The sequence below is a fragment of the Trifolium pratense genome, linkage group LG4 (genome assembly GCF_020283565.1).
Source record: "Trifolium pratense cultivar HEN17-A07 linkage group LG4, ARS_RC_1.1, whole genome shotgun sequence".
In the NCBI taxonomy this organism is placed as follows: domain Eukaryota; kingdom Viridiplantae; phylum Streptophyta; class Magnoliopsida; order Fabales; family Fabaceae; genus Trifolium; species Trifolium pratense.
Window position 1 is genome coordinate 7,456,631 of NC_060062.1, and position 60,904 is coordinate 7,517,534.

The following is a 60,904-nucleotide window of genomic DNA, read 5'->3' on the forward strand; positions in this document are numbered from 1 at the left end:
TTTCTAACGTACTCCCTACATTTCCTACTATAAGTGAAAATTCACTTTTAGAATAATCGATGTGTTGATCTATAATATAGACCATATACATTAATGGTTATTCATTGAACCTAATAAGAAAAAAACGGATGAAGTATACTATTATAAAAAGTAAGTGTCAAAAATTTTTACTCCTCTAATTATTAATTACATGTAATCGTCGACAGTATTGTCGGAGGAGATACGGTGGAAAATTCTGTGGAGAAAGTTAGGGGCAGATGAGTTAAAGGAGTTTTCCACAGAAGAAGACATCGGCTGCAGATATGCCAGAGCAGCTTGTTTAACAAGACGATTACGGATTGAGATCACAAAGCCAGAATTGTTGGCGTCGGAGGCAGTTGGAGAGTTGATGTCGGCCTTGGGAGAAAGCATGTCTCTGAGAGATGTGTATGAAGTGAGTGGCCGAGATTTGAGTAAAAGAAGTACCAAATCTAAGCTTGAAGAGCGTATTGGTGCTTTTGTTGATGATGGATGAAGTTTGTTAGATGTTATAGCCGATATGGAGTTGTGGCGGCGTAGGTTGATGTTGCGGCTGAAGCCGCCGTGGAGTTACGCATGGTTGGAGAAAATCGCGGTATGGAAGTAACAGAATGAAATGGAACAAAAATTAAGAAAAAAGATGCGGTTCTAAATGTGGGACTGGAAATATTAATAAGTTGTCTCTATCATTGTTTTGAATTATTATTGGTTATTTATGTTTTATTTTTGTCTTTATCTTTTTCCATAATAATTCAGATTCTCGCCTCAACTCTCTCTAACTTGAACCAATCAACCTAAAATAAGGAGTATTAATTTAATTCAGATTCTCAATCACGTGTTTGGTGAATTGGATATTTTTGTCATTCACAGATTTTTTTTTCCCTTATTTCTATTTCTATTAATAGTCTATTTCCATTAAATTATTTCTATTGCAAATTGCCTTGACGCCGCTTTTGTGTTGTTAGTTTTGGATTTGTTTGTCCGCTTTTGTGATTTTAAGGGTTTTTTAGGGCTTACCATTGGTGTTGTTGAAATTCTTCCTTTGTTAAGAGAGAGTTTTTGTATGAGGTGATTTTACGAACTGTGCTCGTCTTGCACTCAGTTACATTATGAGTAAACTGTCAAATATCTCCCTGAAATTTTAAAATTCGTCAAATACCCCCTGAAATTTTAAAATAGGTAAATACCCCCCCTGAAATTTTAAAAAGTCAATCAAATTGCCCCCTGACATGAACTCTGACTGGTAGTTCGAGTGGGCAATTTGATTGGCTTTTTAAAATTTCAGGGGTATTGCCTATTTCTAAATTTCATGGGGTATTTGATGAATTTTAAAAATTTCAGGGGGTATTTAACAGTTTACTCGTTACGTTATTAATAAAATTTAGCCGTTTAAAAAACAAAAAAAAAAAACTTCACAAAAAATAATCTGAAAAAATAGAAAAAATAAACACCTGCAATTATACCAACAATAATAGTAATAATAATGAATTAATTGAATTCTATACACAAACAATCAAATAATCGGTAAATGTCATTTTATTGCCGATAAATAATGTGCTTTCTTTGTTTTAGTTAGATTAGGTACAAGTGAATTTAGTTCAGTTGGTAGGAACATCATACTATATGTACAAGAGCTTGGGTTCAAATCCCAGACATTCCACTTATTCACATTTAAGGTGGATGTTCTAACCACTAAATTACTTGACAAAAAAAAATTAGATTAGTATAGATTTGTTTTTTTCTTTTCTATTTCTTATTGTAGGTACCATTTGACCCTAGTTCTTACAATTTAAAAGTTATTTTAAAATAAAGTTAAAATTAAGTACTTTATGAATAAAGTTAAGTTATTTGATGATTTTCTTTTTAAAAATCAGCTCTAATTTAAAATTTGTTTGATAAAATATTTTATAAAAGTCATGATAATATTAAAAATCATTATAAATAAATAAAATAATTTAAAAATATAATAAACAAATATTAATATTTTGTGTGCAGAATATTATTTTAATCTTGTGTGTCTATATATAACATTTTAAGTTTTTAACTAATACTAGAATTTTGTAAAATCTTCCGCTTGTTTAGAAGTATATACTATTATTTATCCTTTCATGACGCAAGAAGAGTTTCCGCTTGTTGTCACTACAACGACTCTAGATTGAGTTTTATTAAGCTTGAACTTATTATTCTAATTAATGACTTATCATATTTAAATAAAACAACATATAATAAACTGAAATGCTTCATTACAAATCAAACCAAGACACAAAAGTAAGTCCAGAAGAAATACATTAGTCTCTAGGAGACTAACTAAAAACATTGAGAATTAATATAACACACTGATCAATTCATTCAAGCAATAGCTTCATCCTTTGGCTTCTTTAGGAGGTGAAACAAGCCTTCTGTCAAAGCCTCTTTAGATGAAGTCAAAGAAGCTCCCAACAAGTTCAGTGCCTGCTCAAATATAGAGATCATAGTATTATTTTGTTTTGTTCTAAAATACTCCCTCCGTCCCAAAATATAAACAAAAGTGGATTATTTGGTCTAAATTTTTAACCAAATACATCAAGTTTCTTTGACTCGCTTTTGCTTATATTTTAGAACGGATGGAGTATGTCATTTTAACGAATCTCATGCAAGTTAGAAATATAGTTTATTTTATACGAGAAAAAGAAATTATGACATACTTTACAAAATTACACCTAATAGTACGTATCATGGAAAAAAATTAGAAGAATTTTAAAAAACACGAGAGTAATAAATAATAAATGGTATAACAGAAAAAATAATATTAATTAGGGGTGTACGTGGGCCGGATTGGGTTGGGTTTGGCCAAAACCAAAACCCAAACCACATATGGTACTCCGGGTTGGGTTTAGTAAAATAACCACCCGTTATAACATTGGGCCGGGTTGGGAAAATCCACTAATTTTCGGGTTGGATTGGGTTGGGTTGTGGGTTACCCAAATTATTTTATTATTTTTTTTATTAAATATCTAAATATTGAATCATCATATTTTCTCATAAAAAATAACTCAATCAATATATCTTCTTGAAAAATAGGGTAACTTTTTTTCACTATAAAAAATAATCACCCATTTTTTTGTGTAAATCTACTAATTTACGGGTTGGATAGCGTGTTATCCAAATGATTTTTTTGTTTTTTTTAATATCAAATGACTAAACCATGAATCACTATATTTGTTTATGAAAATTATTCAATTTTTTAAAATTTTAAAAAAATAATGTGAAAAGTTATCATATTTGTTTATAAAAATTATTCAATCTTTTTTATTTTCGTAAAAAATAGTATAACTCATTTTCAATATAAAAATATTTAATAATCAAATCAAAAAATCTTTAGTATTTTCATAAAAAAATTTCAAGAAACATAGCACGGTTAGTGGGTTTTTTGGGTTGGGTCCGGTTTTACCCGAAACCTGATTTTTTTAATGGATTTTTCATTTTTAAAATCCATATCCACCCACTTGCCCGACCCAACCCACACTTTTGGGTTGGATTGGGTGGGTTTGACCGGATCGACCGGATTTGCCCAACCCATATACACCCCTAATATTAATACTTCATTGATATCTTAAAATGACATAAAAAATGGGGGAGGACAAATGATTTGTTTTTGGATATATTGCATAACCGAGGGAATATAATATATTAATGGTTATTTATTTTAAAGTCGATCAAATAGACTAAATTTTATTTCTTGGTTAATTCATTAATCTAATAATTATATTTCCAAGTAACAAGATTTACATAACAATAAAATTAATTAATAATGATTATTACCTCTATTTCTCCAATGCTCACTACATGCTCTTCCAAATCATCCAATGGTACATTCATCTTATGCAAAAATGAAATGCTAGAAGTATTAACCAATGGTGTCACTTGTAAATCATCCCACACAATAAATAATGAAGGCCTCTTAACAAAACCCAAAGCAGATTCAATAGTGCCATAAGATGATCTTGGATCAAAAAGTTTCATGGCTTCTGGATTTTTAATAACACTTTTATTCTTTGAAATCACTCCATTCACATTAGAATAGCATATATAATTTTTAACCACACCTTTACCATACCAATAAATAGGTACTTTTTCTTCACAAATATTTATTAGTGGTTGCTTCATAAAACCAAATTGAGAAGCTACTTTTGGATTTGGTAAAGGATTGCCTAAAGGTCTTATGAACCATGAAGGATTAAATTCTTTCACACTTTGGTGCAAATTTTCCATGCATCCAAGAGAAAAATTTCCATTTAATTGTTCTAGAATTGATCCAATAGGTGTTGTGAGGAAACTTAATAGAAAATCAACAAAATCTCCCTCAGCTTCAGCATATAGTATCTTTTTCTTTGATTTTCTCACCATTACTTTAAGTTTTATGTTGGTCCATTTTTCTACTTTTGGTCCTTGTTTTGGTGTGAATGTGTACATCCTTATAAATTCTTCATTTGCCAAAAATATGTCAGTGAGAGGAGTCTTGGAGATTAATGATTGCTTTAATATGTCCAAAATCTGAAATGTTAAAATAGGCATAAGCATAAGATTAAACTAGTTCACAAAAAAACACGGCTTTAATGCAGTTTTGATCACTCTATTTTGAAAATTTTAAACTTTTGATTCCCCTATTTTAAAATTGAGCAGTTTTGATCCCCCTATTTTAGTTTTTTTGGAGTTTTAGTCCCCCAATACATTTTGATCAAATTTTTGATGACATGTCAAGTTCATTAATGACATGGCAGTCTCCATAGTTGACAAACATATTCCACATCATTAATTTTTTTCCTTTAATTCAAACATTATATTTTAAAAATATTAAAACCATTAAATAATTAAATAAATAATTAACAATAATAATTATTAAACAGTAAACTGAAGCTAAGAAGAAAAAAACGCAGAAGTAAGAAATCAGAAACTCATCCCCCAAATCGATAAATAGATATATAGATAAATCACTAAACATATCACAAGAGTATCTACGTAATTATTTTTCTTAATTTTGTTGTGCAATAAAACATGTTACTATTACTAAACGATAGAAGACCACCGCATTCAATTTTAAGCTCTTTATCGTCGAAGAAGATCTCTTCGTTAGAGTTCCATGATTTGGGGGATGAGTTTCTGATTTCTTCTGCGTTTTTTTTTTCTTCTTAGCTTCAGTTTACTATTTAATAATTATTATTGTTAATTATTTATTTAATTATTTAATGGTTTTAATATTTTTAAAATATAATGTTTGAATTAAAGAAAAAAAATTAATGACGTGGAATATGTTTGTCAAATATAGAGACCGTCACATCATTAATGAATTTGACACGTCATCAAAAAATTTATCAAAATGTATTGGGGGACTAAAACTCCACAAAAACCAAAATAGGGGATCAAAACTGCTCACTTTTAAAATAGGGGATCAAAAATTCAAATTTTTTAAAATAGGGGGACCAAAACTGTATTAAAGCCAAAAAACACATATTATTAAACTAGGAAATTTTAATATCTCCCATACACAAGTTTACAAAAATTAACAAAAAAATGCAAGTCCTAAAAAAAAAATCATTTGAAAACTTACTTTTTGCTCCTAATTAATTCATTTTAAAGTGTAATATAAGGAATCTAAATATATCCATCACATTGAATCACATTTTAATTAACAAACTTGTCATGGCAAATATTAGGTTGGTATGAGTAGAATTGAATTCGGATCTTTTAAACAATATCTCATATTTCAAACCTTGTAAATGGAAGAAAAAAAAATATTGCTATTACGAGGAAAGACTTCACTGAAGATGGTCAGTCAGGTTCCTCAATAAGATTAGTCATCGATAAAATCGGTGGATATCTTACATCAATGACATGATTAAAAAAAAACATTGCCATGAAAAATGTATAAAAAGATATAGAAGAAATTATATTACCTCCTTTAAGCCAATATTCAAGGAAATTTGTGTCAACTTGTTAAAGTTTTTGTAACCTAGTTGAATGAGTTGCTGGGCAGAGTTACCAGGAGAATTTTGCAACACTTTCAAATCATCAAAAATCAAATACAAACTTCCCTTCTTAACAAAAACACCATCATCAAAATTATAACTACTCTCTTCACTAAAATCTCCATACAACTTCATTTCTTTGTCCATCAATTTCCCACAAGAACAACTAGCACCAACAAAAGTACTCAAAAACCCTTTACTCCCTCTACAACATTTTCCACACATGAAATACTTAATTGATTCCGAATCATCTAAATTCACCTTCAACTTCTTGCAAAGTGACTCGCAAGAGTTGCGCGGTCGAAGTAACATTGTCTTGCAAATATTGTTCCAAAAAACACCATCACTTAAATTTTCAACACTCTTATAAAGATTATTGATACAACCAAATATTTCTTGTGGTTGATCATTAATTTCATGAATATAATCATGTTGATTATTGGAGACTAGCCTAATGATGGTTCCTAATGGAAGTGTTAGAAAACTAAACAAAATGTCTATTAAATCACTTTTTGATTCAGCTACAACTACACGGTTTTTTTCTTTGTCAACCAAAAGTCTCAAAGGAAATTTTGGTTCTTCCTTGGAAGCCATAACAGAACCAAAGAAGATTTAGTGAGAAATTAATTGATAGCTCTTATTTTTTTACATGTCATTTAATTTATCCATAGCATGTGTTGGAAAAATGAAAAAGGATGAAATTTCCTTGATGATTGGGAAAGTGTCACTATTTTGGTTTTTTGTGGAAAAAGACAAAGGATTTGTTTGTTTTTTTGCTAAAGTGTTGGAATAGTGAATTTCACATAACTTTCTAATTTGTTTTCATGCATACAAAAATTATATAGAAGCTTGCATTTTTTTTTTATGACATTGAGACGCTTGCATAAACAGAAACTCACGCATAATGACATAAATGTTTGTTTTTGTTGAAAAGCAATTGGAAACTTCTATGACATTTCCAGTTTTTTTTTTTTTTTGGTTAACATGGCATTACAAGATTCTTTACAAATGATAACGTGAAATAAAATTCATTAACAATAAGAAAAAATGATAGAATCTTAACTCAACATATTCAAAAGAGAGACTAAAAGGACTGAATCTTAGCATTACAAGCAGTAATCAAAAAATATATTACAGGGAGATAAACTAAAACTCGTCAACATTATAAGCACACTTCTTAATTTAATATTTTCTTTAATCGCTATTATAAGAAAATTTGACTTTTTGTACATTGGAAAATGGATGCATACGTGGTTCATATTATGAACAAAATACATCACTTTTTTACTGTATCAAAAAAGTCTAATTTACTTATAATAGTGACCAGAGGGAGTATATTTTTTTTAACGCATATTATTTTAGTTAAAATTTGAATGAGCCCCACCAAAAATTAAAGTTTTCAATATAAATTTAGTGAGAGAAATATATGAATTTCAATAAATAGTATATTAAAATATATTTGAAATTGATAAAAAAAATTATATATATTTGAAATGTATTTTTATTTTGAAAATATGTACTATAAAGAATGTGTTTTTCTTCATATAAATGAATTTGTTTGACATAGAGTCGAAATCCAAAATTTATACTTCATCTGACTTTAAATAAAAATGTCTATATTTTCATATTTGATTTTTGATCCAATGTTGAAGAGCCCTCATTAGATTTTTCTATATTTAATATCGAAAGCATGGTTTTACTTAATTTCTTTGATTTGACGTTCCATAAAATGTTTTTTCATATATTATTAGTGTAGTAGTCATTTTTTTGATATCCTAAAGCAAGTTTATGATCAGAAAATATAAAAGTAAATAGCGTATCGTTTAAGCAACTATCTCAAAAGTTGAAAAAATGTGTCCAAGAAAAATAAATTACATGACCAAAGATTTCACATCTTTTTTATTTTGACTATAAACATGTGGAAAATAAAAATCTAGTTGCAAAACATGTTTTGCACAGTGCAATTTGCAAATACAAACGACCCGTTCTCGTCTAATCTTGCATGCTAAAAAATGGAATAAAATATGTCAACATTTACGTTCAAATAAAAACATTGTTGACTAAAAAAAAAGATGTCAAACATTTACCTAACGAAACACATGCATTGACATTGATATCGATTGGGTAAATTTTTGTAGCTCATGAATTATGATAATTTTTTGTGATAAAATCATGAATTGTGATCATTACGCATATAACTAAAATTTTGGTGTATGTTCTTTTAGTATTTAGACAAATTGTGGAGAGGATAAAAAGTTGTCTCATGGTTTAGTGGGAGACATGAATTTCAGTTGTCGAATCCTTTGACCCTAGTTTTTTTTTTTTTTTTTTACAATGAAGCAGAGAATCGAACTGAAGACCTCATGCTTACTACTCAAACCTCTCACCACTAGACCAAACTTAGTTGCTTCTTTGGCCCCCAATTTGTCCACTCTCAAACAGTTTTAAAATCAATCACAGTACAACTTAAGTTGTCTTGTCCAGTCCCTTATTTTTTAACAGATCTTAAAATGTTGTTTAAAAATGAATGTGTAATTGAAATATTATATGGTTAGATAAATCATGTTATTATTTCAAGTTAAAAATAATAAATATATTTTAAAAATGTACTCTCTTTTTTTGGGTGCATATTTTAAAATATATACTTAGTCCTCCAAAGCCCTCACCTCTAATACCAATTTCAAAAATCTCTCTCAAACAAACGTTACGTTTTTTCCCTGTGTTGTCAAAATCAAAAGATTTTTAGGTTTTTTTTTTTGAAACAAAAGAAGATTTTTAGTTTGTTAAAACTTAAAACGACGTGTACGTATTATTGGATATAACCTTTATTTTATATGTCATACAAACTTCAAATGACCTCCAAAGATAAGAATCATAACTAAAACCTGAGTCTTGAGCCACCATCAAATAAATATTTTAACTCTATCAACGATATCCTCGACGTCACCATGCAAGTATGTAAAGATTGTTGTGACTACAAGATAATAAGAAGAGCAAAATAATTGGATCAAATACAAAGAATCAATTCATCTATTTCTTAGGGGAAAAAAAATTCTAATTTCTTAGAATTTTTTTAATAGGATCATTTTTATAAGCGGTTCATCGTAGATCAGTACTTAAAATATATTTAAAATTTGAACGACAACATATATATTGTTTGAAAGTATAAGTTAATAGTCATCTTCATTTTTATGATTAAAATAATGGCTTAATTGGCATCTATTTCACTAAAACATAAAATAAATATGTAACTCATATTGAATGGACATCAATAATATCATCATTTTAGCCGTAAAATGAGAAAATTCGTGATTTTTTTTTTACTTTTAAAAAATATTATTGACAATTGTTAAAATATATAATAATTTTAAACACTGATTCACGATGGACTACTTAAGAAAATATAAGTGGTCCAATATTTACAATAGATCAAATGAGTTAAAATAAATTATAGCTCCAAAATTCACCAAGAACAATCTCAATCTCTACCCATTTCTCAATCTCTTCCCTTGAATTAGAAATTCAACAAAAGGTACCATGAAAATCTCACCTTTGCAATGATGCTCATTTTCTCTACTTTTTTCTCTTCACTCAAGAACAAAGATGAACAATGAAACTCGCTTCAAAAGTGATTCTCATGTGTTTCTCAACCTTAGATCCACCCCTAAAGAGCATTTTAGTGATTAGATTTTGATCACCCAATGATTTTCTCTCTTTGATTTTCATGTTTTTCTCTCTTCCCTATTTCTTTCTCTTAAACCAAACACACCCAAGTGTTTTCTAAAAACCTAGACTCCAAGGTCCTTTTTTGTCTCTATTTTTCGTGCTTAATTTCAAATATGTTAGAAAAATAAAGTTTTTGTCCGGTTGATGATCAACTCACCCTGCGCATGACCCTTCCGCTCATGTTGAAAGTATGTGTATCTATCCCACGCAAATTTGCTCCTTTTTCATCCTTTTGTGCGCCCTGTCTGTGGTGTGCCATGTGTCTCACGCGTGGGACACACCGTGCACATGAGGCAGAATATAAACTTCAAAATTAACATAAAAACTTAGATTTTAAGGTACACACAACAATTCTTTATTAATAAATCTTAAATAAAAAATATAAAAAAGTGTACATATATATTTAATTATGGTGGACCATGGTCACGTAGCCACTTAGATGGAGGGAAGATTTGACATGGGCCCCGCAAAAAACATAAGAAGCAACCTTAACATTTCACAAATATTTATTTTTCTAAACCAATTGATCCTAGTGGGGAGTCTATCTAATGGCAGCTACCAAAGACTAATTAATTAATAATATATGTAACATATTTCTCATTTACGTGCATCCATACAAGACAAGGCCATGCTAAATTAATAACATGTTATTATCATTGTTATATTATTATTATTATTTATAATTTTATTTATATCAAAATGACTTTTTTTCGTTGAATGATCATGGAAGTATAGTATAAAACAAGAGGCTTTGAGTTTGATCATATACGAAACTTTGAAAAGTTCATATATGGAGGTAAATTTAGTAAACACAAGTAGGTGCTGGTGAATTTTTTTTTTTTTTTTTGGTTACATGGTGCTGGTGAATTATATAGTATGAATTTATAATCTCACATTATGACTTTCATATAACAAAGTGGTATTTATTTTTGACCAACATTAACCCACACGTAATCTTGTATGTAGAATATTGTATACGTAACGTAACGAATTGCCAACGTGTTTCTAATAACTAATTCAAACTTTTAACTACCACAGCAATAGTTAATGTTGACAATTTTATTACAACGACTTAAATGCAATATCTAATATATAAGACATATTTCACAAAAGTACAAAAAATTAAGAAAAGTATTTGTAAATAATATATTTTCTATTTTCAAAATTATCTTTTAATTATTAATTGAGAGAAATAGTGATTTTTTATTTTTCTTCATTTAATTAGAGGTATTTTTGTGAAAATTTAATGTATCTTGAACTTTTTTTTTGAACAAGCAAAAATGTAATATATTAACACCAGGTTAAGGCCCGGCCTAGCACAAGGTGTGTCAGATAGAAAAATGGTCTTATAAAATGAAAAGATGTGTGTTATTTGAACAACAATTTTAGAACAACTTTTGGGATAACTTTCTTTTCCCTTATTCTTATTGGACAATAACAATAGAGAGAGAGAAAAAAAAATAAGAATACACTGTGAGTATGAGAGAAAAAATTGTCAAGTGTTGTTCAAAAATTGTTATACAAATATCATTTCTCATATGAAAAAACAAAATTTTGCAAAAAATCTTATATATTGGAACGAAAGTAGTATTCATTTTTTTTACCATGATATTGATTCGAAGTTTTCACTGCTGTTAGTGATAACTAATACCTATTGGGGAACGTGTGGGGCACATTAAGGTGGATTCTCTCCTCCCAGCCAAATTTTTTCCATACACATGAGTCGGGAATCGAACCCCGGACCACGTATTTAAGGGGACCAAGATTCTTACCACTTGAATCAATTCATTGTTGGTTAAGTAGTATTCAATTTTACTTGTCACATTCGCAGGAATTATTATCAATATTATTCTTAATTCTTATTACATAAAAAGAAAAAAGATAAATTGTCATACTAACAAGTGTTGTTAGGCATGATAATTCAAACTCAAATTCATAAAATTCGGATAACCTCATATTCATTTCAATTTTTAACGTGGATAAAAAATAAAACCTCAAATTCATACTTAGTGGAATTCAGATATATAGCTTGTTATTTTTAATTTTATATTAAATATACCATGATGTTATCACAATATATATATATATATATATATATATATATATATATATATATATATATATATATATATATATATATATATATATATATATATATATATATATATATATATATATATATATATATATATATATATATATATATATATATATATATATATATATATATACCATGAGGGAGTATAGTACTATATATGATAATAATAAATACGTAAGGGTCATTTTTTCTAGGCCATATAGTCAAAACTAATTAAGAACCACACCTTGTGTTCAAAATTTCCAATTAAAAGGTGAAAATAACAAGCTATTGACGAATTTCCATTATTCTTCCTTGTGGACATTTTTTACATTATTCAACTAGCATGTGATAATAATGAATTTTGCATCCTCTTAATCCAACGAAAATTCAAAGGTTTAATATTATTTTTTTCATATCGCAGAAAACATACACCTAAAACGCGTAAATAATGAAAATGTCAAATATATGTCACACATTCTCTCTTATATATATAATTTGGGGAGTCATTAACATAGACAACAATTTCATTTCAATAAATTTTCCAAATATGACACGTTTTATGTATTCTCTAGCATGGCCTTTTGTTCTTCTATTAGCTTCTTCATTAGCTTCTGCTGCTATCGTGGAACACACTTGGAATGTATGTCTCTCTCATTTCTTCCTTAGCTAGCCTAAATTTCTTCCTTCATATATATACTTCACATAAATTTTTAAGATATAGTTAATAGTTAATACTTGCATTTTAAGATATATACTTCATGATATTTATGATTAAGTGATTTTTTATCCTTGCATTTTGAACAACCGCATATTCAAAAACGGGAAGGTGGGATAGGTAGCTCAACTAATTGAGCTAATGGTTAAGGAGTTTGAGATCTAGGATTCATATTTTTTTCATTAAAAGTGAAAGCAAGAGATAAAAGAAAAATATTTTCTCAAAAGTAAACAAACATGCCATTGAATATTTTTTGAATTTTGATGCCAAAAAATATATATTTTAAATTTTTTTATTTTGCATTTTGAACCACCAAATATTCAAAAACGGGGATGAGATATGTAGCTCAACTAAAAAAAAGAGATAAAACAAAAATATTTTTAGGTAATAAACAAACATGCCATTAAATATATTTTTCATTTTTCAATAGTTTTTTTTTTTCGACGGCAAAATATTAAATTGTCATCTTGCTCACACTTCATTTTTCAAATTTTTGTATAAAAAAAATATTGAAGGAACAATTTGTTTTGTTTCTTATGTTTTCTTTACAATCTTTTTAATTAAAACATGAATAAAACAAAAGACAATAAAATGATATAGTGTTTATATAACATTGGTTTAAACCTCTTTATGTTTTATTTACATCGCTATTATTTTAAGTATGAACTTTTTCTAGATATTTATTTATTACTTCATCACATCACATGTTAGTAAACTATATAGTATTATGAGATTGCATCATGTATTAATCATTGAAAGTTTATTTTGATACAGGTTGAGGACATCAATTTTCAGCTATTGTGCCGTCCACAGGTGATTACTGCCGTCAATGGAACTTTGCCAGGACCAACCATTAATGCTCGAGAGGGTGACACTGTTATTATTCATGTAATCAACAAATCACCCTACAACCTTACTATTCATTGGTACCATTTTTCTCTACTTACCTCTAAAAATATTAGATAAATTAAGCACATATGGTATGAATGCATGAATTAATCTTCTTCTTTTTTCTTTTTTTCTGACTAATTCATTGGTTAATGATTCATATACTTGTGTATATTATTGACTTTAAATTCTCACTTTGTTTTACATTTTTTTGACTCATTACTCTGTTTCACATGGTGATTAGTTTAAGGGATTTTTAATTTTACAATTCATATAAAATTTATATAATGAGATTAATTATTGACAAAGAAACTTTGACCTGAAAAATGTTTGAAAATATTTAAAAGCGGCTGATACTTTTAAGGGCAAGAAATAAAAATTGACTTTTAGGAGTGCTAATTGGGCTTCCCATTTATTGGCCCAAATTATTGTTGTAGCCCAAGTTGGATATGGGTTCATCTCTTTAATCATATTCTAGTTCTAGTTGATGTTTTCTCTTCGGGCCCCCCGTGTTTCTTTTATACCCCCCAATATTCCAATTTTGCCCTTGTGAAAAATTCGGTTCGCAGAAACCGAATTTTTTCTAGTGCAAATTCAGAGTAAATTTCGGTTTTTAGAAACCGAAATTTGTTTTCAAGGCAAAAAAAAACTTCGGTTTCTACGAACCGAAGTTTTTTCAAGGGCAAAATTGGAAACTCAGGGGGGATAAAAGATTCATGGGGGGTGGGGAGAGAAAACATCGTTCTAGTTTTATTAAAGAAAAGACAAACTTAAACATGTTTTTTTTTCTCTTTTACAACTTAAACATGATAAAGTAATTTTAAATATATTGAATTAATAGCTTTTAATAGAAATTATGAAGGAAAAAAATTAAGATGTATAAATATGATAAACAAAAGTTAATTTAATTATTTTTATCATTAGAAAAAATAAAAACAACATAGCTTGAGACCTTGGAGTGTGCTCTTTTCAAGGTCTCAAGTTCGATTTTTTCTGGTGCTAATTTTGGTAGGCTAGTCTATACAGATAAAAAAAATGGCTTTAAATGGAGCCCCAAATGGGCGGTGGAATTGGTCTCCTCGGATTAGTCGGTTCTTGACTTAGATACCGAGTTTTAAAAAACAAATAAGAAAAATCATCTCCTTTTAAGTAGTAATATTTTTCTCTTATGATATAGGATGGAATTTTTTCTATAATAATTCTAAATTTGGTTACATTTTTCAATATGCAGGCATGGAATCATTCAATTTTTAACACCTTGGTCAGATGGTCCAGAGTATGTAACTCAATGCCCAATTCCATCTAATGGCAGTTATACATACCAATTTAATTTAACAGGACAAGAAGGAACACTTTGGTGGCATGCACACTCTTCTTTCCTACGTGCAACTGTTTATGGTGCCCTTATCATTAAGCCACGACTAGGACACACATACCCTTACCCCAAAGTTTATCAAGAAGTCCCCTTAGTAGTTGGTACGTACTCTTTTTTTTCCATTAATTATAGCTTGATCTTTTATTAATTGTTGCCTAATTTTTATAGAATTATGATTTCATGATTAATATTTTAGATTGTTTTGAAAAATCAAAATTTATATTGAAATTTAGAACGTCTAATATTGATCTAATAACTACTTAATGTACTGACTTCGTGAATATGTACAATCGGTGAAAACATGGAATCTGAATTCATTTTCATGAGTTTTAATTTGTATGCATATAGATATCGTACAAAATTTACACAAACATTCAATCAAGTCATGATATTTAGGAATATATTTCCTAAAATATCTACATAAAAATCTAAATTCTGAAGTTTAATTGGACGTCCGTGTAAAATTATTTTGTTAATTGACATAGATCATAATTAATTGCAGGGGAGTGGTGGAATGCTAATGTTGAAGAAGTTGAGAGAAATGCAACTGATACTGGTAACCCACCATTGGAATCAATTGCATCCACAATTAATGGCTTCCCTGGTGATTTGTTTAATTGCTCTCAAGATAGTAAGTCTTAATAATGTTCAAGAAATTTATATCTTGGATTTTACACCTACATTATTTTCAATTGAATTGTACATCATAATTATAATTATTTTAACATTTTTGTTTATATTTCAGAAACTTACACGCTCAAAGTGAAGCGAGGAAAAACCTACTTACTTCGTGTTATCAATGCTGCACTCAATGAACAACATTTCTTTAAGGTAGCGAATCATACTTTAACAGTTGTAGCTATGGACGCTATCTACACGGAACATTATAACACCGATGTTATTGTGTTAGCGCCTGGCCAAACTGTTGATGTTCTCTTAAGAACCAACCAAGCTGTTGATTCTTATTATATGGTTTTCACACCATATCGTTCGTCGAATGTCGGAACCAATAACATTACCACTAGAGGAGTTATTATTTATGATGGTGCTAATTCCACAACAAAAACACCTATAATGCCAATTTTACCCGATGAACACGATACACCAACAGCTCACAAGTTTTACACCAACGTTACAGGTATGATAAAATAGTGTTTCAATCAGATAGCTTATTTGCTATAAACTAATTTATCTTCTATAAACTAACTTATCAGTTATCCTCTATAAACAGGGTTAACAACTAGCAGACATTGGGTTCGAGTACCACGTAAAGTTGATGAAGATATGTTCATATCATTTGGAATTGGTTTAGAAACATGCATAAATCCAGGACCAGGACGTTGTGTTGTACTTAACTCAAGACTTTCAGCAAACATGAATAATGAATCATTTGTTCTTCCTAAGGGTAAACGTTACTCATTATTAGAAGCATTTTACCGTAATGCTAGTAACGGTATATACACAAAAGATTTTCCAAATAAACCAGTTTTTGAATTTAACTATACTGATCCTGCATTAATGAACATTGATCCTGCCGACCCTCTTGCATTCGCGCCTAAGTCAACAAAAATCAAGACTCTGAAGTTTAATTCAACGGTTCAGATTGTACTTCAGAATAATGCTATTTTAGGCGCGGAGAATCATCCTATTCATATTCATGGATATAATTTCCATGTTTTAGCTCAAGGTTTTGGGAATTATAATTCTACTAGAGATGAACGAAAGTTTAATCTTTTTAATCCTCAAATGCGTAACACTATTTCTGTACCTGTTGGTGGATGGGCTGTTATTAGATTTCAAGCAAATAATCCAGGTTGGTTTTATTTCTTTCATTAACTTAACTACTTTAATTGATTAGATAGAAATCTTTCCTAATTTTTTTAGATCAAAAGCCATTAATTAACTTTGATTTCAATTCTATAATGCAGGTATTTGGTTTATGCATTGTCATTTGGAAACACATTTGCCATGGGGATTAGGAATGGCTTTTGAGGTTGAGAATGGACCTACTCCAGAAACCACAATTCCTCCTCCACCAGCTAATTATCCTAAGTGTTGAGGACATTATACATTCTTTAGTTAATTACAAAATAAATACTTAGTACTCTTACTATTTTGTATTAATGCTAATATTATTTGTTTAGTTGATATTATTATTATTATTATTAATAATAAAGGCAAAATGTTAGCCTATTTTTTCAACACATAGCTACATGATAGTCCAATTCATACCTGTAAACATTTATTGATTTGACATCATAAATAAACTCTTTATTTATTTATTTATTTAATCCAAAAATAATTTATAAGTTGCAAGTTTATATTGTAATTTGTAAGTATATTAATTAGTAACAAGCTTTAATTTGCCTTAAACAATCTCAAAAGAGAATCATCTCAAACTCATTAGCCATTTCATAACAATATATGTTCTAGTAGGCTACTGACTTGCAGAGTTGGGTGCAACAACTCTAGACTAAATGCAGCATGGTGATTCAATGGACACATAGTCTAACAACTTAATCTAAAATCAATTTCAAAACTCCTATTCGAGAGGATGATCTAACATTTGTATCTACATCTAATGACATTCATTGCATGATGAAGTAGCTATTGGTACCATTATCCTCTAAACCACTATTCTCATCAAATCAAAGACTTATATTAAAGATAAAAACTAGGTATCCAAAATTTGATAGAGCTCGGAGAGATGATACATTTTAGTTTGTGAGAAAAATTATGATTTGCACCAAATCAGATAATTTTGACGGTAAGGTTCGAGACAGCGATATGTTTTTGGTACGGTGGATTATGGTAGGGAAGGTACCTGTAAAACATGTTAGCACTTCAACGCTCAAGTCGGTATATGATCAAGGAGAAGTGAAAAGTGATTGAATTGTGTATTTTGGCACCAAAGTTTGTCTTTATATAAGGGGAGACGGTTATAACTGTTTGTGATAGCTGGCATTTGAGACGGGGGAGCTGTTGAGATAGGTCTCAAGGGTGTCGTGAGGAGCGTATTAGTTACAAAGGGTGTATAGGAACTATAGTGCATGTTACCCTTGGCTTGCATGAGACACCTTCACGAAGGACTGGCTTTGGATTGTATTTGGAATACTTGGGTCGCGTGTATTGGACATTGACCCAGTCCGGAACAAATTATAAGACTAAATTTGATCCTTGAGAAAAATAAAATCAACATTTATTCTATGATAAAATTAATCTATAACTACTTAATACTTAAACCATAGTAATAAAATTGGTTAAGTTGTGGACAGGTTCAATCTCTAATAAAAGTCGTTTACCTAGGATTTTAGGAAATGCGTTCGTGTGGAATCCGACTTTTGCCCTAAAACTCAAGTTTTCCTTTTGTAATGTTTTCTGCCAAGGTTTTTGAGGCTCATAGCCCTCAAATCATTACCATACTCAACTCTAAATGGGGTGTGGATTGCAGAAGAATTTTTTTCTTTCCTTAGTGGGAAAGGATTGGGTGATGTACGAAACATGACCATTCAATGCGTGGTATAAAAATTGGTCATTATTTTCTCGAACATTCGCATAGACGCCCTTAGGTTGACAAACATTTTGGTCGTCGCCATAGGTTCCCATGATTGGAAATTAGACTCTTCTGATCGGTCGTCACAGGACCATGATGCTTGTGTTTTTTGTGTACTAAGCTTAAGGTATCAAACACATCATTGAGCGTAAAGGCCAAATGTCAAAGGCGTGAGAAGCATTTTTGGTGTCGAGCTTAAGGTACCAAACAAACTTTTAAAATTATATCACAATGAGTACATCCAAACACACGTCTATTACACTAGAACGTAAGTTCATTTGTTGACTTATGTTTGGTTTTAATAACACTAAATTGATTATCGTCTAGACTCAAATTTTCCTAAAGCTGATATAGCTTATGCGGTAAACAAAATCAATTCTAATCTTTTATTAACAGTATTTTATGTATTATGTTCTTGCCTATTTATATTTATATTTAATTAGTTTTAAATACAATAAAATCCATTCTAGTAATTACACTTTCAAAAGCAATTTCTATTCACACCTACCTAAACGATATAAATTGATCAGTCTTGCAATTTTTTCTTAAAAAAAAAAATACAAAATACAAAGGAAAAGGAAAAGAAAAGAAAAGAAAAGAAAGGGATAGACTTGTAATTTGAAATTGAATAGATGACACTGACCATTTTCTTCAACTGCCGAAACATTTGCGCGAATATTTATTTAACTAACCCTTTTTCATTTTTGTTTTTTCAAACGTAACCGTCATGGAACAAGAAGAACCTAACGTTACGGCGGTCCCCGCCGGAAGCAGCGATGAAGCTTTACTCGCATTAGGTGAAGATGATGTCAGCAACGGTAACAAAGTTAAAGGTCCTTGGTCTCCTGAAGAAGACGCCGTTCTCAGCCGTCTTGTTAGTCAGTTCGGTGCTAGAAATTGGAGTCTCATCGCTCGTGGGATCTCTGGAAGATCCGGTAAGTCATGTCGTCTCCGCTGGTGTAATCAACTTGACCCTTCCGTTAAACGCAAGCCCTTCACTGGTATGTTACTAGTTCTTGTTGCTATTGATCCGTTTATCAATTTCAATTTTAATTTGATTGTGTTTTTTTCAAATTTGTTTTTTTATTTTGATTTAATTAATTAAGCTAACTCAAGATATCAAGCATTGTGGATTAGGATATTTGAATTATATTGAAGTGATGGAATTAGGTGGAATGGTTTTGTGTGCATTGTGTTTTGAGATTGTTCAATCAAGAATTGATTTTTGTGTATTGGGTTTTAGGGTTTTTTTATATTTGGAAAAGAATAAAAACTTGACAAGATTAAATTTTTAAGTCACTGGAAAGGGTTTTAAAGGGTGGTTACTTACTCGGTGAAGAATTGTGGTCAATGTGGTTAAATGTGGCTGGTTTGGCCTCAATTGTTGTTGTAGCGACATAAAAATAATCGTAATAGTGTGGCCTAGATTGTAAAAAAAACAAAAAAGAGTACTACAAGGTTTTAAAGTGTGGTTGTGATCCTTTTTACTTGGTGAAGAATTGTGGTCAAATGTGGTTGTTGCCTCAATTGAAGTCGTAGAGAAATGGAAAAAAAGTCTTAATAGTGAGGTCTAGATAGCAGTTGCGGACTATTTTATATAAAAGATCATGCTTATTGGAGGGTGGTTTTTATGGTAAAAGTGTAATACAAGGTTTTCAATTGTTGTCACGGTTTATCACCGTTCTGATACCGTGGACAAATGTTGCATATGCGTTGTATAATATTTACGATTAGTGTTACGATTCCACAATTTACGGTTTTACTTTTTTAACTACCTTCACAACTTTTGTTCTGAACTGTAATTTACGATTGATGTTACATGTGAGTTTTTCTTAAAGCTTAATGGTACATGAATTATTGTTATCATTCTGGATAGAGTTCTTTTTTAATCTGCTAGAATGCTTGGATTTGCTGTCTGCTTTTTATTTTTCCTTTACGGATCACCTTTCATATAGCTGTTACTTTATCATTTCCATTTTGTCGTTACGCTAATAATGTTGTTCGGGGTGGTGGTAGTTATTGCTGGTATTACTTACTATCTGATTTCCGCGATTCTTGCTGTAGTATTGTGGTTGATATTTAGCAAGTGGACTCGGGTCTTGGGCTTGAACAACACCGGCAAAGTAGCATGTGAAAATTTTGTTGTTTGACGGGCGGGTTGCATACTCATAAGTAGAAACCCATAACTGTATGTGGGTTTACATCATGTTTGTTTGTTTTTCAGAGACTCTGAATGGCCCCACATGGTCGAAGGATATATTTCTCACTTTTGACATGCGTGTCTCTAACTGTGTCTGTGTGCCTAAGATGGGCAAAATTTTAAACAAACAGGCTCAGTGAAACATTCAGAAAATAATGAACTTGATGTTCTAATCTACGTCCTCATCATTCAAGCTTCCTTGTGAATTTCAGACCCGATGTTTTATGTCTTCATCATTTAAGCTTCCATGTGAATTTCATACCTTATGTGGATATGTTGTCTCTTGTTCTGCAGCTAAGTAGGTTTTGCATCTGGTCAACTTTTGTGATGTTTGGTTTTGATATCAGGAATCCCATTTGTTATAATGGTGAAAATTAACATCTTTTGACGCTGGACATTATTTGTTATGTCATGTTTGTCCTTAAAATATTCAATTATTATTATGTTTAGTTTAATCCTTAAATTTTTTTTTAAATGATCGTCTTTCCTTTTAAAAATTGATTCTTAGAATGAAATGTGAGGTTATTTGATGTATCCATTGAATGCATATATTCCTATTATGGGGTAAGCTAGTTAAAATGATACCGTTAACAAATTAAATGAATTGATATAAATCCAAGAGTCTTAACTTACGTGGCAGCAGTGTTAATGAATACTGGCCATGGTGGATATCAGTGGCAGATTTCGGCCTCTCTGTTATGGTAAATATCGGCCAAATCCTCAATAACCTGCCGCTATTACGGCGCCAAAAACGGCTGTTATTGCGGGATTTTGGCTCTCCGCCATCGATTACACTGTGTGGCAGCACTTCAAAATTCTTAGATTTAAATAGAAAGCTGAGCACCTGAGAAGAAGGAGAAAAAACGCTTCGGTAATTGTTGACTGAATCACAAATAGAGGGCAAAGGAAACAAGGGTCCTCTGACATGTGGTCTCCTTCGGTCTTTACAAGTGAGTCACTGCTGAATTCCCCAAAACTAACAAATCTGAATGCCCCATCTTCTACTTATCTAATACTATTTAGGATAATCCCTAGCTTTATCAATGCTAACCGGCTAACTGCCTAGTCTTAACAATTGCTACCAGATGGCCAGTCTTTCAGTCACATTGCCCATTCTCGTTCCACCAAACCATATTCGACAACAAATTTTTTGGAGTCTAGCATCTTCTAACTCAAAAACTGGAACCAACACACCGCTCACCCCTCCATGCTCGCGAACTCAAGTTACACCTTTGTGTTCAACTTTGTGCATTTCACATCCAAGAATTTCTCTACTTGGGCAATCCAGCCCATCAAATTGTTGCCCTCAAATTTAGGCAATTTGGTTTTTCTTGCACAATTTGTCAATTCATGGCAGAAGGACTCACCTTTCTGTTGTGACTCCTCTTTCTCCTTATTTGTCTGTGACTGATGTTTATGGAGTATGTTTTGAATTCCTTTCTTCCACCTTAAGGTTAATGCCTTATTTCTTCATCAATTATCCAGAAATTGCTGAATTAGGAGAAGAGAAGGGGAGGGGAGGAGAAGGCTTGTGACTAATATATTATTTGTTTTGAGAGTAAATTAAATAAGAAAAAGATTTGAGTAATATTTCAAAGCCCTCCAAAATCCTTTGATCTTTTAAGTCTTTACCCAAATCATCTTGAGTTCCCCCAAATTTGAGGGTTTTGGGCTTTTACTCTACTGGAGAAAATAAACCCCCATCCCACGTGGGGAACTATCCCCCTTCCCTTTCCTCCTTTCCCCTCAAACCCATCCTTCCCCTTCAACTCCCAAAAAACCATTGTTTTCTGAGTTTCCTAATATTAGTAATTTGTTAGTCATGTACTACCTCTGTCCCTAATTATAAGACTCTGTTTGACAAAAATGTATTATTCATTTACCTTGTTTTGACCGTATTTTTTTAATAATATATAAATGTAAATATTAACATATAAGATCTTGTTCAATTTGTTTTGATGAGTATTTTAAAAATATTAAATTTTTATAATTTTTACTAATAGGCAATTAAAGATATTAGTGATCAAAGTTGTGCATTGGCGTACGTACAGTGGTCAAACAGGGTCTTATAATTAGGGACAGAGGTAGTATATATAATCAACTTAGTAAACAACATACCCCTCTCAAGATGGCACCTGTGCTTGCAAGTTCTGGGCCTGAATCCTGAGTAAGAGATTATATCCTACATGATATGGTGCATTGGATTAAAATTGTTTCAGATCCAATATAAAATTCTTAGATTTTAGAAAGGCTGCTAAAGGTACTTACACAGTTGTTCACTGAATCACAGAGACAAAAGGAGAGAATCTCCCTTTCAAGGGTTTTCCTTCTTGACAAAGGGTACCCTTTTACAACTAAGTCATTAACTCCCTGCCCAGTTTCTCAAAAATAATTAATCTGAATGTTCCATACTTTTCCCTGATTAGTCTGGTTTATGGGCACCTTCAGCATATGACTCAAAGCTTGTGATAGGCTTGTACAAAAGAGTATTAGTAATTTTGTGTTGACTTGTTTTTTTGTGACATTTAACTTTATGTGCATTTGATGTTTCTAATTTCAACCACTGCAGCCTTGGAAAATATAATAATTATGTGAATCTCTACCGTCTATTGGATATTGATGAGAGTCCCTTCCTTTTTTCAAAATTTCTTAATAATATATGTTAGTAGCATAAGATTGTGTAATATTATGAATTGATGTATTCCTGTGTCTAGTAGGTCACGTCATTTATGTCCCTTGTCACATTTGTCCTTCTGGGGTTATGATCTTCAAGGTTTAATTATAATTTATATCACATATTTTCACAAAAACTTCAGGATCCCATCTATAAATCTTATTATTCCACTTTCCTGAATTTATTGGCTAAACAAAATATAATTTATTTCAGATGAGGAGGACCGGGCTATAGTTGCTGCTCATGCAATCCATGGAAACAAATGGGCAGCCATTGCCAGGCTTCTACCAGGAAGAACAGATAATGCCATTAAGAACCACTGGAACTCTACTTTGAGGCGTCGGGGAATTGACCAGATTAGATTAGAATCTGGTATCATGGTGGAAGCCAAAGCATCATCGGAAGAAACTCTATCATGTGGAGATGTTAATTCTTTGAAATCCTCAGAAGGAAGAGATGTTAGCTCTATGGAGATTGTGGCCGGTAAACATGAAGGCAATGCAAGGACTGATGAAGTCAGGGATCCTCCGACCCTTTTTAAGCCTGTCGCACGTGTAAGTGCTTTTAACGTGTACAACACTTTCAATGGTTCACAGCCTTCAACATCAGTTCCAAGACCTGTTCCAATGCAAGGACCTATTTTACATCCGCCAAAATCAGATGCGGAAATTTGTAAAATGCTCAACAGAACTATTGGTGACCGGTCGGTGCCTAACCAGTGTGGTCATGGATGCTGTTCTTCTCTAAATGGTAACAGCTCAAAAATCTCTCTGTTGGGACCAGAATTCATTGAGTATTCAGAACCTCAGTCTTTCCCAAGTTTTGAGCTGGCTGCAATAGCTACAGACATTAGTAACCTTGCTTGGCTTAAAAGTGGATTGGAGAATAGTAGTGTCAAAATGATGGGTGATACTGCAGGCAGGGTTAATATGTAATGGATTATAATTACATATTGGATTGGATGGATGTGCATAAAGTCTATACTGATTTCAAACTTAGTAGTAAACAAAATCTTGGGATTTGATAATGATGTGAATCATTGTAATAATGTATATGAATTTGGGGCATTGACTGAGTGAGTAGTGATTAGATCTTATATAATTTACTTGGAATTGCTGGTACATTTTTTTAATGAATAAGGTATTTTGTGATTTACAAAGCGCTCACACACACTATGCACCAATCACTTGCGCTAAACTTCAATAGAATTGTTAATATGTCCACTGCAGAACTGCATAACTTTGCAGATCTATCCGTTTGAATGCTTCTATAATGTTGTGCACTTTCTTACAGCAATCGAAACACGTATGTATAATTTTTTTAAAAATATATATATATCTTTTTTTAGGTTTTATTGTTAGTTTTAATTGTACAACTTTATATTGTTTTCACTGTATTTCTTGTTTTACAAAATTTAACAAGAAAGCTGTAGTATTTGAAATGCAAAAACAGAGTCAATATCATACCTTTTTCAAACCAAACATGCCTTGTCACTTGTGTGCCAAGACAATTTACATGTCTAATCATCAACCAACTAATAACATTAGACATTAATGTAGTCAATGCTGATGATCGCCACCAAAGGCATTTATTCTGTCAATCACTTTTCTAAAGGTCCACTTAGCCGATCTTGTTCAAAAATTACTACTTTTCTCACTATTTTTTTTTACTCAAATAAACTCAACTCATTTCATTAAATAATTGTTGTTCAATACAAAGAGGAATCAAATGAAAAGAACTGTGCCTAGACCAAGAATTGGCCGCTTTAGCTAACAAATGTGCAACCAAATTTGTTTGGCGCTTGACAAACTTGACCTCAAAGTTGTAATGTGGAGATAATAAACTCTTAATACTAGATATAAGCAAGCTAAATTCTGATTGTCCACCATAATTTGCGTGAACTGCTTGTACCACTTGAAAAGTTACTGAGTTGGTGTGTCGACCCGTAAAATAAATTTTAATATTTTTTTATTTACATGAATTCCTAGGCTTAATCTTCATGTACTTTAAATTTTTTCAAAATTATTAACAACCAGATAACTATGATTTCTAGCTTCCAAACATATTTTACTTTGGGTTAAATAAGTTAATGGTCCTTATAGTTTTTTCAGAATTTCGTTTTTAAGAACTAAAGATTTTTTCGCATTTTTTTGTCTCTAGAAAATTTTCTATCACAATTCACAACTTTTGGATTGATCCTTACTTTTAATCAAACTCTTGTATACTTTCACATTTTTGAAAGATTTTTTTGTATTCATGTTTTCAATATTATAAGAACATATCCGATACAAATTTAGAATTTTTTAACATAAGATGAATTATTTTTGAATTTTTATGTGCAAAAAACTAAAAACTTCATATTTAATTCAGCTCTTGTTAAAAAAAATTGAACTTTTGCAAGAAAATTTCATATAATGTACTAAACATGACTACAAAAAAAAATTAATATTTTGAATGATATGCGCCAATTGAATGAAAAGTAAGACCAAAAATCATGACATAAAATACTTCAAAAACTAAAAAGTGCAAAAAAAAAATCTTTAGGAACTAAAAACAAAATTCTGAAAAACTATAGGAATCATTTACTTATCTAACCTTTTATTTTATTTTATTTTATTTTGCAGTTACTTATATTTAAATTTTTTAAAATTATTTATCCTTAAATAAATTTAAAATATTATTTAATATATAAATTATTACCACATATATGTATGATTTTTTTTTTCTATTTTGATAATTTGAATATTGAGAGCTCACTAGATCAAGAAAATTGCCAAGTTGAAAGAGTACATGTAAAATTAGTTGCATCTTATTTACCAACATAGTCTTCACATATATACATTTTCACCAAAACACAAAAGTAAATGACTTCTCCCAACAATTTTTTTTCTTCAAATTAAATTTTTTCTATATACAAAAGTCATGAATTAATTCTAATATTATAATTTTTGATAATTGTGTCCAGCATTTTTCTAATAATAATAGTATGAAGGGAAATGAAAATTATGAAAGAAAAGAAATAATGTAGCTTGAAAAAGAAAACAACTTCCTAAGTAACGTGTCAAAATTCAAAACTCAAAAATCCTCTTTGTTAAAAAAACATTTATTAATGCATAAAAACCCTCAATTAATTCCATTAATTATTATATAAAACCTCAATTAATCAATCACAAACCTTTATTTATGATCATCATCATCATTATCATCATCATCCTCATTTTCTTTCTTCATTCATTCCTTCACACTTCAACAACAACAAAACCACCAAAAAATCTTCAAAAATCAAAACCAAAAACCCGAAAAACCGTTTCAATCATTTCAACTACGATCCGTTTTTCCCGAATTCGGATAATATTCGGAGCTGAATTCGGGTTTTCAGTTTTCCGGTTTTCGGAATTAGGGTTTTCAGAATTTTACGGCGATGGCGCAAGGAACAGGAAGGAGTAGTAGAATTGTTGGAGATTATGTAGTTGGGAAGCAAATTGGAGCAGGTTCGTTTTCAGTTGTGTGGCATGCGAGACACAAAGTTCATGGAACAGAAGTTGCTATCAAAGAAATCGCTACTCTTAAACTTAATAAGAAGTTGCAAGAGAGTCTTATGTCTGAGATTTTCATCTTGAAGCGTATTAATCATCCTAATATTATCTCTTTGCATGATATAATTCAGGTATTAATTCAATTTTTGGGTTTAACTTTATTTGTTTTGTTTGTTAGTATAATCTAATGTTGATATTCATTAATTTGTAGTTTATATAACCCTGAGTTTATTACTAAAATTTTGTATTTAAGGAAAAAAGTAGTAGTCAAATGAATTTTTGTATGTATATAATGAAGCAGGGATACAGACACCGAACACGATACAAACACTTACACGTAGACACAAGATAAAGTTTTGAGAAAATGACCTAATTCAATGTAATCACATGTGTCCGTGTCGAACACCTGGACAAGCATTTGATCAGAAGTGTCGGTGCTATATAATTTATGCTTTGTTTTAATTTAAATGTTTAGAGTTTTAGGGTATGTAAGTAGGGTTTGAATTGTGGTTAATGTTACTTTTTTTTGCTGAATAGTGCTGTTTTATGATTTGTTTTAATTAAACTGTTTTGAGTTTTAGGGTTTGTAAGTAGGAAATGACATTTTTTTTTACATAAGTAGGAAATGACATGTAGTGAATGTTATTTTTTATCGTGATAGTGCTGTTTAGGAGGTTTAAACAATGTGATGAGTTTGGCAATTTTGAAAATTGATATATTTGGTTTTTTTGTAGTTGGGAAATTAGGAACTTGAAATGGGGGTTTTATAGTGTAAAGTTTGGTTTATTGAAATGGGGGTGTTATTATATAAAGTTTGATTCATGCTATAGTGGGGAGTTTGATATAGATTTTGCCTTATATGGAGGTGTACTAAATATGGAGTTGGGTATGTTATAGTATATATTGGAAAATCTTTTGGCTTTGAGTTGAAACACCATTTCTTTGTCGTTTTGTAAAAAAAATGTATATTTTGAAAAAGGAATGAAAAGTTCTCTGAATCTCACTATTGACTCTGATTGAAGTTTTACTGTATAATTGAATTGGGGTACTTCATGATTGTGAAAATGCTGAGAATAAAGAGCTCTGCACTAAAAGCGAAGGAGCTATTTTGAATATTTGACAATGAACTCACATTGGTTCCAGATATTGCACTTGATAGTTTAACGCTAAGTCGAGTGGCCTGAAATTGGCTATATTTTTCCCTAATGAGTAATGATAAATGGCTGCCTACTATATGATATTCAGTGTTGTCGATGGCGGAAGGCCAAAAAACTGCCATATAAACACGCCTTTGCAGCCTATGGTGGGCATTCCTTCACAAATTGCCTTGGTGGTTGTTAAAATATCTTTATGTTGGCCATTTAACAACATTTTGCTATGGTTTATGATTTAAGTATTTGGGTTGGCTTATATTTATTCAAAACCAAAATGGTATTTAGTTTGACTCAGAATTTTATCACTTGTGATTAAATTGGTCTGTGAGAGATTATTATATGTGTTAAGTGTAAAGCTAAATGAAATTTACATTGATTGGTGCATCAAGAAAGTCTCTGCTTAGAAATTCCATTAATTTTATATAGGCTCCTGGGAAGATACATCTTGTGTTGGAGTACTGTAAAGGGGGAGATCTTTCTTTGTACATTCAACGTCATGGACGGGTACCAGAGGCAACTGCCAAGCATTTTATGCTTCAGCTGGGTATGTTTCAACTGTTTATAGTTGTCTTTTCTTTTAATGTTTTTTCTGTTAACAAAGGAGGACTTCGTGTTACAGCTGCTGGTCTACAAGTTCTTCGGGACAATAACCTTATTCATCGAGATCTGAAACCACAGGTATCCTAAACCTTATCAGCAAAAAGTATATCAATTGTTTGTCATTTTTAGTTCATAATCCTAGCTGATTCATGTCTATTTCAAAATTTAATTTTTGCATGAAGGTAGTGTTTTTATTGTATCTAAATATTGGTAATATGCCTATCATTCTTGAAACAGAATCTTCTTCTCTCCAGAAATGATGAGAAGGCAGTGCTGAAGATCGCTGACTTTGGATTTGCAAGGTAGCTTAATTATTTCTATATAATTCAGTTTTAAGACCCCAAAACTGATGAAAGCCTCACAACTTTCAATTGTTTCAAAAGTATTACTTTATATTTATGCGGCTCAATATTTTATATAAGACGTTTGGTGAAGGCATATGTTAAATTAGTTTATTTTGAAGTTCACTCAAGTTGCTAAATCTTTGAATTGTGTATCTACGTACAAATTAAAGTTAAACCACCTTGTTTGCTTTTACTTTTTCCTTTCTGTTTTGCTTGTTTGTTTGTTTTTTACTCTAAAAATCATGGGAATTGTATTTGAAAAAGGCTTTCTACTGCTTTTCTAAAATTTAGTTATTAAAGCACCAATTTCTTCTTGGCAGATCTCTGCAACCGAGGAACCTTGCAGAAACATTATGTGGTTCACCACTCTACATGGCTCCAGAAATCATGCAATTGCAGAAGTATGATGCTAAGGTGAATTTTACTCATCAGAACAACAGAAAATATTCATTGTTGGTTTCCATCAAGTTAATCCTGAATTAAATACGCAGGCAGATCTCTGGAGTGTTGGAGCTATCTTATATCAGTTTGTTACAGGGAAAACACCTTTCACTGGAAACAATCAAATTCAGGTATTTGTAGCCATCGCAGTTTTTTTATTTTTTATCTTTGCAAAAAACAAAGTATTCCTTACTGATTTAGGTGTTATTATCTGTACCGGTAGTCTTCTTCTTCTTCCAATTGGGTGTGTCTCTTTTGCCATTCGTAGTTAGCTTACTGTTATAATCACAAACACTGCAGTTACTACAGAATATTATGAAATCAACAGAATTGCAATTTCCATCTGATAGCCAAAGTTTGAGTTCTGAGTGCAAAGATTTGTGTCAGAAATTACTACGCCGTAACCCAGGTATATTTTGATTTTGTTATAGATTGTAGTCTGAGACTTGAATGAAGTGTGAAATCTGTAAGCCGGTTTGAGATTTTTAATGGTATCCCCTGCAATTATTCAATCACTGTCTACTATGGGATATAGTTTCTTGCAGTAATTCTATGACCAGTTGCCCTTGAAAACTAGTCTTAGTAGAGGGGATGATCGGTGCATGTTGTATTGCCTGTGTGAAGTTACATTTGCTCTGGTAGTAACCATCAGTTTGGCAATATACGACAAAATTGGGACGACAATTTTTCCTTGATGTTAGGCTTTTATATAACTTGAATCATCCTCCGGCTAACCATACTGACAAGAATAAAGGGGCATTTTGATGTTTTTTCATTTTGCTAAAGGAAATCCGACAGAGCACTTAAGTTAAGACTGTAGAAACCTTATTTTGGCTTTTCGGGCAAGATATAGATACCTATTTGTAATTGATATACAAGGGTCTTACTGCAAAGGTAAGTTATTAGCGGTAGTTAAGAGCTTGGGCAAGGCAATCGTTGAAGTCGTGAGTTTTTAGATAAAAGGACGGGAGAAACGTAATTTTTTTTTTTTTTTTGAACAAGCGGGAGAAAGGTAAGTTATTAGCGATAGTTAAGAGCTTGGGCAAGGCAATCGTTGAAGTCATGAGTTTTAGATAAAAGGACGGGAGAAATAATAATATCTCAGTATCTAATCTCTATTCATTGGGATACATAGACTCAATGCTAAATATCTAATCTCTATTCATTGGGATACATAGACTCAATGCTAAAAAAATAGGGAAATCAGGAAAAATTAAAATTAAAAATAATTTAAGATAGTATAAGATAATAACAAGGGGATTGAGGGATGATATTTATAAAATATGCTTGTAATATTCCTTGTTTCTTTGTTCAAAAAAAATATTCCTTGTTTCTTGTATTAATTGAGGGATTTTTTCACATTTGTGCTCCAACCTACATTTTAAAAAAACCTCATTCTAATACACGGTTTATTTTCTAATTTTCAGTGGAACGTCTAACATTTGAAGAATTCTTTAACCACCCATTCCTTAATCCAAAGCAAACAGAACAGGATGAACCGTTAAGGTAAAAGGGAAGGCTTTTAGAATTTATTTTTATCATGGCTTTTAGTTTCAAGACCAAATGTCTTTCGGTTTGCAGGAATAAAAGCTCTTCAAGGCTGGTAGGTGGGTTCTCTTCAACGGTGACTGACCCTTTGAGAAGAACCGAGGAAAATTATCAAGAGGATTGCTTACCTTTCATTCTAGATGATGATTCCAGTGGACCTGAAAGAAGTACATTGTTTTCAAAGAAGTCCTCAATTAAGTCTACCTTTGGATTTGATCTAAATAGAAAACAAGATAAAGCAGAGCCAACTTCTATTTCTAATAATGTAAATTGTGCTTCCAGATATAGTGGTGTAACACATAGACCTGAAAACACTTCTAAAAGATTGGACAACCATAAAATTTTAGGAAGAAATCTCACTAGTCCTCTAGGATCTCCTGAACAGTTATTTGCAAACCCTTATCCAAAAGGTACCGATTCCAAATTGAAGTTTCTTTTTTTGGTTAGATTTAAGGCACATTTTTCAAATTTATCTATAACGCTGCTTATATACGTCTGAAATTTGCAGTTACAGATTCACTTGAGAATATTGATCAAGAATATGTTCTTGTGTCTGGTCCCCCTATGGATGTTTCATCTTCTTCAGTGAATGCTTCAAAGCCCAGCCATTCCTTATTTAGGTCAGGTAGTTTCCCCCAAGAGTCTTCTAATACAATCACTAGATTAAGTGCTCCAATGCAAATCGTTGGTGCATCTACCAATAGCATGTGTCAAATCGGAAGTTCAGGTAGTCAGGACTCTGCTCCTGGGACTTCACATGGATCAATGGATACCGGTGATGAACAGCCATCAACTAACTGCATGACAAGAGTAAAATCATTGCAACAGTATGCATCTGCCATCACAGAATTAGTTAATGAAAAGGTAAATGTTGCTAAAAATATTATTGGTATATTATCCTCTATATACAATAAAAGTAACACAGCATTTAAGATAATTTTATTATGATAAAGTGACTAAAATTCAAGAATGTGCATTTATGATAAAATATGAACTAGGCATTCACTGTGTCTCTGCAAGAGCATTTCAAAGTTCTCGAATTACACGATCTATAAACTAATAAATTAAGTAATCAGGATATTTTGTGGACAAGTATTGAGTGATAAAGTATATTTTATACAATGGATGCAATCACCAGTATGCCTGTTCCGAACTTTTCCCTTTAGCGAATGATTCAAACCCTGTTTCCTGTTTACATTTCCCTTGATGTCTCTCATGTTGCTGCCTTTGGCATTTTATAAAGTAGTTTTGCTTGAATAATTATTGAATTTATTATTTTTTTCATGATATTCATTATACTATCATACTAATATTTTTTATTACTCCTCTCCTCCTAAACAAAATTATAAGATTGAGGCAAGAAAGCAGCTAGAAGCATTTTCTATTCAGCTTGTAATTCTTGCCATTTGGAAGCAAGCACTACACATATGCCATACACAGGCTGCCTCAGCAATGGAAGGAAGTCCAAGCCAAGAAGCTTCAAGATATAGAAGGAGCACCAGCAAGAAACATGGTAGTCCCGATTCGGAAGAATGTCTTGATGAAAACACCCAGGTGCCGAAGGACTTATTATCTCAAATTGAAAGTGATTTTTTGAGGGAATTTGAGCATGCCGAAGAACTTGCTAAGACCATTGAGCCTGGTATTACTTTTATATTTATCATAGCTGAATGACTACTTAACTTGTCTTCCTTTTTTTGAAGTTAGCTATCTATTGTATCAATGCTTGTGTACTTATCTTTATTCAGATAAAATTTGTATTCTCTATAAAATATCTTTTTTCCTTGCTTGCTTGGTAGTGAAGAGTTTATTATTGTTTACGTGTAAACATTTAAATCCTGTGAAGAAACTTTTGGTTCTCTAATAAAATATCAAGGTAATGATTTTGTCAAGAGTGAGAGTTAAAGATGGCTAACGAAGAAAATCATTGTCAGCTATACTTGTAATTGATTGCATAGTTTAATAATGCAATGTATGTCGAAGATGTAAATAGTGTTGTATGTGTGTGAGAGGTGATTCTTATATTTCGCTCTATATTATAGGAGATCTAAGCAATTATATATTTCTCCTGATTACAGGAAATACAGAAATGCCAGATGCAATGGAGACAATATTTCAATCCGCCCTTGCTTTTGGGAGACATGGGGGTGTGAGTATTTCCTTCTGCTTCTCATTTCTTCTATTTTGGACACGATTTCAAAATGCATCTTTGAAATGCAATTTTAAGTTCATTAAATTAATTGCCAATATTAAATTTTCTTTTGTATACTAAACTTATGCCAATGATCGGTAGTGGGGTGAGTGGTTGTTACACCATCCTCCCTTACCTTCACTCATAGTAAATAAGAGAAAAATTAAGAAGAAAACGGGATTTTATCATACAAGTATAATGATGAAAAGAAACAATGAATGGATGATCGATCCTCTGGAGAAGAGAAACCACTGCAATGCTTAAGCATCACTCATAGAGTCACCCCTCTGATGCCGCAAATCTAACAGAACTCATAATGCATTTACCCTAACATAATTCCCCCCATTTCCCCACCTTGACTAGCCTGTCTATAGCCATATCCCTCATCTCCAAGGTTCTCTTTCTACTTTCCTTTTGCCCACACCCCTCTAATGTCTCTTACATGTAATAGTTTGTCCTTTTGTGGGTTGTCAGCAGCATTGCCACCCTCCCCAGTATCAGCCTTGTTATCATGGATCAAATTTATAAACTCATTGCAAATGGTAGAAGTTGTTTCCCATTGGATTGTAACACCGCTATTTAATATAGTTTCCGTTTTACAATTTTTTAGTCAGTCACTGCTAGAGATGCAGTAGATTAATGGACTCCACTTACTGAGATGCAGGCAGCTGTGACTCCACTGTGGGCTTCCCTACTGCATTTTTTGACCTAGACTTCACTTTCTTTTAGTCAGTCACTGCTTTTATACCGGTTGTTTATTTCTTCATAAATAGTTAGGACTTGGTTGATATCTTACATGAGTTTGCTACATCACTTTTATACTAAAAGTTTAGGATATCATGATTATGTGGATGTACGAATGTGGTGGGGATGGTAAAACTGAGGATGTGTTAATCATGTTATTGGCAGGTAGAAGAGCTTATGGGTGATACAGAAAGTGCAGCTGCATTGTATTCAAAAGCCGTCCGTCTATTGGTTTTCCTTCTAGTGGAAGGACCGTCTCTGATCCTCAACCCTCCATTTTCATTGACAAACTCAGACCGTTACAGGCTTCGGAATTACATTGATATTCTTAATAACAGACAAGGTTATTCAAGGTCTCAGAGAATGACACTTCTTAAGGGTGATGATAGTCAAGGCATCTTTAAGGAAAAGTTTTAGAGCTTTAGCAGTGTTTCTTCATTTACCATTCTACACGTTAAAAATATTCATTTGTACAGTTATTCTTTTGATGGATGGGAAATTGGGGATGCTGATAGAAATTAAAGCAGCACGACACAGTTGTAAATTTCAACATTTCTGTTACTAGCTAGAATGATCAAATGTGCATTCCATTATTCTTGCTTTGTCATTTTGTCATCGCATAAGTTATTACTTATTAGTAGATACGTTCGAATTCACCTTAAGAACATGATTTTTTCCACTCTCATTTCACCAACATATTTGTGAAAACATGGTTTTTGTGTTGTTTAGAAGTACATTTTCAAACAAATTATGTCGTTTGGAAGTTTGTTTCTAGGGCTGGGTAGGTTTTTAATATTATCAATAATTTATTTTTTACTTAAAATTTTGTTCAAGACAACAAATTTATGAAGTATTTTACATATCTTAATATGCAAAGGGTCTTCTCGTGTTTTAATTTTTATAGTTGCTGATAAGCCTTTGTCAAAAAAAAAAGTTGCTGATGAATAACAAAAATAAATAAATAAAGTTGCTGATAAGCCAAGTCTAAAGTTGAGAGCCAGTAAAAATAAATATTGCTATGAAAAGAAAGTTGATTTATGCTCTGATTGAGCTTTTATTTTTTTTTCTTTGTTAAAATGAATAACTTTCTGTTTAAGTTTTAATTTAATTTTAGCATCTTATTTTTCTTTCTGTTTAAGCTTACCATAGTCAATCATTTACGTTATTGGTTCTTCTAAATCACCAACACCAATAGATTACGTGAGGCAAACACTTAAAAAGCTTTAGATAAAATAAATTATTTGCTCACATTGAAAGGATTCAGATCCCTCCCTTCCAATAAAGACATGCATTCATGGTAATCGTTAGACTGAAAATCAGATAATCCGCTATCCAAGTTTTAATTTTAAAATTCGATGCACCAACTGAAAAATGAATCTTTGATCTTCATTTAACGGTTCTAAGTCTTTCGAGTCACTGACTACATGAATGCATATAATTTGCCAATCCAATAGAAATCACATGATTCACAGACGCAATATTCTAACAGAATTAAGGAATGGTTTCATGATATGGTATGTCTGAACTTAGGACAAGTTACCGTTATGGAATTCCCTTTTAAAGCAATTCCTTATATGTGGGCAAGATAAGCGCTTGCAAGAATAAGCTACCTTAGCAGAATAATAGTTTCTCTAGAAATTATGTGTACCCGATTTATTAAATTACATACATTCAAAAAAGGTAATGAATGACAATCAGAATCAGATGACTATTGGGAAAACCATCGAGACACACACATTATGTAAGGTCCAATAATACCCTTGAAAGTAGGATAATAATAGATATTAATGATCACCATGGATATAGATAAGTACATGAAACATTGCAATTCACAGACTATGGAAGCTAAGGCTCTATATCTGTGACCGTGGGACAACAAGGAAGTGAAAAGCTTAGCAAACCGCTGTATGTTGGCTTCCTTAAGATACAAGCTTTTGGTGAACTTGCAGACTTGGTTAGGATAGCCAATAGTGACACCTTGAGGAATAACAGCATATAATAATATGATTACTATGGTCCCCTTAAACTAAGCAACTCTTCATTACTAATAATCCACATTCAGTGGCCTTTTCAAATATTTTACTGACTTCGGTGAAAAGTTTGGCGCCTATTGCTGCTATACGCTACGTCACACAAAGACGAACTCCTAAAAAACACAAGTGTAAATTCAAAGCACAAAAAAAAAATGATGTGCTCGTTTTTACAGCATCTGCAATTGAAACTATATGCTAAATCCTTGAGATGATTAATCATTTAATATTTCAAAACTGACATGTACCAAAAATATATTTCGAAGATACTTTGGTCAAGAAGACAGCTTATTTGACTTGCTTTAGCTTCTCTTCTACAAGCTCAATGCACCGATATAACACTAATTCAAGCGGATTTAGGGTGCATACAATGTCAACCGCAAGCTCATCATAATCACTCTTGTTCTCTGCCATTATACCTGTCACTAGGGTACGGAAAGGAAGCAGCCATTCATTGTAAGCCTTGAGTAAACTGCTCCTCGACAAGACTCCAGTGTAGTTCGTCTTTCCTGTTACAAAAAGTAAACGCAAAACCTTAATTATACTTTAATTTGATCGAGTTTGGCAACTACTAATTAGTAAACCACATCCAGGTAAAAATATTTCTCTTTAGGAACAAATAGCTATTCAAGTGAACCATTAATATAAAATACTTGTTTCTCATAAACCACTTCTTGAAATTGGAATATTTTTATCAAAACTCATGTAATGTAGTTTTAACCATTGGTTGATTGCTTTAGTTGACAATTCATTGATTTTACATACCTGTAGATTCTGTCATTAATACAAATCTGTATAGGTTGAGAGCTGACAACACCTGTAGATTGTAAACATAATGCTATGAAATACAACCTTTTCAAATGAGCGCATAAACGAAGAAAGAAACCAGAATACTGCAGAGTGCTTCTTCAAATAGATGCAATACAAGATACCAGGATTTTATAAATTACTATGAAACAGGAAGAATACCGCATCACTCTGCTCTGGTAGGGAAGGAGGTCCTCCCTGTGGAGGTCTTAGAACTGACCCTACCAACTCAAGGACACTGGGACTCCAAAATGATATATTTGGATGTGCTTCGTGATTAATCTGTTGGACACCTTTTTCTACGGACATACTACTGTGGATTTCGGTGTGCATTTCCCTCCGTACAAGATCCAGTAAAATAGCAATCTACTCAGAGATGCAAGACCAACATTAGATGACATAAAGTTTACAGTTAGTTAGATAAACCTAGGTTCCAAAAAATCATGTGAGATCCACATGATTTAGTGAGACCAGTTCCCAAAATAGCGAGACTCCGTAAATTTCAATTAATAGGAGTCTGTTAGGAAAATATTGTTAGATGGTGTGTTGCTAACAAGAGAATTACCATGGAGGAAGAGTTGGCATTTGTAATCAACGCTTTCAAGATGTCAAGCCTTTCAGAAATTGGAATATCAGCAAGTACCTTTGAGTAACATGAGAACATAACATTAAAGTTATCAAGAAAAATACTCCCAAGACATTAATATATATCTCAATTTTCGTTTTTTTAAAAAAAATATATATCTCAATTTCATAAAATGCACATAAAATATTGTATGCAAACTTTGAAGGCATTATTATATAGTATTAGAAACTCACTCCTTTTAATACAGCAAAGGAATTTTTTCTAAGTTCTGGGTCTGGCGCATACATAATAACCATTGTAACAGCCTGAAAAGTTACAGTGTGATCAAAAGTGAAGAACATATCAGCATCTTCCTTGTTGAAAAAGTAAAAGATCAAGCAATGGCAAAAAAACTGAAGTCAGGAATTGCAGTACCTGCAGAGCTGAGAAAATATTCGGCAGATAAGATGGCCACTGGGAATGTTCATCATCGCAGTTTCCACAGATATCTCCATCTGTGATGCAATGCAAGAAGTTGATAGTATGTTTCTTTAACTCCCATGGCAGATTTACAAAGGAAAGTGCATGTTTTAATGTTCCTATTGCATGCCACCTTTTGATCTGGTATTTACGAAGCTCATCCTTGACAGCAATCATATCTTCTTTTGCAGCATGGGCAACCTCCTCCGAGACATGCCCCCAAACCACTGAAAAAAAAATGGAATTTGATGTGCTAGTGAAAAGGCAAGGAACTAATAAAATTAACTGTCGTAACACAAACCTGAAAGAGCGGCACCATGCTTGACATGAGATAAACAACCCATACAATCATCTTTATTTTCTGGGCAATTGACACGGATTAGAAAAAGTGGTGTATGCAGTGTTAAATAAACATCGAAATAAATTAAAAGCAGACCAGACACAGAGTAAACTAAGAGTACTACCTCCAAAAACAGTGATAGCCACAGCCTCCACGTCATAAGTTGTTACTAGACTGAGATAAGATAAGCCACAATATGATGAAATTCGTGACAGTTGTAATACTAATGCATGACAACCAGAAGTTGTATCCCTAGCTGAAACAAGAGCCTGAACAGTGCATGGCAATATATTAAATCACAGTGCAGTAGACAAAACCGTGAGTAATGAATTATACTAAAGTGAATCGGAAAGTAATATAGAGCAACTACCAAGCATTGCAGGACATATAGACCAAGAAGAGCTCGGAGCTTCTCCCTTGCAACATTATCCTGTTGTATAAGTGTAAATATGTCACCAAAGAAATCAAAAATAAATAATTTAAGTTCTCCTAACAGAGGAAAAGATTAAATGTTTTAAAAAAGACAGACCACCAACTTATTGCAAACTTCATATATAGAATTTGCAATCTCAATAGCTCTGTCAAAGACATTATCAAGCTCTTCTTCATCTGACTCCAAACATACAGCCTTCAATACATTAAGAATCACAGGAACGGCTACTTTTACTTGCTGAAACTGACGCCTCCGGATGGAGATAAGTACTGAAAAGGCAAATTAGGTATGAATGAAAACTTCCAAGGAATGTGGCCTCAAATCATTGAAAGTGTGGGACACAACTACCCTCAACCCAAAACTAGCATTTAGGTTTTCCATTTCATCAACAAATTTTCCATTGATAGCTAACATGGTTAGGCAAATTCTCCATTGGTAACAAGCCCAATAAAATAATATCTGATGTTTAATTGACGGCTAACAAGACTATTGGTGATTTGATATCAAGCTGAAGCTAAAAATATTTTAACGTTATTATTATTTGGTGATTTGATATAAAGTTCCAATTCCAAAATACGATTTGTTTATCTCTTTCAAACTGATCTAATCATTTGATACCTAGTATGGATAAAAAGCATAAATGCATAAAATGAGCTAGGCTTGTAGAGGTCAGAAAGAGTATGGAGTGTGTTTTCTTATAATAAGCCCATAGCAACTAAGATTATAGATAACCAAAAAGTGTGTCCGTAAAATTAATCAAGTCAGGATTTTCAAATGCTAAAAGAAGCAAGAAAAATAACATGATCCTTCAAAGCCTTACATTAGCAAGGACAAGGAATTCACAAGGTGATCGGTACCATCTTTCTTTATTGAACAGAGGTTACAGTTATACATTATATCCAGTAATCAAAAAGTTCACTGCAAAATTACCCTTTGAGAGCCCTGATAAAGGAGGGACAATGTAACTGGCAGTGCTGGTCACCTTACTCGAGTAACCTAATGTCTGTTTCAATTAAATTAACAGAAATATAAGATCAAGACATAAACTGAAACAAAATAAATTAAAATTTCGTTTGGCCTAGCTTTTTTTTTAGAGCTTATGCAAACAATTTATGCAATATAAATTAGGTTTTATGCTATTTTATAAGTTCACACTAGTGAAAATTATAATTTTATAAGCTATTTTATCATAAACTACATTGACAAACTTATAATAATATATAAAAATTGCATAAGCTGTTTGCATAAGCTCTAAAAAAATCTGGGCCAAACGAGCCCTAAATGTCACACTGATACTGAACTCTATCTGTGCAGTAATCAAAGAGATATTTAAAGATATAAACAACAAGCAGTGTCTAGTTAAATAAATATATGTGCCATCAGGTTGGTCGATCGTCCATTTAGAAATACATAAAATTGGTCCCTCATTAATGCCATCAAATCAGTTTTTCAAGTGAATTCAAACCAGTCTCTAAAAGAATGAAAACTGAGATCATTTAATTATCAGTGAAGAACTAATTTGATATCTGTAATTAATGGAGGATTAATGAGATTTTGCATATAGTATCTTTTAAGCACTGAAGTATGCATTTAAACATAAATGAAGACATAGACTCACATCACAGAGAATGGAAAGCATATCCCTTGGACCGCATTTCACTATAAACTGATCAATGATGCTAATTGCCATGTCCAAAAAATTTCTTGAAATGCCAGCAAATTTCGAAACAGCCTTTGGCAGTTCAAAGGAAAGAGCATCAACAACTTCCTGTCAAATCACCAAATAATTTAATTAATAAGGTACTCTAAGTCACTCCCTCCCACTCTTAAATACAACTTACATGATATTGTACTATGAGATTGAAAAATGACATGTTTGATTTCTATTTTATAAGCATAAGTCTACATGGCGTCTGAAATACTTTATTCGGGCTAATGACACAAACACTTGCGTAGGTGGTCAGAAGAATTAAAAATAGCTTATGACGCTAAGAAACTGCTTTGACCTATTTTTATAAACTCTTATATGGTAAGTTCTTATTGAATAAGTGTCCAAACACCGTCTACATTATGAAACAGTGAAGTTAATAATGAAAAAAAAAAAAATTATGAAACATGAATGAAGTAGTAAACTCACCTGGTCAAGAGACTGGGAACAAATGTATCCATGAATCTCAGACAAAGCTTCAAATGCATTGTTCTCTTTATGTTCATTATCCGGATCGGACAGAGTAGCATCCAATAAAGAATCAAGAAAACTGACAATCTCCAAGATGGTATTTTCAGACTCATGAGAATGTCCAACTTCAGCCAACTACCAAGCATATAAAATCATCACTGTCAACAGTAAATTATTAACCTTTCAATAAACTTACAACACAAACAAACATCCATTTTTATCCTTTTAACTTTTTTTGTTGCTACATAGGCACAATAAGGGTCTATTTGAATCGACTTATTTTAGTTTTTCTACTAATATAAGCACTCGTGAGACTGTTTAGAAAAACTTATAGAAACAACTTATTATACGTCAATAAACCGTTTTCATCGTATTTTCATAAGTCCTCCAGGATAACTTGTAAATTGAAAACAGCTTATAGCTTTTATGAAAGCAGTTTGACTTTATTTTGGCTCTGTTTGGAAAGCCACATAAGCTAGCTTATAGTTTATAAGCTCATTTGGGTAACAGTTTTTCAAAAAGCTTATAGCTTATTTTTCAAACGTTGTTTCAAGTAGCTTATGAGCTTATCATTTTTTCTTCCAATTTTACTCTTGTCATCTTACTTGAAAAAATTAAACATTAATTAAAAATATATTTTTTATGTCATTTCATACTTAAAAGCTAGTTCAAAACCGCTAATTTTATTAAACACTACAAATTCAATCAGCTAGCTTATTCTCTATAAACTAAAAGCTAGCTTATAAGAGCTAGCTTATCAGCTATCTGCTATTTTTTACCAAACAGAGCCTTTATCTTTTATTATAGAAATAACTTATACATAACTCACAAAGCACTTATACGATAAGTGTGTGTACTTTAAGCACTTAATTATGTTGTTTATCCAAACCAGACCTATAAACCTAAAATCAAAAGTCATTATATATGTAATTGAAATTGATAAAATCATGATTGATCAAAGTTTCAAATTCATACAAGTATATCAACTTTCAATTCTAAATAAATCAATTTCTGTAAAAATAATCAATATTTACAGCGAGAAAAAAAATGAACTTACTTTAGGGTATGATTGGAGAATAGTTTGAAGTTTATTGTGAGCTTGAGAATCCCGAAACTGAGTGGCTTCGCCTTCGGTGGATATCGACATGAGAGTGATTTTGGCAGTGTCACTGAACACCACTCAGTTTTGTTATTGTTTTGAGGATGGCGTTCTGAACACCGGCGACACCAAGAGAGGCGGCGACGGCGACGGCGAACACCACGAGATGTCGATTAGGCACTTTGGAATGGTTCGCGGGTCATCTATTTTACTTTACTATTCTGATTTCTTCATGTTTTACTTTACTGTTCTGACACGTGGCATGATCTGGATTGTTGGAATGATCGGATAGATCTGATTAAACTAAAGTCATCCTGGCGCGCAAAACTCACCTAATTGTGTTCCCCCAACTTAAGGTTGAGGTGTTGGCGCATCAAAAAGCATCAAACACACACTGCACAGTTCATAGGCTCAGTTTTTGCAAAACTGTGATGGAATGAAAGGGAAATTGTGTTATTGTTTTGTGAGGTAGAAGAAGATGAGAAACTAAGAAAGAAAATCAAATTGTATTCATCCACTAATGGGTCAAATAAAATAGTATATTACAAGTGATACACATAAGTGTATTTATATGAGTTACTTAAGCTACAAGTAACTGATCATTAGGCGTAGAAACTAACTTCTAACTAACTTGATAGTTTAGCTAACTAACTACCTAAAAACTGTTTTAACCAACTTTCAATTTATCAAAACTAACTAACAACAAGTAAGATCAGTTATGAATTACACATTCCTAACAGGAGGAAGTAATTAGTAATAAGTTCCACTTATTATTTTATAAATAAGTCTTATTTATTTCTCTCATATATCTGTCCAATGTGTGTGACCTTGTAGGTTCTCGTAATATTGGCAATACTATTAAATTATACATTTAATATTATAAACAACGATTAACATCTAGCAACACGTCATTGTCACCAAAGTGACGAGAATGTCATGTGATCTGACGAAACATTTATGTGATAACGATTACATGTATAATTATCCATTTGCCCTATATATCATATTTGAACACAAGATATAGATCATGTCATCCTTGCATAATTCAAGTTAATTGCATGATTGACTTGGTCCAACACAACCATGCAATTTTTCAGTCATATTTCATCAAGAGGCCTTCAAATATTTCTCATGTTATTTAGAAGGGACAAATCTCATTTAGGTTACTTATGTTCCTCGGCATAATTTGTAGGAAGTACTTATTAACCAACTTTATAATTATCAACTTATCATATTACAAACAACGTTTTTATGGAAATAAGACACTGTTGTTGATCATGTTTCTACATATTTAGATTTTATTGTAATTATTGATGTTGAAAGCTCAAATGGCCAGCTTAACTTAGGGTCCGTTTGAATTAACTTATTTTTGAGCTTATGCAAACAACTTATGTAATTTTTATGTATTATTATAAGTTTGCCAAGGCAGTTTATGATAAAATAGGTTGTAAAAATACAATTTTCACTAGTGTGAACTTATAAAATAGCATGAAACTAATTTATACTGCATAAGCTGTTTGCATAAACTCAAAAATAAGATAATCCAAACGGACCCTTAATTAATAAAGTTCAAACTTCATTATGAAAAATAATGGAGTAACCGCGTCTTAAGCTTGCATGATGTTAAGAGAAATTATTTTGCAAAATGATATTGTAAAACTTAAGCATATGATCATCCACTGAGAACAAATATATGAGATTTGTTTTCTTTTTATTATTTCACTTCAACTAGAAAACTGCAACCTTATTTTCCATCTATTTTCTGCTTTAAAAAAAATTCAAAGTTAATTTTACTGTTTCTTGTACACTTATTATATACAAAAATAAATTGATTGTATTATCAAAAAAAAAAAAAAAAATTGATTGTAAAGAGATATAATTACTATTGGTCAAAAAACAATATAATTAGTATGAAATATCAGATGGGGATGTAGCTCAAATGGTAGAGCGCTCGCTTTGCATGCGAGAGGTACAGGGTTCGATCCCCTGCATCTCCATTTTTTATTTTCACCATTCTTACACTTTATTATCCATGCACATAAAACACTAGAGATTAAATATAGAGAGTGTAACTCCTAAATACCAAATGACCCCAAAATTACAAAGCTAAAGTTACGAATCAATATAATTCATAGTGGTTATGCAGCATACAATAGCATGTTCATCCTTGTGTTGAAAAATGCAAAGCTTAAGTAGTTGTATAATTCGTGTTGAAAAAGACTTAATGGTTTAGCCTTATATGCGTTTTAAGAAAATTCATACAACATAAAGAAATGTTTGGTATTCTAGGATACACAAAGTTAATGGTGTTAATGTGCTAAACAAAGTACTCCTAGATTTATAGGATACACAAAGTTAATGGAGTATAAACTAAAAGCCCCAACATAATAATTGGTAGATATATAGTTGTGTCTTGTAATTATGTTGTCCTAGATTCAACCGATACTGTTGGAATGGAAAATTCCATTTTAGTGGTCTCTACACCTCAATGAGAATTACGTGCACTCCTCTTATTGGAATGGAAAATTTCATTTTAGTGGTCTCTACACCTTAAAAAGTATAGCTTAGAGACAACATAAAATGTAAGATTTTGAACCATTATTAGGCCTTCCATTTTCAAAACATGTTGTTTTGTGATATAATGATTAGATGAGATAATATGCATTCTAAGAGCTAAACACAACAAAATAATAATATTGTTCTAGACTTCAGATGCAGATTATCCAATTCCGATCCAATAGCTCTTCATTAAAGCATTATATCAAAACAAGTTGCACAATATTTTGTGATGAACCTTTTATTTTTTGCTAAGTTGATATACTCCTTTAATCCTTAACTAGACTTTAATTTGACCGTGCTATCGTATGAGTTTTATAGCATTACATTTTTTTAAATGGAGTAGCATTACAAACTTTTTTTTGACTTAAGCATTACAAACTTAATACATGTTAGTAATAAAATTATAAAAAATAGTTACACTACTAAAAATTTGATGTTTACCTAGGATTTTTCTGCGGATTTGGACTAAAAATCTACATGAAACATGTTTCTTGCGAATTTTTCCAACGATTTTGATTCCCAGCTAATATCTTCGTTGATAATTGTTTTTTATTCTCCACATGACTTTTTTTCCTCTCTGGTGTATATTTTATATAGAAAAAAGTGATGTGTAATATTTTACCATTCAAAAGAAGGGAGAAAAATTAGTCCTTACATTCTCACACGTTGTTTTGTGATATATTGCACAATATTGATTTATTGTTCTACATTGGTGATTAGGATGAGGTAATCTGCATTCCAAGGACTAAGTACAACAAAATATTGTTCTAGACCTCAGGATGCAGATTATCCAATCCCAACTCAATAGCTCTTAATTAAAGTATTAGACCAAAATAAATTTATTAAAATAAGTTTTCTTAATTGATAACAAAGAAGAGGTAATCAACATCCCGAGGAGTAAATACAATAATATATATTGATCCACACCTCAGGATGCAGATTACCCATTCTTGAACCAATACTCAAGAAATATATTTTGAGGCAATGGATTTTTTTTGTATTGAGACAATGGATGTTAACTAAAGAACGTGTGTAAATGATTGTAGGAGGCTGAATTGATAATCATTAGCATGATGGGAGAAATCTATATATAGTGTTTCTCCAAGTATTGTGCTGCAATTCTTGCATGTATAGAATAATTGAGATTACGGTCCCAAAATGATGTTGTAAAATGAAATAAGAAAGTTATATGTTCTATAATATATGCCTATTCAGATATGCCTCATTCATATGTATAGGAAGTTATGTTTTTTTGGTACATAGATGAAATTGTAAGTCATAGAAAACACACACATATAAAATGGAGGAACCGAGGTTCGAATTCAATCATGACGTCTGACACTAGGAATTTTAGTATTTCTACTAGTTGAGCCAGAAAGCCTAGGATTTGTGGACAGAAATATACATAAGGTTACAACCAAAAAACATCTAGGCTGCTTCATTCAGATACATATGCATGGTTGATTAATCCTTGAATATATGTGTGCTACTTCACCTCACACACATGTTAATCAGATTGTTTATCCAAATGCAACCCAACAATTAAATAAAAAATTACATATTTTTTATTTAATTATAATATTATACTCTAAGGAAAGTTTTTAAGATATCAAAACTTAATATCCATACCGTGCATTATACGATTTTCAATATTTTAATAGTTCTCAAAATTCAACAAATACAAACGTCAAAATATTTTACACATATTCTAAGATAAATTACTCATTTTAAAAGAGTCGAATTCTAAAAACACACGATGGTGTGCATCCATCCATCAAACTCTATAATAATATTGGCTTACGATAAAAAGTGATTTTCCCTTAAAACAAATTTTTTACCAAACACACACTAAATATTATTGCACTATATTTTCAAACTAGTGTTGTACTAATTGTAAAGACTAAAGATGCATCTATCATAAGCAAGCAATCATTAACCGACACCAAATGTCACATCTAATTTGGCTGAATATAGATTATTGAATTGAAAGATGAAGAGGAAGACGTGGCAAATGTTGAATCATATAGACCATCACTTTTCAAGCTTGAACATTCCTAAAATTCAAAAAAGCATCGACCTAAATGGCACAACAAATAAGATGAGCTAGCTTCCTACAAAATACTTCCATCCAATCCCCCCAAGAATTAATACCAACTAGAGATCGATGTCATTCAACATTGTAGGACCGGTCCAAGAAATCTATGCCTCAATTTTATTTTATTTTAAAATTGGATATTTCTGCATGCAACTTTAGAGACTAACACTGCTGTATACCCAAATCAAAGATCGAATACAAAACTTTGGTTAAATTAAAAGAGACTTGTGTCATCTGATCTAAACGCTTTTAAGTTAAAATTTGAAGACTTAAAATAAAATGTAAAGTGAAGTCTTTCGGCTTATCAAACAAAAAAAGCGAGGTCTTTCAATTAATTTTTACAACATTAAAAATACAAAAGTAAATATTGAATTCATTAATATGATTGATTATTTTTTTTATTGAAATAATAACTAATAGCAAAATTAGTGAATAAGATTTATACCGACGTTAAATTTTTTGCAATGATGCATGTTATTTTTCATGTTTGTATCTATTGCTTAGTCTATTTATTTTCTGGAACATATCCTACATTGAATAGGACCACATAAGAGCATTATTCTCCAGTTCAATTGTAAGATATAGTATAATCTTTACATGTTAAGGAGAACCCTATAATATATTGTGAGAGCATAAAGCATTGGTTTGTTACCCCCAGAACTAATTTAAAGGACCATTTTTGTACCAATTACTTGTTAACCAAGTAAAGCAAATTCCTGATTCTACGACCAAGTTTTGAGTCTTGACTAGATTTGGATCACAATTAAGCTATCGTGAGGAATGCAATTTGTATTGCATAGGGGGTGTTGAGAGAGACTTTCCCCCAATTTTGTAAGCTATCTTGAACAAAATCTAAAATAATATCCCTTTTCCAATTTCATTGTAGTGAATTACTTTGTTAGTTAATGTATGTTACTCTAAGTGGTATCACCATTAAAAATATTTTAATATACTACATTTTTTTTTGACGAAATTTAATATACTACATTTATCTATCACTATATTTAGCTATATTCAAACCATCGAGCAATAAAGAACGGTTATTTTTTAGAAAATATGGTGTCAAAATGATTTACTCTTTCATTTTTCGATCCAATATTAATTATTTTTTTCTTAATTGTATCATCTAATTAATATTATTAGCATCTCTCAATTCAATATCTTTCAATTTGCATTTACAGTAACATTCAACAAACCTAGCTAGACTCCATGGAGCAGGTTCAACTTCCTCACAATATGTTCTGCAATTTGAAATCACTAGTTGTTCAAAGATGTGATTTTTTAGGAATTACTTTGAGTCTAGCTACTGCCCTTAGGAATTACTAAGGAATACTTAGATATTCTTATGAACTTTTAATTTTGATGTAGTTGTTTTGCATGTTTAGCCACTCCATTAGTATTTCAGCTTTTTTAATATTTTAAGTATTTTATTTATTGTTGTACTTAAATTTGATGTATAAATGTTATTGCATTTTGAACTAATTATATGAATGAGATTTAGTCATTTATAATTTTATTAGTTCATAATATTTTTCATTTGAGTTTAATATTAATTGTTATTTAATAAGCTATCAAATTAAAGAAAAATATAAAAATAAAAAATTACCCAAAGAAAAAAAATCAAAAATAAATGTTTGCAACGGTTTTGACCGTCACAAAAAGATTACATGGATGGTTTTTAACCGTCACAATACCTCCTTCAGAAAAAAGTGTGCTTCAAAAAGCATATAAAGGCGGTGCAAAACTGTCGCAATACCCTATGTGATTGTTGTAAAGATGATTTTTCAAATAGTCGCAAAGTGGTCTTACGTCACAAATCATCGACGGTTGTGGAAACATCGCAAAAGTAACATTATGACGGTTAAAACCATCACAAACAATATCTTTAATAAGTCGCAAAGAACATTTTCTCTTGTAGTGATAACCAACATTTTAGCACATGGTGTCATAACTGCCAATCTTTGGAGTATATCTCAATCTCCAACAACCATAAGTTCCGAATTAAGCTATTGCACCTAGTAAGATTTGTAACCTCTTTATAGGTCATCACAATTAAGTTTTATCCAATCTTCTGTGGAACACTTTCAACCTATGTATATGGTGTTCATCCACCTCAATCCTTTGATAAGGTAGTCATGTTCATCGTATCTATCAATATATATCTCACCATCTTAAGGACATTAATTGTTTTTAACTAGTTTTGTTGTTGACTGGTCCATCATCGGCTTGCCAACCCTAGACGGCCAAAGCCCGCATTTTATTCTTATGATAAACAAAATTAGGATCTCTCCATTTTTTTTTTCTCCATTTTCTCTCTCCCATTAAATATATTTATCAAGTAGTTGATCCACCAAATATCATATTATTGCATTTATATTTTCAAAACATGAATCATAGTAAAAATGGAGATGATATAAAATGGAGAGTATCTTGACTCGGATAAACAATGAATAGGATAAACAATGAATAAGGCCTACACAAATTTTAATTGGATCAGCCCATACACAATACCAAGCCCATCGAAAAAAAAACAAAAAAGAATTTACACAAACTTTACAGCTCAATTAAAACAACATTTTTCATCGCCAAACTGTAAAGTACCATAAAGATTATTTCAATAATATCATTTTTCTTCCTAGTTTCTAATGGTTTATAAAAACACAATAAAAAAGTACATACAAATTATTATAATAATTATATTGAAAAAGATGTTCATCCTACAAAGTCATGAAACATTTGACCTCCAATAACATCTCTACCAAAATGCCTATTTTGTGATTCAAAACCACTCATAACATAACCTTCATTATTGGTTTCAAGCCCAAGACCAAATCTTTGAGCAGCACTTAATGGAAATGGTTCAGCTAAACCAATTCCATGATTTTGATAAAGTCCTAATGTCAATGAAACATTACTATTACTATTATTATTGTTGTTGCTTCCACTACCTATGTTCATTCCAACACCAACTTGTTGAAAAGGTAGATTCATTTGTTGTTGTTGATGATGTTGTTGTGCTTGATTCCTAATTGGTATGTTCGGTATTTCGTTTATGGCACGCTTGTAAGCAACGTCTTGAAACTTATCTGTCGAGGTCGACGGATTATCGGAAAGTAGAGAAGTATCCGAAGGCAAATGATGATGATCACTTGATTTGTTCCTAGAACTTTCTTCCTTTTGTGAATCTTTTGGAGTTTGCCTTGTTTCTAGCATGTGTATTTCTTCTACCATTGGTTTCCATAGTCTTACTCTTGCATTTATGAACCAATTAGACACCTAATACCAAAGATAGAAGGATATTGTTAAATATTTGTAGGATTATAAACTACAGTATAAAATGATTTAGCGGAACGATTCTATCAAGATAAAGCTTACTTGGCTACGTGATAGACCGGTTTGTTTAGCCAACATTATTTTGTCGGTATCGGTAGGATAGCTGCACAAGGGATAAAAACAAGAAATCAAAATTCAACAGACAAACGTAAAACACATAAAGAAGTTTAAATGTTCAAGATTCTAGGTTTATATTGTGGTTCTTTCGTTTGTCACATTAGTCCATGAAATTACTAATAAAAAACACATTCAAGGATATGTTTGTAATTTCAATATATTCAGGGACTACTGTGACACCACCACACACATTTAGGTACAAAAATGTCAATTTACTAGATTTAAAACCCCGAACATCTGTTCAAATTTTGGCCGGTGAGGAAACAACATTTTGTCGGTAAGGGTGTACGCATAACTTGCATAACTTGATCGCACGAATGGAACATAAATAGCACTTACGGATGCAAAAAGTGCTCAAAGAGCCAAGCTCTAAGAACAGTCACAGCACGCTCGGGGAGTCCTCTTTGAGGACGCCACACAGGTTGTTGCTGCTCAAGAAAACCTGACCTATGGCCGTAAGGACCTCCTCTTTCACTATTGCCAAATCTCGGAGATTCATCCTTCCTATTGCTTGTGTGAAAATGAGCCTTATTGGAATACTGAAGCTGGTCAGTAATTGCCTTCTTCAAACACCGAAAATGTTTTGACATGGCTTTTATCGCCAAACTTGCATAAGGAGCTGCATTGTTGAGGCCCGAAACATACTCAAATGATGTTACTACCGATTGCATCTGTTGGTAGTATTGCCTGTACCTCTTGTAAACCTGTTCATTAAAAAAGTACAACAATTGTTATAATCATGATTAGATATCAACCATTCTCAAGTCTCAACTGAAGTTATTAGATTTAGAAACCTATCAAGACCGACACAAACACCAGACATGACTTGCACCTATTTAATACCTTATAAATGTTCTCACATTCCATGTTATTTTTACACATAAGAACAAATTAAAAAACAATACATTAAAGAGAGAAAATAATTCACTAAGCATTTTGATAGTTTGTCACATTTGTGATTAAAATATAATTTTCATGGTGTATCTTAATTCAGCTCAGAAGAAAATTAGGATCCATTTATTTAAAAATAATTGAAATTAATTAAAATGAAACAATCCATTTATTTTTCTAAATAAACACTGTACAGTGTATAACATATTGATCAACGCATGCTACATTTTATCTTCAATTTTGTCATATTAGAAATAGTAACATGTAAAATATCTAACAATTAAGTATGCACCATATGATGATTTAGCATTTTACTTTGTTCTCTTTTATTTTATGAACTAGTACCTTCTACTTTTTTGATAAACACATACTCCCTCCGTGATAAAATATAAACAAAATTCAAATTTTTAAATTCATTGCATAATTAATAATATTTTCTCACGGAGGGAGTACTCCTCTTGTCCCAATTATAAGAAAAATAAAACAAAAAAAAAATCAACAAAAACAATGAACTTGTTTATTGTTGTAACTTTTTGAATGTTTTTACATATATACCATCATGAGAAATTGTGAGACATTGAATACACATACTAATATTAAAAACACACACCGTTAAATAAGGGTAAAAAATCATTAAGCAAATAATTACAACTTTTTCTTATAAAGAGGACCGAAAAAGACTTTTAAAAAAGTCTCTTATAATTAGGACTAGAGGTAGTATTATCAATAATTTTTTTGTCAAAAAAATTAATTTAAGGAAGAAATGGTGTAAAATATTCAAGCTTATTGTGATTTTAAAAGACATGTTGAACTATTTAAGTATCAAGGGTTTGGGTATTATGTAAAACTAACATAAAAAATAAAGCCAATCAATACACAAAGGCAAAACACCTTATTACTCATCATCTAAAACTACAAGTTCCTTTAACTTTTAACCAACCATAATCATATCACTCCAAGCTTTTTTGGAGTATAAATCTTTTCAATGGATTCCTTCAATATACAACTTTAACAAAAATTATCCCTCCAAATTGGGTGACAAAGTCACTCAAAAAAGAAATCTATGGTTGGCATGCATAAACTTTATAATACCAATCTCCATGCATATATTCCATCCCATTAACTTTTCTAAAAAAGCCAATTGAGTTCACCGAGGCCATCCATCACAAGAAAATGCAAGAATCATAATGTACATAGAATAAAGATAATCCATAAAATTAAGCTATTAATCTAAAAATTAGTAGTACTATTAGACATAATCTTAATCTTAATGTCTATAGAATTATGATCACCAATGAAAGTAAGATACACTTGTTTCATGCAACCAATCAAACCTTATGTAAGCCTACCACTAACATTACCAACCTTCCACTTTTTGAAAGAATCATTAATCTTAATTTAATTAATTATAATATGACTATATGAGCACTAAATTAACCTTAAGAACCAAATGAAGAGTATTTTTTAGACAATAGACTCAGTCGAATTTTTGTGACATGAACCACTAAATATTAAGAAACCTCATAAAAAAAAATTAAAAAAAAGTCTAAAAGACTAAAATAATAATTCACTATCACTAATCACTAAATATCTTTAAAATCCAAAAAAAAAATGAAAATGGAAAATAAATTAATTTAAAAGACTAAAACAGTAAATCACTAGACAAAATGACAAAACTCAATTCAACCAACAGCAATATCAAACATGAACTCAACCGACAAAACAAATAGTAAAAAATAATTAATAAAATAACCCATTTCAACAAAATGAAAATATTCACATGACAATAGTACTATAACAAAAATAAGAAAAATAATAATGGAAGAAAAAAATTACTCAAAAAGAAATAAAAAAAAATAATAAAAGAAACAAAAACAAACCTCATCAAGCATAGTCAATAATCTTGACTTATTTCGACCATCATCACCAAATGGATCTTCTTCACTCAATCTTTCCAAAGGTGATTCCATCATCAAAGATGAATCAGCCAAAACCACAATTTTCTCACTACAAAAACCTCTTCCTCCAACATCACAAATCTCTTCCAATAATTCTTGAGCTGGTTTCAAAAACCTAGAATCCTTCAAAACAGAAGCATATCCAGTAAATGGAACTGAACCACCACTTCCTCCTCCTCCTCCACCACCTTCAACTAACCCTTGAATCATACCTCCACCACCATAAATCATAGATCCATATCTTTGTAGATTTAACTCCAAAGGTAAATTACTACTAACACTTTTATTTGATGAAAGTGACAAAGACAAAGGTTCATGATTATTCAACATCATAGTACTAGTACTACTATGTTGTTGTTCATCAAAATTTCTAAGATTTTGAATGTTTTGTGCTTGATAGAAAAAAGGGTTATTAATATTATTATTTGCTTGATTATTATGATTCAAAGTTTCAAAATAAGGATGATTAGAAGAAGTAGAAGAAATATTATTATTCATTACCCTTTTTCCTTCTTCTCTTGAAAAACGCATCATCAAATTAGAACATTCTAAATCCTTCATAGAATTAGAAGAAGAACAAGAATTTTGTTTCAAACCTTGTTGTTGGTTAAAATTAGTAATGAAAGAAGAAGAATCATAAAAAGGAAGTAAAGGTTCATTAGATTGGTTTTGAGCCACAACAACTCTAAGCTTATCTCTTCTACTTTGTTGTGGGACATGGTAACCTTCAAAACCCTCATCACTAGCCATAATAGATAAAAGAAAGAAAAAAAATATTAAAACTTCATTCACTAAAAAAAAACCCAACAAATTTTTTTTTTGACCCAAAAAAAAATACTAAAAAATGAAACTTTTTTATTTTTATAGATAGATGAAGGAGAAATGAAGTGACAACAAAAAAAAAAGATAGTAAATTTTTTTGATGACCCAAATGAAGAAAAATACTAAAAAATGAAACTTTTAAATAGATGAAGGTGAAGTGAAGTGATGGAAGTGACAAAAAAAGAAAGAGAAGGTATAATAATTAATGATGATGTTAAGTTTATTATTATGGTGACAGAAAAAATTGATACGTCAAAGTTGATTGAGAATTTGATGATGCATACAAAAAAACACACAAAAAAAAGAGTGATTGAAAGAGTGCAGATAGTTGTTGGTTTGGAAGAAGGAAGGAAACAAAGAGGAAACTATGAAAGGAAGAAGTTGATGTTGCTATTGTTGGATGGATGAAGAGAGATGGGAGAAATAGTAGGGTTTTTAGTGACTGGTTTGTTACCGGTTATTGCCGGTTATATTTTTTGGATACTGTTTGGTTGTTTGTTTGTGTGTTTTGGTTTCCTTTGTGTTCTCTGTGTGTTTGCAGATATTTTTGAAATGGGGTATGTATTCCCATCATGTTCAGCTTTTATACTGTCAATATTTTCTATATTTCATTCTATTTAATTTAATTCAACATGTCACGGGTAGAGTACCGCATTATTCTCATTTAACGACTTATGATTCAATTATTTTTTATTGATGAAGTTTGTCGTAAAGCCTGTCTAGATCAATTTGGAGAGCATGCAATTCATTATAGGAAACTTCCAAGTTTTAAATATAGGCATGATTTTGTCAAGGATGTTCTTTGTGATATTTTAAGTGTGCATGTGTCTGTGAAAAAAAGAGGTGTTTGTGAACTTTTTGACTAACCCATAAGGAGGGAGATCGATGTTTAGACTCACAGATGTTCTAGTGTACGGTTGGACAGTATGAAAGCATGCTTGTATGGACTTGACTGAAGTTTCTCCACTTGTGAGATTGAGATCGGGGGATTTTATTGTGGGACAAGCGGCCCTTAAAGATGCTTCAAGCAAGTGGTCAAACATGAGAAAACGTATTCTGACAATCAACATGTTTTGATATCATTCGTATTTGACACTTTTGACTTCCTAGCACCAGATGTTGTTGATCTTTTAAAAAGAATTCATATGCATAACAATGTTGTCTCTTATAGTTTTATGATTGTAGTTTTCAAAATAATTGGTTTTGCCCTCCAAAAATGATTAGTGGTGCGGCTTGTTGTCTGTTTGTCTTTCACTCACATGTAATTACAACTAATATAAATTTTAATTGTCATTAATTTAAATGGTTCTAAGCTCATTAATTAATCATATTTGAATATGAGCGAATACGTTCAATTTAACAATATCGATATTTTTTTATGTTAAATAGTTTAGTGATTAAAAATTCGATTTTAAAAATAAGTGAAGTGCTCCGAGTTTAAACTTATATATATATAAGGCTTTGTCTAACATGACATAGTGAAAAAAGTCTTTCACCATGCACAATACAATTCTGACCATTGGATTAAAGAGATCTAACATACTTAATATGCACTCTCTACACTGAATATTTTTCATGTCCTTTCTAGAATTCCATTACCATTTTTTTTTCTTCTCAATCTGTGAAATTTACTACCCCTTTTCGGTCAAAAAAAATAAAATCCAACTCATTTCTCTTTAACTCGCCATGCACTTCCTTGTATCACGGTTCTGACCGGCAATGAATTTCCCAGCTCCGATGAACTGCCGACAAAGAACTTTGGTGGTCCCGAGATCCAAAACGACGAGAAAAAAAACCCATTTCAAAGCATATTTAGTGAAAAGGTAGTCGGAGTTATGGAATTTGTTGTCGTAAAGAGGAACAAGGTTTCCTCGTAAGTTGTCGCCGCCAGCTTCGAATAGAGGACACGGTGGGTGGTGGTGTGAAGGAGATAGCGTGGTGGCTCTTTGTGATTCGTTTGAAGTAGAAGGAGTGAGCGTTTGTCCGGAAAAAGATTGTCTTCGACGAAGGGGTTCTGGCGATCGACACCGGCAGCGGCGGAGCTCCGATTACGAGAAAGTGGAGGTGGAGCCGTGGAGTGGAAACTAGTAAATAATTATTATCTTTTATTAAAAAAAATAAAAAAATGTAGTGATGGCAAAAAAAAAATCAGGTGTGTGACAGACCATGAAAAAATCTTAGGAACATTTTAATCCAATTGCAAATTTTGGTCTTGCATCGTGCAAGACATTAGGAACTGTTGCATGTTAGACTTCGCCTATATATAATGTGATTTTTCAACTAAGTTGCAACACAAAGGATTTTTAAGCTTTTTAGGAACATATACACATTTAAATAATTTAGGAACATTGCGTCAAAAAAAAAAATAATTTAGGAACATACAATATAGACAAACTGTTATACAATATGTATACTTAAACATCTTTAGTAAAAAAAATGTATACTTAAACATCTAAAATTGCATTTCGTGGTTAATTAATTAAGTTCATCAGATCTATATATATAATTCCTAAATAGTTCTCCTAACCCTAATCCATTTAGACCAATCAAATTGTTTCATTTAGCCATGTCATCCATTTAAATCCAATTAAATTACTCTACAATGCCACATCATTTCTACTTATATTATTATTATTATTATTATTATTATTATTATTATTATTATTATTATTATTGTCATCTCTATACTTTTCATATTCTACATTTATATACTTATGACTTTTTAATATACACTCACTCAAGCATTTACTTAGCCTTTAATTTTTTTGGCGAATATAATAAGTTTTTCTTACTATATTATAATAAGGAGAATACAAAAATACACATTAATTAACTTTGTAACTCCCGGTAATATATTTTTCATCTCTTAAGTCACCATTCAATTTTCATCCCTTGGAATCTTCTACCAATATTTTAATATATAGGTTACAATTGTTTTAATTTGTATCCTATTCATATTTTCCTAACTAACCATTACGAATGTTAGAAACAAATATTTTCGTCCCCTGATGCTCAATCATGTGCTTAAAAAGATTACCATTTGTTTTTTCGGTTGAATGTGAGAATAGATTTTTTCATGTCTTATATGTGCAATTTATCTTTCCATTATCTTGCCTCTTCATATTTTGTACATCAGGTATAAATACTTATGTTTTTTCTAAAACCATGATTTGTTGTAGTTATTTTATTTTTTGCAAAAATTAACTTTTTGCATAACAAATAAAATTAAGAGAACTTTACATTTTTTGTTTGTTGTAGATCATAATTCAACTTTTGTGTTTCGCATCATTTATAGGTTTAGTTAAGTGCTATTGTATATCTGTATTCATATTCTATTATGATACAAATTAAATAATATATACTTTATTTTTAATTGAATTATGTAATAGTTGTTTTACTTTCCTTTACTTTACTTTTTTATTTGTTCATTTTTTTTAATGATATACTTATTTTTATAATTTTTTATTTTAGGCTTTGGGTTATCATCTCTTACTCAAAAGAACTGAACTGTGAGGTTGATGTTCTTCACACATATCCCTTTGGAATATTTTTAAAAGGTATGTACCCTTTAATTTTATTTGTTTTATTTGAGTTTTTCTAATTCTGTCACTATTTATATGTCAATTGTGTGACTTAGATTTTGCCACATCTCTTTTCATCTGATCCTTTGTGTGTTTTGAAATAAATTTATATGTTGTGCGGAGATATATCCTATTACTCATATATATATATATATATATATATATATATATATATATATATATATATATATATATATATATATATATTAGATAGTTATTCTGTTACCCATGTAAAGTAAACCATAATCCTTAAACCAATAATATTTTTTCATTTAACCACATCAGGTCACTTACAATGCCACATCTCTTCTCCTTAGAAAGTAAATCTTTTGAATATCGGATTCTCCATTTTGTTATTATTATTTTGATAATATTTAATGTTTCGGTTTTATGCAATTGTAAAATAAAAACAACCGCATCACACCCGTGCATCGCACGGGTAAGGGTCTAGTAATTAATAATACGTTTCAACATTTTATTATAGTAATCTACTAAACATAATTTTTGTTATAACTAAGTATTCTCTGTGCGCAACTGTAGACACTAGTTTCTCGAACCTTGTGAGACCTAGACAAACTAAACATAATTAAATATACATTTGAAATTATGTTAGATTTAAATCATTTATGTTCAAGATTAGATCTAAAAGTAATTAAAGACTGAAATTCTTTTAAGAATACTTTTCGGTGTGCTAGGGTATGAAAAATGTAAAAGAAAAGTGAGAATAAAATTTCTCATCATGCAAAGCTGGTTTTCTGGGTTTTGTCGTTTACTCCCCTAGCTTACTTTATGAGTTTATTAATAATAAAAAGATTTAAAAAAAGTCTAATAAAGATAGTTATTATATAGATTTAATGTGTATAATATTTAACTTAAAAAATTTGTGATAATATTTAGTATATTATTTCAAAATCTTATAATTTAACAATAGAAAACTCAACTAAAAATTTGTGATACCTAACTTTTCTGTAATTTATCTCAAACACAATTAACAAAACTTATGATTAAAAATTAACCAAAAAAATTTCCTAGAAGAAACTTGAATTGATTATTACAATCTTTGTTAATTTAATTTTTAATAAATTAAAAACCACGTATATATGGTGTAAAATATTAGAAATTCAAATAACATAACTTAATTTCCTATCAAAATAAAAAAAATTAAAAAAAAAAAAAACACAACTCAATTACAATTGGCATAATGATTAAAGTGGCAAGGAATTTATGTCGGGAGAGTTTTGGTTTTTTATGAGTCTACCCAGCTAGATTCAATTCGATCAAAAGGAATATTTAGACAATACAAATACTAAGCTTCATAATTATATTGTTGAAGAAATCTCAAATTTTATTAAAATTATTAGATGAGGTCACTATGCCGCAAAGTTTAAAGAAGGCTTAAAGAATCATCTGTAGATTATTCACCAAATATTTGTTTTGAAAATTGATTGTACTCAAACCTCTATATGAGTTTTTTTTTTCTTCTTAAAATATGTGTCTCTAATTCTAATTAAAACTATGACTTTGATAAAAAAAAATAGCATATAATATTTTATAAGGTAGTTTATAGCTTATAAATTTATAGCGAATAAGCTAGTTTATTAATTGAATTTGCAGTATTTGATAAAGTTAGTGGTTAACTAACTTATAAGTATGAAATGATATAAAAAAATACATTTAATCAATATTTAATTTTTCTTAAGTAAGATGGCAGAAGGTAAATTTTTTTTTAAAAAATAATACACTATAAACTCGTAAACTACTTAAAATAACGTTTAAAAAATAAACTACAAACTCTTTTTTAAAAATATTTACCAACATATTTTTTTTAATCAAATGAGCTTATATAACTATAAGTTTAAAATCTAACCTTACCAAACATAACCAAAATATATATCAGTCTTTAATGGCACTTTTCTTACATTTATTATGCATTGCTATTAATAAATTTCACTTCAAATTTAAAATGTAAAAGTAATTAAGCATATTAAATCAAGAATAGTGATTTTAAGCATTATAATTAACATAGGCTTAATTAATAAAATGGTCCCTTAAAGATATTTTTGGTTTCATATTGGTTTCTTAAAGAAAAAAAGGTCTAAATAGGTCTCTTAAAGAAAAAAAAGGACCGAATAGGTCCCTTAAAGACATATCCGTTAATCAGTTTGGTCCTATTTAGACCTCTTTTTAGGGACCAAACTGATTAACGGAGATGTCTTTAAGGGACCTATTCGGACTTTTTTTTCTTTAAGGGACATATTTGGACCTTTTTTTCTTTAAGGGACAAATCTAAAACCAAAAATATCTTTAAGGGACCATTTTATTAATTAAACCATTAAAATATCAGTCTTTAATATTTTAATAGAGCTAAGCTAACATTAAAAATATTTTGATTTTTTTTTTTATATTAAGTGACGGAGAGAATACTACTTACTAGATCAATAATTATAGATTTAATTAAGGGTAATATAATGAGATGAAAGGTATGATGATAGTGACAGGAACATAACAGTGATGATGGATGACGCACGTGAGAAGAAAGAAAGGAAGATTTTAGCCTTATCAACACTCATCCGCCAAACCCAAAACCTCACTCACTAATCTAATCTCTCTTTACGAGGTTTTTTTACATGTCTTGTTTCACTTTTTTTAATTCTGTAAAACAACAAGTGAAATAAACAATTCAAAGAGTAAAGTAAAGTAGAGATACTACTAATCATTAACTGTAGTTAAAATAAATGTACACTTTCTAAGGTCCCATAATAATAATCAATCATTAAATATCTTGTTGTTGTTGGGTTGTGTTATTGATCAACATGTCCTTTTCTTTTGAAAATTGGTGGAATAGTAGCAAAAACATTTATTAGGGCGCCAAAGCTATCTAACAACAACTGTGGTGAAGTGAATTTGTCTGATTGATTTTTGTGTGCTTGAGTGAGTGAGGGGCCTTGTTCATGTGGATCACCAAATTGGTTAATTAATTAACGAGTGTCATGTTCACAAATTTTAGTTTAACCCGTAAAAATGTTAAAATTGCTAACGTCGGATATTAGGACTGGGGTTCGAACCCTAGTCATTTCATTTTGTGTGTGAGTTTTTAATAGCTTTGCATTTTGTCTATAAAAAAAAAAAATTAAAGAGTATCTTTGAGATATTTTATAAGCATTCTATTTAAGGAAATAATGTATTCAAAGAATAAAATATTTTATTTCATGTGTTAAATTCACATATTTTCATAAAAATTTCACAAAAATTTACTATTATTTTATATACTTAAAGAGTATCTCGAGATTACTTAAATAATTAGTAACCTAGAACTACATTAAAGTTTTGTTGTTGAATATTGATTTGCCATTGGTGATAAGGTAATAGACAACTTAACTAAGATTTTGTAGTCTTTTGCTGATTAACTTCCTTTTCAAGTATTGTTGATTAAATATTAGATTTAGTTGATTAATTAACAAGCTTTTTAGTCAAAATTAACAACTCTAAATAATTAAGTGTGTGTCTATTCTGCGGTGACATAAATTAATTTTAAATGAATTTAAAATTGATTCAAAATAAAATTAAGTGGAAAGTAATTTAACTTTTTCAAAAAAAAATTAAGTAAAAGGTAAAATGATTAATGCAATATATTAATATAAAAGTGAGTAGAATAATAATTTTTATGTAATCAAAAGCTTCCCAATTTTTGCAACTTTGGTAAGAAAGTTGGATACGCCATTTGGTGAAATTCAATAAGACATTCCGATTGAAATTATAAATCACTACTAGAAAAATCGCTTTTAGAGACCGATTTAGCGATCGAAATAATTCGGTCGCTATA

At 31.0% G+C, this 60,904-nt stretch overlaps 6 protein-coding genes and 1 non-coding gene across 7 annotated transcripts; 4 read left to right on the forward strand and 3 right to left on the reverse strand.

Annotated features, from left to right (window-relative positions):
• Nucleotides 1–2,221: 2,221 nt before the first annotated feature.
• LOC123882046 lies at nt 2,222–6,862 on the reverse strand. The gene is made up of 3 exons (XM_045930830.1): nt 5,952–6,862; nt 3,820–4,551; nt 2,222–2,469 (listed from the first exon to the last, which is right to left on the reverse strand). Exons 1-3 carry the CDS (start codon nt 6,615–6,617, stop codon nt 2,368–2,370), a joined length of 1,500 nt encoding a protein of 499 aa, XP_045786786.1. The 5' UTR covers nt 6,618–6,862; the 3' UTR covers nt 2,222–2,367.
• A 5,442-nt stretch (nt 6,863–12,304) lies between these two features.
• LOC123923708 (laccase-7-like) lies at nt 12,305–17,091 on the forward strand. The gene is made up of 7 exons (XM_045976424.1): nt 12,305–12,469; nt 13,319–13,470; nt 14,664–14,908; nt 15,310–15,438; nt 15,553–15,945; nt 16,039–16,620; nt 16,736–17,091. The coding sequence occupies exons 1-7, from the start codon at nt 12,377–12,379 to the stop codon at nt 16,864–16,866; spliced, it is 1,725 nt and encodes a 574-aa protein (XP_045832380.1). The 5' UTR covers nt 12,305–12,376; the 3' UTR covers nt 16,867–17,091.
• Nucleotides 17,092–18,986: 1,895 nt separating this feature from the next.
• Nucleotides 18,987–24,374, forward strand: LOC123881521 (transcription factor MYB1). The gene is made up of 2 exons (XM_045930228.1): nt 18,987–19,361; nt 23,448–24,374. The coding sequence occupies exons 1-2, from the start codon at nt 19,088–19,090 to the stop codon at nt 24,167–24,169; spliced, it is 996 nt and encodes a 331-aa protein (XP_045786184.1). The 5' UTR covers nt 18,987–19,087; the 3' UTR covers nt 24,170–24,374.
• A 1,867-nt stretch (nt 24,375–26,241) lies between these two features.
• LOC123920998 (serine/threonine-protein kinase ATG1c-like) lies at nt 26,242–34,385 on the forward strand. Its single transcript, XM_045973372.1, has 13 exons — nt 26,242–26,901; nt 28,351–28,468; nt 28,544–28,602; nt 28,762–28,826; nt 29,189–29,282; nt 29,360–29,440; nt 29,610–29,718; nt 30,737–30,815; nt 30,891–31,267; nt 31,366–31,721; nt 32,208–32,499; nt 32,936–33,006; nt 33,958–34,385. The coding sequence occupies exons 1-13, from the start codon at nt 26,656–26,658 to the stop codon at nt 34,207–34,209; spliced, it is 2,199 nt and encodes a 732-aa protein (XP_045829328.1). The 5' UTR covers nt 26,242–26,655; the 3' UTR covers nt 34,210–34,385.
• Nucleotides 34,386–35,534: 1,149 nt separating this feature from the next.
• On the reverse strand, nt 35,535–42,268 carry LOC123920644 (aberrant root formation protein 4). Its single transcript, XM_045972936.1, has 14 exons — nt 41,684–42,268; nt 40,585–40,761; nt 40,066–40,215; nt 39,378–39,450; nt 38,544–38,716; nt 38,385–38,444; nt 38,139–38,283; nt 37,976–38,035; nt 37,630–37,901; nt 37,449–37,520; nt 37,195–37,272; nt 36,792–36,995; nt 36,588–36,639; nt 35,535–36,331 (listed from the first exon to the last, which is right to left on the reverse strand). The coding sequence occupies exons 1-14, from the start codon at nt 41,771–41,773 to the stop codon at nt 36,111–36,113; spliced, it is 1,827 nt and encodes a 608-aa protein (XP_045828892.1). The 5' UTR covers nt 41,774–42,268; the 3' UTR covers nt 35,535–36,110.
• Nucleotides 42,269–43,649: 1,381 nt separating this feature from the next.
• TRNAA-UGC lies at nt 43,650–43,722 on the forward strand. The gene has a single exon. It is a non-coding gene; the product is annotated as a tRNA-Ala (tRNA).
• Nucleotides 43,723–48,954: 5,232 nt separating this feature from the next.
• On the reverse strand, nt 48,955–54,139 carry LOC123921886 (BEL1-like homeodomain protein 9). Its single transcript, XM_045974589.1, has 4 exons — nt 52,601–54,139; nt 50,169–50,533; nt 49,755–49,815; nt 48,955–49,655 (listed from the first exon to the last, which is right to left on the reverse strand). Exons 1-4 carry the CDS (start codon nt 53,426–53,428, stop codon nt 49,092–49,094), a joined length of 1,818 nt encoding a protein of 605 aa, XP_045830545.1. The 5' UTR covers nt 53,429–54,139; the 3' UTR covers nt 48,955–49,091.
• Nucleotides 54,140–60,904: the final 6,765 nt, after the last annotated feature.

Excerpts from the sequence above, each read along its gene's own strand:
- LOC123882046 (XM_045930830.1), bottom strand. The coding sequence starts at position 6,617 with ATGGCTTCCAAGGAAGAACCAAAATTTCCTTTGAGACTTTTGGTTGAC. Across the intron at positions 4,552-5,951 it reads TGAATATTGGCTTAAAGGAG|ATTTTGGACATATTAAAGCA; the intron begins GTAATATAATTT and ends TTAACATTTCAG. Across the intron at positions 2,470-3,819 it reads TGAGCATTGGAGAAATAGAG|GCACTGAACTTGTTGGGAGC; the intron begins GTAATAATCATT and ends ATATTTGAGCAG.
- LOC123923708 (XM_045976424.1), top strand. The coding sequence starts at position 12,377 with ATGACACGTTTTATGTATTCTCTAGCATGGCCTTTTGTTCTTCTATTA. Across the intron at positions 14,909-15,309 it reads AGAAGTCCCCTTAGTAGTTG|GGGAGTGGTGGAATGCTAAT; the intron begins GTACGTACTCTT and ends AATTAATTGCAG. Across the intron at positions 15,946-16,038 it reads GTTTTACACCAACGTTACAG|GGTTAACAACTAGCAGACAT; the intron begins GTATGATAAAAT and ends CTCTATAAACAG.
- LOC123881521 (XM_045930228.1), top strand. The coding sequence starts at position 19,088 with ATGGAACAAGAAGAACCTAACGTTACGGCGGTCCCCGCCGGAAGCAGC. Across the intron at positions 19,362-23,447 it reads TAAACGCAAGCCCTTCACTG|ATGAGGAGGACCGGGCTATA; the intron begins GTATGTTACTAG and ends AATTTATTTCAG.
- LOC123920998 (XM_045973372.1), top strand. The coding sequence starts at position 26,656 with ATGGCGCAAGGAACAGGAAGGAGTAGTAGAATTGTTGGAGATTATGTA. Across the intron at positions 26,902-28,350 it reads CTTTGCATGATATAATTCAG|GCTCCTGGGAAGATACATCT; the intron begins GTATTAATTCAA and ends AATTTTATATAG. Across the intron at positions 28,603-28,761 it reads ATCGAGATCTGAAACCACAG|AATCTTCTTCTCTCCAGAAA; the intron begins GTATCCTAAACC and ends TTCTTGAAACAG.
- LOC123920644 (XM_045972936.1), bottom strand. The coding sequence starts at position 41,773 with ATGTCGATATCCACCGAAGGCGAAGCCACTCAGTTTCGGGATTCTCAA. Across the intron at positions 36,996-37,194 it reads ATGCCAACTCTTCCTCCATG|ATTGCTATTTTACTGGATCT; the intron begins GTAATTCTCTTG and ends ATCTCTGAGTAG. Across the intron at positions 36,332-36,587 it reads ATTAATGACAGAATCTACAG|GAAAGACGAACTACACTGGA; the intron begins GTATGTAAAATC and ends TTTTTGTAACAG.
- LOC123921886 (XM_045974589.1), bottom strand. The coding sequence starts at position 53,428 with ATGGCTAGTGATGAGGGTTTTGAAGGTTACCATGTCCCACAACAAAGT. Across the intron at positions 50,534-52,600 it reads TATTGACTATGCTTGATGAG|GTTTACAAGAGGTACAGGCA; the intron begins GTTTGTTTTTGT and ends TTTAATGAACAG. Across the intron at positions 49,816-50,168 it reads TTTGAGCACTTTTTGCATCC|CTATCCTACCGATACCGACA; the intron begins GTAAGTGCTATT and ends TCCCTTGTGCAG.